Genomic DNA, 72,089 nt, shown 5'->3' with positions numbered 1-72,089 from the left:
TGATCTGTGTTAAATTAACACTTCCTACTAACTGTACTCCAACAGAGAGTAATATTTGTTTTCACAAATGTGAAATTTTATCTTTCGTTTTATCAAAATGAAGAGAACAAAAAGCATCAATTCAGATTCAAGTTTATAATGAAGTGAAACGTTTGACCTTGCACATATATTCCAAAGAATCATTGTTATTATTACAGCAATTTTAAAGAAAATTTTATAAAAATAAAGATGCAGAATAGTATTCTTCAATATGCACAGTTAAGCAAAAAAATAATCAGGTGTAAGTGTACTTTCAACATAAGAAGCTGTAAGCCAGCTGATTTTCTTCATTGTGTGAATTTCTTTTGGTTATTATTTCTGTCTTGTAATCTAACATTTTTGTACTTGAAAAGACAATAGAATATGACAGGTTCTTTGACAGTTTGCTAATGGAAATTAACCTCATTTATGGGAAAACTAGCTGTGTGTGAACATCCACTTTTGCAGTGCTTTGTAAGAAAATCTCTAAATTGTTGACTTTCTGGGAGATCGGCTGGCTCAGTTTTGGGCATTCTGCTGAGTAATATCACTTACAAAACAGCATTTATTTTATCATAGGCTTGCATATGGATGGCCTCATATTATTTGTAGAGGAAGAGAAAGAAAAAGACATGCTGGATATTTTTTATAAGTTAGTTGAAATTTTCAGCATTGCTACTCTAAAATATTACTGCTTTGCATGGGGTTTCATCGGGTCAACAGAGAGGGCTGTTTGGCCATGATTCATTCTTTAATTCATAAAGAAACCATTCAAACTAAGTTTAGCGTCAAATATTTCATGACAGGAATTTATCACATAGAAATAATATTAGCTTAAGGGAAATGCTTAGAATTATATTTGTTTCTTTGTTTCTCTCTAGTTTGACAAATAAAATAAATGATTGTCCCCTAGGAACAGGGAGAAGAATACATGGAAAATATGATGTCAGTGTAATCCCCTTACAAAATGATGGTTACCAAAATAACTACAAGACTTTTCTTATTTTTGTTAAATTTCACATTGATTGTGGAATAAAGTTCTTTTATAATTATATAAATTGGGTGAGGATGCTGAAGAAATCAATGACATAAAATCAAACAAGAGTGATCTTTACCAATAAATTTACAGATTAGATGGGCTGAGTGTCCTGTTTATCCTCCTTATCAAAGCATATGTGTTTATCCTCCTTATCAAAGCATATGTATTTATCCTTTCAGTTTAAGGCATACTGCTTTATGGGCTTAAGCAAATAAATTTTAAAAGGGCTCACTCCTTGAGTACTCTAAGCCTGGTCTGAATATTTTCACTTTAGGTTACCTTTTTTGGAAGTCTGCTATCAGTTGTATTTGTTCTGGATGACCTACATTTATGATTGTAAAACCTTTAATGTATAATCATATCATCGTATTTTCTGTACATGTCACATATGTCAGAAATAAACTATTTTAGGTGCATTCCAAAGCATTAAAGTATGTTTACGGATTATCTCTTGTACTGTTAATGTAAAATTAGATCCCTTGGTTACAGTAGGTCCAATTGTGTGCAAGTTTCAGAGGGAGCCTTTGAAACCTCTAAATATAGCTTAAAAGAGTTTCTCTATATCTAAAATGTCATGACATTAACATCCAGTATCTTGGGATGCTCCAAAGTTAGAAACTGGGAAACTGATCCTTTCTAGTAGCATAAAGTTCTAGTTTCTAGTCTTACAAGTCTTCAAATAAATGGACTTACCTGCTGACATTTTAGATATAAAAAAAGTTTGTGAGTCCTGCTTATCCTGTATATTAGGAAGCCATATTTTCTGAGGAGAATTTACTGCTTTGAAAAAAAGAAAGCACTAAAGCCTCCCTGATGTATTTAAGATAATAACAAAAATCCCTATTGGTTCTTTACAGGTATCCTATAGTTCTGATTTTTATAAGAGGGGTCTAGGCTACAAAAGCTTTGCTAACTAATCACAGAGATATACAAATTATCTTATAATCAACTACATCTTCTATGTGAAACTAGATTTTGAAGATGAAGATGTATATGCTTTTTATGAGCAGTGAAAATTTTATGTGCTGCTATTAAGAAGGTAATTCAATTAAAGGGAGAAATACAGATGTAGTATGTGCTTAGCTTTTCTCTGATCCAGTGCTCATCAGTGGTGTTTGTATACTCTGGTCTTTTTTTGGCAGTGAGACTGAATCTGTAATTAATTGCAGATGTGAATATAAAAAGAAACTTACTATGTCAGTTCTATTCAGTAAAGCATTTCATTGAGCTGGATGACAAATCAGTGTCTGAAGTTGTATGTCACGGTCAGACTACTTTTCCATTTAGGGCCTATTGCACAGTGACTGAAAAATGGTAGAGTGGTTCAGCTCCATTTGCTGAATAACCTGGAGGTCCTCAGGGGAAAAGGGGAAAAATCTACTCTGTCTCAAAGGCTGTTTGGTCTAACCTGAATTCTTGGCATGCAAGTAGCACATTGCTCTTGCTTGCAATACCTTGTGTTAAGCCTGACTTTGACTAGTGTGAAGGGAGCATCAGACATTTCCTCAGAGCAAAATTTTGCAATATAGCAAAACTAATATAAAGTTATCTCTATGAGTGCATAGGAGGTTATATATATATTTCTGAGCTGGATTAGTAATGCTCCTTGATATTGTACATGCCAGTTTACAAAAGACAATTTATTTCTTACTATCAAGAATCCAAGAATTCCAGAGTTGCAAAATGTCCCTACTCTTTCTGCTTAGAATAATAGAATCATAGAATGCATTGGGCTTGAAGGTACCCTTGAAAGACATCTAGTCCACCCACTCTGCAGTAAGTGGGCACATCTTTAACTAAATCAGGTTTCTTGGAGCCCCATCAAGTCTGACCTTGAATGTCTTCATATACCTTGGAAAGGCCTTGTTTTTAAAACGTGTATTTTCACAAAATTATGAACATAAAAACTTGGGTGGTATGGAAAGAACTGAGAGAATCAGATTCTATAGCTTATGTTAAAACATCCTGCCTGTGAACAAACTTCAGAAATGTATCTGCCAAACTTCATTTTAGCTTACACTAGCTTTAGTATTTCCTACACGCTATCAGACTATCTCCACAAATTACACATTGTCTGTAAACACAGGCATTCATTAACAAATGATATATTGAAGGCATCAATCAAATGCATATATTAATTCTTTTAGTGCATAACAGTTTCAAGAAACTCTGGATTATAGCTATAACCGCATAAGAAAACAGGACTCAATCATTTTATGGCCAAAATGTTTTGTTTGCACCCTGTCCGATTTACTGATAATTTATACAAGAGATTAGCAGTAACAGTGATGACTCAGGAAGGACTAACAGTTTCACTGCAGAAAAAAAATGGAATATGTAGAGACTGAAAACTCAAAACCCATTTGAATTTATGTAACTAGCAAGTGCTTGCTACATAGTGAAGGCTTGCCTGGTTCAATATAAGTCAGATGTCAGCTGAACTGTTTTATATTCCTTTTGTATTTTCTCTTCCTTTCTCTATTTTCTTATTTCATATTGTCTTATTTCTAAATGTGAGGTTCTAAACCAGTTATTCTTAGTCATTTAGCTTTAAGAGAAGACTCTAAGAGAGAGAAAAATGGATAAAATCTAATACGGTTTTTCCCCAGCTTTTCCTTTCTCTCTGACAGATGTTAACCATGATCTGAAGTGAATTTTATCCCTAAAGTAGCTGTACAAAGCAATTCTGAAGTTACCTTAATGTATTGAGTTCATTTTTAACAATTATAAACTTTCACATTATCTATCATGGCTTATCACAAAGAATTTCTGTTGTACTCTCCAGTCAATTCAACAGCCCTGACAGTTCTGTAGTAGTGGTGATGTGTGTTTGCATGTAACTGGGGCATGGAAGCATCCTTCACTGATATTTTCTGTTCCTGGGAGGCCTTCCATAGAGAGAGGATTGATCAAATAGTCTCCTACAGGGGTGCCATTGCTGCAGGCTGGTCATTTAGGGTGGCCAACCAAAAACAAAATTGAGGCTAATAAAATAAAAAAGAACACAGAGGAAGCTAGAGGCAGGAAAAAACTGTCAGTCCATTCTCTTGTTATAGTTGTGCTTCAAGCATCAGTGCTTCTAAGAAGCTCCAAAGTGGCCCTAGGATGAAGCTCTGTAATTGGAGGCAAGCAAAGCACAGATGCTAGCTTTTATTAAATATCAACAAAATTTTACTGTGCCAACAGTCCTTTGCTGAAGGAGAAGGAAGAATGGGAAGGAAATTCCTTCCCTGGGCTAATTTAATGTTTACTATCCTTCAGACTTATTCATCAGATTTGTCATTATATTCTGCATCTCTGACAGAGTCAGGCTATCTATAAATACCTGGATAGCTTTATGTACTTGAGCCATGTACAAATAACCTCTTGCTCATGAGATGCTGTAGGCTATCATGGTTGGTTCCCAGCTGCTGCTACTGAAGAGTGCAAGTCTCTTTTAAGTCCTGTTTAGTATCTGTCAGGCCTGTGTACACATCTTTATTTTCTTGGAGTATCTTAGAAGTCCTTAGACTCTAATGTTCAGGCAACTGAATCCTTCCCAAAATGCTAAATGGACTCCTTAAGCAGATGGAGGTATATATCACAGATGTTAATAACTCAGTGCAGAAAAAAAGTTTCTTTTTCCTGTCTCCTTGCATTAAAATAATTAAGTCTTCTAGAAGCAGGCAAAACAGACTTCTTTGTTCATTAGCACCTTGCAGGTTTGTTGGGAGTGGTTAATTTAACTTAGAGGGACATTCTTGAGTACTGGTAGTTTGCTATGGCATGGCTTCAGCCAGCTGCAGAATGGACATGTTAAGACTATCCATTATCCACTGGGCAGATTTACTGCAGCTCTTGGACTCCTCTTTGTTCTACCCAGTGAATACAAATAAGGTTTAAGAATATCTCTAATTGCAGGTGCCCTGCACCTTCACTGCATTTGATGAAAATGGAACAAAGCAGAGTCATTTAGAAGTATCATCTTTGTTTGTTTAGGTTATCTCTCTCCCCAGATTATTTGAATAGCACAGCATTGTGCAGATCTTTGTCTGAGATCATACAGGAAAGTATATTGTGTAAAGCTAATTTACTTTGTCTAATGCAGCAAATTACAACACTGAACTGAAAAACATTTAGTTGGTTTAAACTTGTTTGTGACTTCACTCACTCAGTTCTCTGCTTCTGCAGACTGACCATATACAAGCTGCTTTCTTGCTGAAGGTTACCCAGGAGTCATTACTGAAAGGTAACTGTAAAGCTGAAAGGTGTTAAATGCTGACAGAACTCTCTCTCTCTCTCTCTCCTTAGCCTTCCCTCCAACCCTGCAAGCTGCTACAGGAAATGCTAGCTATATAGTCCCCAGAGAGCTGCTTTGCTTTGCAGTGTTCATGCCAAGAGACAGCAGTATTTTTGCCTGAAGTTCTCTTTTATGACATCTACAGATCAGCATAAAGTACCCTGCAAAATTAATTGAATTCTCCAATAATTGTTTTGAAGCCAAATGCCATATAGAGCCTTAAGATATATATGCATTTCCAAACGTCTTTGTAGCCTTATTTGGGCCATTTACCTCACAAAATCCCAACTTAAGACTGAGTGCATTAATGAAACTGTGAGTCAGTGTATATATTTTTTTCTTTTCTGCTTTTCTTTGTTTTTTGTTTTTTGTTTTTTTTTTTTTTATGTGGATGCTTTTGCTTTCTGCTACAGTGAACATGTTTCTTAGGTTTACTTGATTTGTCCACCTGTTGGTGACAATGTGAGCAAGAATGGGGGAATAACAATAGGTAGACATGAAGAGAAAGAGAATTGTGTCAAAGAAGATTAGGATGAAGTATACAGACACAGCAAATTCAGCCTGATAGTTGTAGGAGATTTAATAGAGCAAGGAAATAAAATTCATGTTTTCCAAAGCTGTCTAAACTGGGGAAAATACTCCTTTGCAGTGTACTATGCTGGTTCCTGATGCACAGATTCTCCAATCTCCCCACACTGGGGGGGTCTGCTGTCATGGATGCTATATTAAAATTAAGGAATGAGCTCACTGCATTACCTCTTAGCATAAAAAAATGACATATTTATTTCATTATGCAAACTGAGAGGTGAGACGTCAAAACCAGTTTGGATCAATGAAGATACAGTGAGCTGGACGTTGTGGCATACAGAAGATTGCAAGGAATTGAGCACCTGCTGCCACGTAAAAACAGATGTGTTCCCACAGAGATAAATGCTAAACTGAGTCTGAGATGTTAAACAGTTGATTTGGGAAAAAAAAAAAAAAAAAAGGTAATTTGTGGGCAGAAGGAGTTTTAATGTTGAACAGTCTCTGTTATGGTTGTATAATACCCACCAAGGACAAGAGTTTGAATGTAAAGTACCAGAAGTTATTTGCTGCATTTACATTAATAAGCAATTCAGTCCAATGGGGAAGGATCAGTAGATCAAAGCAGGTCATGTTTTCATTTACATCTGCCCTACATGAAGTCTGGAGATGTTTCTTAGAACTGGATCTATCATCATTTCCTGGACTGAGCATCCTTGTTATGAGTATGGCTCAAAGCAGTCCAAGGCACCAGTTACTTGTTTGCAGCCTTATGTCTGTCATGACATGGGGGGCACACATTTGGTGCATACATGAAGTCATACTTTGTGTTTGGTTGGTGCATACATTAAGACACACGTTGTGTTTAGATTCCTGTTAAGGAAATCAACTTTACAATGACTGAAACTACTCAGAGATGAATGACATGATGTCATGGATTGAGTTGAATCTGCTGCTGTTGTTCATACCATGCTGCAGTCATGCCAGCTTCAAAAAAATGAAAGTGCTAACTGGAGCAAAGTTTTATGGGGTTTGAAGTCTAGATTGCAACATGGGAGGCTTCCTGTTCCGATTGCTGGTTCTAGTTTCTGGGTCCTTGGGTGTTGGCTCTTTTTCCACAGGGATGGTGGTGAGATGTGTGGGAGAGGGGTAGCACTGGTTTTGGTTTTCTGTTTTATGCTGGTTTTTTTCCCCCTTGTATTTCACTGTGCTACTTCTGGCTAGTAGAAGAATAAATAGGCTAAGCCAAGGTGATTATGCATTGTATTATTAGATTAATTAATTAGCTAAGGTGATTATGCATTGTGATTATGATATGGTATATTAAACTCTTATCACTTTATCTCAACCCTGAGCTTTGTGTGTTACTTTTCCCCTCACTTTTGTGTTGGGGGAGCACATGGTTTAGCCCTTGAACTAAACTATTGCACATGGTTTGCTCTAAACCAAAGCACTACATATAATAATTGTTTAGCATTCAAAACATGTATAAAAATGCATAGCAATAGAGTGTAATCTTCATATATCACAATGGGTGTCTAATTGTAACTCCAACGTCAGTGAATTTACTCCTAATTATATTTGAACAAAAACAAGTTCCATTTGAAGAAATGTCATTAGAGGCATAACTCATTTTCAGTGTCCCAAAAGACTTCTCCCAGATCCCGTTGCAATGGCTATGTTCTGATGTCTTAAACAGGAAACCATGTGTGAGGTCAGCATGCCACATTATCAGCACCTGCTGTCACTTCAGCAGCTTTGATGCAGAACTGGTGGAGGAGCTATTTTTCCCCAGTATCCTAAGAGTCTCCTTCCAGATCCTATAGCAACAGGTACGCTCTGATGTCATAAGCAGGACACATACAAAGCCAGCCTACCACATCAATACCCCCTGCACCTTAGTAGCTCTCAGGCAGAGCTGATGGGGAATCAGGACCTGGACACAGCAGAATGGTGGGTCTCCGTGCTCAAAGGATGAAAAAGGATAGGGAAAAATTATGTGAACAGTGATGTTGATGCAAAGACAAAGCAAATCTACTCAGAAGAAGAGTACTCACTAGCGTCATGGTAGCTGGACTAAGAGCAGAATCCAGGCAAGTAAAGAGCTAAGCTGCCAGACTTATCCAGGACCTGATCCAACTTGTATCCTTTCTTAACAACATTAAAACTCAGAATCTGACAGGGAGTTGCTGCATGGTCCAACCACTTGGCCAGATAAACCACAGATAAGAAACAGCCAGCGATAATCTCTCCCAGATACCACAACAGAGAAATAAATACCACTTTGCTGGATTACCACCAAACCTTCTGTCTTTCTGATATATTTCTCCCATTGCCCCAGCTCATACTCACCATTTAAAGTTTAAACGAACTACAGCCTCAAGCAGCCTGGTCTAGGAGGAGGTGTCCCTGCACGTGGTGGAAGGGGTGAAACTAAATGATCTTTTAAGGTCCCTTCCAAACCAAGTAATTCTATGATTATACCATTGCCTTGCATAAGCACTTGCTCTTGCTTTTCTTCAGTTTCTAGGATACTTGATTTTGGTTTGTTTTATTTGCCCTCTATAATTCATAATTAAAGTTTATTCTACTTAAAGATCTTAAAGATGTAGGAAAGCTATGTGTAGGTGTATCTCCTGCAACTAACGATTTATTTACTCTGCTGGGAGTAGCATAATAGATAAGTCTCATTTGGGATTATGCCATTTGTGATAAAAAAGATAAGGCTAAGACTCGCTTCTAAATACAGGAACTCTCTAATGACATTTATTTTCAAACTGTTTCTCAGCAAATCTTAAAGGCTGAGGCTGATGCCTGTCTCTCTGAGTTTCATTTTTACATATTGTTATGAAGATAGCTGTAACTGAAAAAAAATGCTTGAAGGAATGTGAGAAATACCATAGAGAAACAGCTATACTGTTTTGAATGGATGATTGCTTGGCACTAGTGGCTTTCTTTATGAAGGGATCTTGGAGAGTTTTGTGTTTGAAACACTTGTGATTAGAAATCTTATTATCATAAGCATGCTTGTGTCTCAGGCATACAAATTTCATTTCACTGGGGACATGCTGCAGAATGTTTTGCAGCTGGACTTCATGTCAGTTGTCACAGCCCTCTGGGCTCAGAAGTTCAGCTGATTTTCAATCCATTCTTACTTTCCATTTATCTGTACTTCCCCAGTTTACCTATGAGGATGTTAATGGAGGCAGTCTTGAAAGCCTTAATCGAGTCCAAATAAGCAACAGCCACTTCTCTACCCTCATCCACTGAGCTAATCAAATTATTGTGCAAGGCTACAAAGTTGATCAGGAATGACTTGCCCTTTGTAAATCCATGCTGACTACTCCAAACAACTTTTTTCCTTTTATGTGTTTGGAAAAGGCTACCAGGGCTATTTACTCCATCACCTTCTCCAGGGCTGAGGTGTGTTTGACTGAACCGTAGGTCTCTGCATCCTATTTCTTGCCTTTCTTGAAGGTAGAGTGACATTTGCTTTCTTACAGTCCCTTGGGAATCTCTCTTGATCACTAAGACCTTTCAAAAGCAATTTGGATTGGCTTCACAATGACATCAGGCAGTTTCCTCAGTATTTGTAGTTCCATCCTACAAAGGCAAAGACCCTGTAAAAAGCTAAAATCACACCCACTTCTAAAGAAGATAAAAAGGAAAACTCTTAGATTTACCAAAGAGTCAGCCTCACCTCAATGCCCAGTAAGGTCATGGAACAGAAGCTCCTAGAAGTTTGTATTTGGTTTGGCTGAGTTGGAGTTAATTCTCCTCAGAGCATCTTTCTAGTGCTGTGTTTTGCAGTGCTGTATCTGGGTGCTGATAACACAGCAGTGTTTCAGCTACTGCTGAATGAGCAGCTGGGCTGTGCTTTCCCAACATTTCCCCACCCCAAGTGTACGCTGAGGGGTAGGCAAGATCTTGGGAGGGGACACAGCCAGGCCAGATGACCCAAACTGGCCAAAGGGCTATTCCATGCCATATGATGTCAGCTCAGATATAAGAACTAAGTGAAAGAAGTGTGGAGACATTTGTGCATGGTGTCTGTCCTTCAGAGCAACCGTTATATGAGGAGTCCTGTTCTTGGGACTGAAGATTGTCTGCTGATGAGTATTAGAGAATAATATTTCTCTTTGCTTTTGCTTCAGTGCTCAGCCTTTGCTCTTTGCCTGTGCTTAGCGTTATTAAATTGCTTCTACCTTATTACTGGCTTTTGTTATATTTTCCCCTCTTCCCTATCAATCTAAGAAGGGGAGTGATAGAGTGGCTTTGGTGGGCATTTGGCTTCCACCCAGGGCCAAACCACCACAAAGATATACTGAAGCATAAGAAAATCTGAGGGGTGATTAGAATCAGCCAATATGGCTCCAGGTGAATTGTGTCTGACTAAACTAGTGGCCTTTTACAGTGGAGCAACTACATCTGTGTATAAGGGACAAGCTATGGATGCCATCTGTGTGGGCTTCTGTAGGCCTTTGATATGATCTTCCACAACTTTCTTATTGCTATTTAAGATATGGATTTGATGCAATAACTGTCAGATGGATAAGGAATTGGATGAATGGTCTCATGAAAGGAGTTTCAGTCAACTGATCAATGTCCAAGAGGAAACCAGCAATGAGTGGCATCTCTCAAAGTTCTACTAATTTATATCTTTATCAGTGGTGGTATAGAATGCACCTTCATCAAGTTTACAGATGACACCAAGCTGAGAGTTGCCATTCAGAGGGACCTTGATATACTTGAAAAGTGGGCCCTTGTTAACTTCAGAAAGTTCAACAAGGCCAAGCGCAAGGTCCTGCATTTGGGTTGTGGCGATTCCCAGTACCAAGATGAAATAAGCGAAGAATGGATCTAGACCAGCCTTGTGGAGAAGGACTTGAGGATATTGATGGATAAAAAATTGGTTGCAAGTTGGTAATGTGTGCTTGCAGCCACAAAGCCAATCACATCCAAGGTTACATAAAAAGCATAGCCAGGAGGCTGAGGAAGATTTTCTCTCTTTACTCTGTTCTGATGAGAGCCCACCTGAGTGCTGCGTCCTGTTCTGGGCTCTGCAGAATAAACAAGATACAGAACTGTTACAGTAGGTCCATAGCAGGGCCACAAAAATGATCAGAGAGATGGAACACCTGTACTGTGAGGACAAACCATGAGAAAAGAAGGCTCTGTGGAGGCCTTTTAATATATAAATGGGGCTTATAAGAAAGATGGAGAGAGCCTTTTGAATAAGACCCTTTTGAATAGGACAAGGGGAAATCACTTTAGGCTGAGAGTGGACCTAGATTAGACACAAGGAAGGTCAGGCACTATGTGTTGGGTTTGTGCCTGGTAGGGTTTTGGTAGCAGGAGAGAAGGCTACTGGTATGCCTTCTTGTAAGAAGCTTCAAGAAGCTCCCCCAGGTCCAAGCTAGACCTGTCTCATTAAGGCTGAGCCAATCAGTGTCTCTTTGATAATATGCTGGGTCCAGTCCTGTTCAACATCTTCATCAACATTGATGAGGGGACAGAGTGTCTGCTCAGCGAGTTTGTTGATGATACCAAATTGGGAGGCTTGGCTGATACTCCTGAGGGCTGTGCAGCTGTTCAGCAAGATCTAGACAGACTGGAGAGCTGGGCAGAGAGAAACCTAATGAGGAGCAACGAGGATAAGAGTCCTTCATATGGGAAGGAATAATAAACTGGACCAGTACAGGTTAGGAAGTGATTGTGATGAAGCGGTCATTAATTTATGAATTATGAAATATGAATTATGAAAATTATCTTTTATTAATTATTAATAACCAATTAATCACATATATTTATAAATTCTAATGCACAGTTGTGAAAGCATATTTATAACTGGTTTAGTATACACAATTTGAACCAATTAGAATATTTACAGAATTAATTTCTAATTAAGGGAACATAGGGTGCAGTTCTGCAGATTGTCCACCAGATGGCGACTTGACAGGATGCTGTAACTATATACAGGGAAATTTTGACAATGCTATCAAAGTAATTCAAGCTGGAATATCATGGGGCTAGGCACGGGTGCTTTGAACTGAATGTTAGTGAGTGTTGCACACATGAAAAGATACACTGTCTTTGTTTGTAACGAAGCAAGTTTCTGGGTTATGCTGGCTGTTCGCTGTCTGTCTGCCCAGGGATAGCCTGGAGCTGGGCAGGGGAAAGGTCCCGGGGTTGAGGCTGCGGCTGAGTCGCTGGTGGGCCATAGGAGGGCTTTCCTCCGGACGGTGACTTTCTTTCTCCTCCCACCTCCAGGAGGAGTGACTTTCTGTCGATTGGCAGCTTCCCTTGGCAGGGCCAGTGCTGGATAGTGGTCCTGCACGGTGGTGCCGGCTCCTTCAGGGTTGGCCCTCCTGGTCGAGGTGACGGATCCCTGTAGGCGGGGTCAGCCACCAGTCCTGGAGATGGGCTTTGGGGAAGGGGCATGGCTATGTGAAGTGGTGCTTCCCCTTGCTTGGCTTGAAGTGAGCTAAGACAATCTCAGTGACTGCTTCCCATTTAAGGTTATGATGCAGTCCTTGGCTTGGCTCAAAGGAGAGGGTGTGTCTTTCTCTCTCAGGAAATCCGGGGTTATATTCCCTAACGACACAGGGCTGAGGTACGGCAACAGCGGGCGGCTCCTTTATCTCCCGCGAACAGTGGGGTCACACAGGATGCATGGCTGCTTGGTCAGCTGTTTATAACTGTAGCAGATGTTGGACTGCTGGACTTGGGCTAGTCTCTCCCTCTCTGGACTAAAGCTTACCCTCGGAGTTCCAGTCCTCTCAAAGATGCGACTGAGTTTATGATGCTGGCTTTCGTAGCTTCAGCGGAGGGATCTCCTTTGCTGGTTCCTCGGGCAGCTCGAGTGCTGGCTTCTCTACGTTGCAGAGGCCTCTAGTATGCTTGCATGTGGGAGTGAGAAGACTTAGGTGCTTCAAGCTTACGTAGCTCAAGCAAAGCAAGAAAAAGCAAAAGGAGAGAACAACATGTAAACAAAGGGGAATAATTCTTATAACTTTCTTGAGGCTGAATCTGGCCAATGGGCACAACCTGCTCATCAACAACCTGCTTTAGCCTGTAGTAAGTATGATTCTAGAATTATGCCCTTAAATGGAAAGAGCATGAGCATGCCATGCGATGGGTGCATGTAGTTGTTTACCTCTTAGGAGACAGGTTGGCACCTGGGCCTTTCTCCCCACTCCAGAAAGGAGGGTGGAAGAGAGGACTTGCCAAAACATGTTGGGACAAATTTTCCAGTATTTGGGGGCATAATTCTGGGCGCAGGGTGCCTTCACCACAGTGATCTGCTGGGGAGCAGCACTGTAGAGAAAGACATGGGAATCCTTGAGGACAGCAATGGATCAGCAATGTGCCCTTGTGGGCAAGAATGCCGATGGGATCCTGGGGTGCATTAAGAGGAGTGTGTTCAGCAGACTGAGGGAGGTTCTCCTTCCCCTCTACTCTACCCTGGTGAGACCTCACCTGGAATATTGTGTCCAGTTTTGGGCTCCCCAGTTCAAGAGGGACAAGGATTTTCAGGAGAGAGTCCAACAGAGAGCTACCAGGATGATTAAGGGACTGAAGCATATGCCCTATGAAGAGAGGCTGAGAGCCCTGAGGCTTTTTAGTCTGGAGAAGACTGAGAGGGGATTTAATAAATGTTTATAAATATCTGAGGGCTGGGTGTCAAGATGGAGGCTCTTCTCCTTTGTGTCCTGTGATAGGACAAGGAGCAATGGATATAAACTACAGCACAGGAGGTTCCACCTCAAGATGTGGAGAAACTTCTTCACTGTGGTGGTCACAGAGCACTGCAACAGGCTCCCCAGAGATGTTGTGGAGTCTCTTTCTCTGGAGAATTTCAAGATCCATCTGGATGTGTTCCTGTGCTAGATTCTGTTGTCCTGCTCTGGCAGGGGGGTTGGACTTGATGATCTTCTAAGGTTCCTTCCAACCCCTAACATCCTGTGATCCTATGATCCTATGATTTAAGAGCAGAAAAGCTGTTCGGCAATTTCCTTTGTTTTTTGGAAGCTCTTTTGTTTTGGAGAAGAATGGGACATGAGAGAAACAACTATGGGGACACTGAGGTCTGTGAGGAAGTGTCAAGAGCCGGTCCTCCCCTTACCAACCCTAGGCATCAGGGGGTGGCATAGCTGTGCTGTGGTTCAAATAATTCCCTTTGAGTAAATAGAGATGAAACAACACCAAAAGGCTAATGAAGTGGGTTTACTAGATTGAAACCGGAGCAGAAGGAAAATGGGAGGGAAAAGCAGTGTTATGGTTTAAAACCTTTCCCAGAGTCCAAAAGCCGAAATGAAAGAGATTTAGATTGCCTCCCCTCTCCCTTTTTTCCTGGTAGGGTAAAATCACATTAGGCAGGAGAAAGGAGAGGTAAAATCATGAAAGAAATGGTCTGGAACCAGTTTGGAAGTAAAAAAGGTAATTGTAACAAAATACATATATACCATTTGAGTAACAGGGAAAGTTACAAAGGTATAAGGAAACAGGTAAATAGAAAAAAATATACAAAACCAAGCCCAGTTGGTATTGGATTCCCTTGATATAAATGGATGCAGTTCTTAGAGATGCAGCATGGAGGTAGGCCTTGCCGCATAGTAACTACAGGAAGCAGAAGCAGCAGAGACTTTCTGTCAAGCAGGTGAGGCAGGGGGAAAAAGAGTCAACCAAGCAAATGTCCGCGTTTAAATAAGCTTGCTGGACAGGAAGGGGGAGTGGAATAGACATTTGATCTAGGGAACCCCTCCCCCTGGGAGAGGGAAAACCATCTCTCTCTCTCTGCCCACCTGGATAAGGTTTCTTTTGTCCACCTAGGGGCTTGGTTCTTTTCAGCCCCCCTCCAAGAATGGGTGTAACCTGGCACAAGCAGTGGGAAAAATATGTATCAAAGAGAAGGGATACCACCATTTGTCTGGTGATTTGAAAATTGGGGCATGGCCACAGGAGCAGTTCCAAGTTTCTTGGCGGCGATGGGAGACCTGGCCATGCTACGTGGTCTTATTTAGGCTGTAGGTAGGGTGAAGTAGGACCGGGACACGTGGCTTGTCTCCAGGCTGCAGGCAGCAAGCAGCGTGACAGAGCAGAACTGTGCAACATGGCTTTTCTCCTGGACGTGGGCAGCGGGGGACGGGAGAGCAGAGTGGCTGGACAGCGGTACAGGCTGCCTGCCGCAGAGCTCTCTAGGCACTCAGGCAGTAGTGGAAAGGCAGGGTCACACCATGTGGCCATGGCTGCTGCTGCTCCCGCTTGCTGAGGCGCGGGGCCAAGCAAAGTGGTGGGGACCACACAGCTTCATCTGGCCTCCTACCTCCTCCTACTTCCCAGGAAGTACACACCCCACCACACCCTCATATTTAATTTATTTATTTATTTATTTTCCCCTTCCCCCTGCCCCACAGGCACAGGGCCCAGTGACATCCCCAGGGCTGCAGAGTGCTGTGTGCTCACCCACCCCTTAGTAGCACTGTTTGAGGCAATGAAAACATACGGGGTCTCACAGGAAGAAGCAGGGGAGGCACACCAGAGCACCCATTCTCTTTCAGCTTGTGAAGAGATGGCAGGCTAAGCCCTTGCAACACTTACAGATCAACAGTGGAGAAGAATCTCAGCTGCAGCCTGTGGAAGACCCCATTCTTGAGCACAGGACTGATCCTGAAGGAGGTTATGGCTCTGAGGGAAGCTAATGATGGAGCAGTCCATCACTGGAGGAAGATTCAAGCCTGCAGAAGGAATCAACATTTGTAGGAGAAGGTCATGGAGGACTTCCTCCCATGGAAGGGGCACCACATTGCCACAGGGGAGGAATGTGAGGAGTTTTACCCATGTGGAGGAAAGAGTGACAGAAGCAACACAGAATGGAGTGTAACCCCTGTTCTCTGCCCCTCGGTGCCACTGGGAGAAGGTACACTTAAGACAGTATTGTACTGATCACTGTCCTCCTGATTTAGTTGGTGAATTGCTAGTGGTTTCACTCAAATTAAATTGATTTTGTTTCTCAAGTTGACCTGCCCATGACCATAACTGGTGCATGAGCCTTCCCTGTCCTTTGTCTTGACCTTTGAGCCTTTTGTTGTGTTTTCTTCTCCTCATTCTTGTGCATGGGGATAGGAGAGAGTGAGTGACTGCCTGGTGTTTTGTTGTCTGAGTGGGCTTCAACCACGACGGACTGTAATGGGCTGCTTAGAGATATAGTGGATGCCCCGTCACTGGACAACTTCAAAGTCAGGTTGGAGGCAACTTTGAGCAACTTTACCTAATGAAAGATGGCCTGCACCAAACTTTAGATGATCTAATCCAAACCGTTCTATGATTATGCTAGACCCCAAGGACTTGTGTATGTCCAATTTGTTTAAATGTTCCCTGCCCTGATCCTCCTCCACTGAAGATAACTATTCCTTGTTCTGCACATTTGCATTGGTCTTGCATAGAGTCATAGCTTAACAACAGTAGACAGACCTGTAATTCCTCTTCTTTGTTCCCCATGTTTTCTGTCTTAGTGTAGAAGCACTTCAAAGGGTTTCCCAGAAAAAAAGTAATTCCTTACAGTAAGGGTGGTGAGATGCTGAAACAGATTGCCAAGAGAGGTCATGGATGCCCCCTCCCTGGCAGCCAGGTTGGATGAGGCCTTGAGCAACCTGGTCTAATGGAGAGTGTCCCTGTCCATAGCAGGAGAGCTTGATATCTTAAAGCTCTTTGCAACCCAACCATTCTATGAATCTGTGAACCTATGAATTGATCCCAGGATTAGTTAGAGGTGCCAGATGTCCTTGAGACCCCAGATCTGCAGAACTTCATCCATCCTCGGAAGCTTCAACTAGGTTAATGTCTTCATTGAGTTACAACAGTTGCTTTGTGGTATTTGCTGCTGCAGAGCATGTGTACACTGTCCTCAGCAGAGTTTCTTACCCCCATCTGCACAAAATACTGCCCCTCTGAGATCCACTTTAGATCCAGTACTTACATTGGGACCTTCTTAGAACCTGATGAAATGGTGCATAATATTCATGAATCAGATGGAATAAGAATCTCAACATCTTTTGATCAAATTTCTGGAGTAGGTGCAAGCTACCTTCTAAAGGTGGATCTGAAATTATTAAAACTGTCTTGAATAGGAAGAAAAGCGACATACTTTTAATTCATAATTAAGCAAAATATAATCGCTTGATGTAAGAGTACTTATCATATCCACCACCACCAGACTAGTAGAAAAATGAAAGAGAGGAACAGACAGGGATGATCACTGGGAACTGTAATTACTTCATGTGGGTTGATAACATTCCTATAGCACTGCTAATCAAAAGTACTTGGGTCTCAGTCCTATAGCACAATGTTTGTACCTTTAGTTTTAATTTTGAAAGCTTACTGTCCTTCTATTTTCTGTTACTAATTGTTCTGCATGATAGCAACCTTCAAAAAACTGTTTATAAAAATTAGGCTGATTTTGAATGCTGTTAAATAATGATAATTTGGAATTCTCTCCTACATTTATACTCTGCCAGCATTTTAATGTTTGTCAAGCAAATGAAGAATTCCTAAACAGTGCCAGAGGGCCACTGTGTTAATTCTTTGAGAGAAACAAAATCCTTACAATTTTAGCGTGCCTCAAGCACTGCTGGTTTATGATAAAGTCTTTGTAGAAGTGTAATAAAGATGATGACTTAGTTAAAATACTATCAGTATACTTGGTTAGGAAATGAAAACCCTAGTCTTTCATGCATTGTATTTAAATGAGTGACTCTTCATATTCTTCCCTTAAAGAATTTCAATATATATATATGGGTAATCTGTTGTAATGGTTTCATTTTTGGTGTAATTGTGTTTGAATACAGAAATATTGCTGGGATTAAGACTCAATCCTCTCTGTACTGAGAGAAGGATGAATATACATTAGGATGAACAAATACCATTGTAGATATCTTTTAAATTCAAGTGTAAATACAAATGTCTGTGGTCCTACAAAAAAACCCTTAAAAGTATATTTTATGAAGTATCTTCATGTGACGGGAATCAATACTATGCAAAGGTAAATACATTGTTAGATAAATAATCAGAATAAGTAATTTAAGATTGTTTTTGCAGATTTTGTGTTCCATTGCATGTTCTTTGCCTGTAGATTTTGGCAAAGGGCACTAAAGGAATGTGGCACTAATATAGAGAATGGATTACGTGGTTTACTTTTAGGTGGCTACTTTTGACTGCAGTAGTCCATTTGATGTGCAGAGTTAGTAAGTGCAGAAGGAGAACAAGGATTTATGTCCAAGAAGGTGGAGGGTTTTTTCATTTGTTTGGGGTTTTTTGTCAATTTCTCATAACATGTAAAATTCAGGTGTAAAATAATTTGGTCAAAGCTGAGTAGCACCACAATAACAGCACTGTGACTAAAGCTTCAGATACAGCAATGTGTTATATATCATCATTTTGTTTTCCTATTAAAACCTATTGAAATTGTGTAGCTTTTTATCCCTGCTGATAAGGTCCTACATGCATTTTGTATAACTGTGTATTTTGAGGATGCTATCTTTCTGGGTTATATAAATAAATATATATTTTGAAGGCAGACATGACTGTCCTCATTTTAAAAGTTTACTTTTCCAGTAAGAACACTTTTTCAGGAAATAAGGTCCAGGATTTCAGACATAGATGATATGGCAAATTGTGATGTTTTTCTTATCTCTAGTAATTTCAATGCATTAAATTGTAGCTATGTTGCTTTGCACTTGCTAGTCATTTGAATGCTTAAAAAAATCTCACCCTCGATATATCTGAAATGTTGCTGAAGATGGTTATTGATTCTGCCATGCCTCCCTATAATATTTTTTAAAGTCACTTAAGTAGTCATTTATAGTATGAGTTGTCTGTATCCTGATATTTTCCACAGATGATGTTGACTCACAGTTATCAGTTTACGAGTGTACTGAGTCTTCAGCTAGATATTGAACTTGGATGTTATGTTTCTAACAGTTCCACTGGCTTCCACAAATGTTATTATTATTTTCCTGACTTCTCTAGTGCCATACCTTTGACCTTCTATTTATTTGGTATATTATAATGATTCTGCTACTGTGAGGTAAAAGCTACCTCTACTCTCCAGATATTGTCAGATAGAGTACTTTTCCACATGACAGTGGGACAACATTTTCTTGTGACAAGATAAAAATTGCATTTTTTTCTCCTGTTGTTTAAGGTGTTTTTGTGAGCCAGAATGACAAAATTAACACCTGAAGAACTGGAATTAGTTTTCAATGCCCTACTAATCTTTGTGAGATAAATGTCTGGCTGATTCAGAAGGCAGCGTATTTTAAAGCAGAGAGAGTTACAATGTTAATCCAAATGTAGTAAAAATGTAATTACACTTTTAAAAACACATGTACAAGTGCCACATTGAAAAGTGTTGCAAGTACCGTTAGGTTCATTTTGCATACAGAGAAACAGATTGGAGAAGTAGTAGGACTTGCTCCAGTTTGTGCATGAGATGGTAAAGGAGCCAAATTCACTTTCCCAATTTTCTGTGAAACAGATAATTTGATTCTTAGTTATCTCTGTCACAGAATCACAGAATTGCTAAGGGGAGAAGAGATCTCTGAAGTTCTGATAGCCCTTCTGCATGCTTAATGGGAAGTTGTCCAGGAAGTTAAACTCACCAGTCATTCGTTGAGGTTAATGTGATTTTTCTACCTTGAATTCAGTACTTTGAAATATTAGACTCCACTGTTATCAATAATCTGTGCTATGCCACACCTTCCTATTATAGTTAGATAGGGATAGGTTTAATATTTCATCTGTGTTTGTCATCTAGGAAAACTCAGTGAGCGCAGAGTAGCAATCAATTAAAAGTAAATAGATATCTCCGACAGCTTAAAAGAATCCCAAAGAGGATGATAAGAGAATGGTACAAGGCAATAAATAATTTATAGCTGGAGAAAATTAATCAAGAATCCCCAATTCCCTTTGTCCCCACACACAGGTGCTCAATTACAGCACCTCTAAGAAGAGGCAGGAGACCAATAACCAAACATCTGTGACATAAATGAACTTAACTACTAGGGAAGAAAGCCTTGAAACATAAACATGCTGAAGTAACCAATCCAAATTACAACACAATGTACATTTGCTTTGTATAATCCCTTTCATTATATTATTTCCCAGAACTCTTCACATAATTATATACTATATATACTGTAGAGTATAAGTGAAGTAAATCAGCAGTAGAGCACTTCTCTAATGGCGGCAGAGTATGCAATTATAAGCTAATTCAAAGAAGTGAAAAAAATAGAAAAACAGAGATTAAGAAATCCAAACAAAGGTGAAAAGTTAGTTAAGTTAGGTCTTGGCATTGGGCCATTGAAATGGGTGGAACTTACTGCATTGTCCTCTAAGGAATAACAAGGAGTTTGCTGAAGCAAGACAGTGGAAGCACTGATGGAGAGAAGACTAAGACAATTACAGTGATTGTTCAGAAGAGGGAACAGGAAGAGAAGTAAATACATGTGTAAGATCCCCGAAGAATTTTGGAAATAGTTGCCTGTCTCATTACTGGTTTTCTTCATTCTGATGCCTGCATAGTGCAGATGAAATGGATTAACTGAATTAACAGACCTCTCCCTGTTTAAAGCACAGAAAAGATTTAACAATGCAGTTCAGAATGGTTCCTAAAATGACTACTGTTCCATATAAATGTAGGAATAGTCCTGTAGGAATTTGTACCTCTGCTGTTTCATAAAGCAGTGGTGCATGAATCCTCCTGGAGGATTTTTGTGAGTTTTGAGACTTCCAAGGCTATTTCAGTGGGTTGCTCCTCTGGTTGCGTCAATGTTAGAACACAGTTTGGTTGCTGCTGCTGCTATTGAACACCACTTCTGTTTGACTCCTGACAAATGAGATGGGTAATAACTTATGTAACATGGATGTATTTACTCATGTATGTTGATTTTTTTTAATTGACTTGGAAATAAGGTAATCATAGGGGTTTTTATGTATCTTGACTTTATACAGACATACGTATACATGTGACTAAACTCAGAGCTTATTTCCTGATTTCTTTAGATGATGCCATTTATGATTGTAGTTCAATATTGTTTGGGGCAGGTTCTTCAAAAACATTCCATAAGACTCAAGGATCTGTAATTTTTGCTTTGCATTCATATTTCTCTGTCCAAAAGACCTTTTTCATACGCTTCCCTTTTTTTGCTTTGTAACCATAAGGAGGTGGAAGATTCATTTCTCTGATGAAATATAATAATTTTTTATTTATTTCTAAGAATCCCAGAATAAATCATCTCTTTCTCATTTCATTATAGGTTGTAAAACTTTTTCCTTTTAGGAAAAACATGTCTTTAGTTGTCATCAAAAAACCTCTACTATTGTAAGACTTAATGTAGTCATTTATGTCTACACCATTTCAGTTCACGAATCTCACTAATAGATTCATTTGAATGAAAAAGGGCTATGACCTGTAGCTGATGAAGGCACAAGATCCAATTACCTATTGTTTGACACAAATAAGAGCCAATTAAAAACATACAGAAAAGGGATAAACCTCTCTCAGAACAGATTATTTTTGAGGGATGCAAATGACTGCTCAGGATGAGATTCAGCAGGCACAAATCTCCTACAATAACAGATTTCATGTGCACAGATTCTACCTGACCATTCACAGCATTTTATTAAATGCACTTTCACCAGTTTTGTGTTTATTTTGTGCAAATACTCTAAAATATCCTTTATTTATAATAGGAACTAGAATGTAACTAAACAGTTTTCACATCTTTATGTTTTGCCATAATTTGTCCTCACTTGTTTTACTAATGTCAGTAATGTTGCTTTTCCTAAATAATACATGCATCATACTTCACAACACAGATCTACTTATGCTGCATTTGTTTCATTTAAGTTTTTTTGTTTATTTTTGTTTGATTTTTTTTATTTCTTCATCCTTGCTCTGTGTAAACTGGTTTCATATTGAAGAGTATGCAATTTCAAAATTAGCTGAGTTTTATAACAGTAACAATAGCTCATTTTTTTCCCTGATTTTATTTAAATAAAATAAAAAGCATTTTTTAATTTTATCTGGCATTTTCAAGCAAGGTTTTGATGCCACTGTGTGTGAAATTAAGATCCAAACTTTGCTTATACATAGCTAGAGATTCTAAATGGCTATGGAATTTTTTTGCATGTGAGACCCTTTCAAAGTTAGTCTTCAAAGCTCACTTTCAAGGAGTACTAGGGACCTAAACCAAGAATCAGAACATCTCAAAAATATATATATTGTGTCTTAAGTGTGAGTCCAGGCTCTTTTCCTAACTTGCATGTTGCTATTTTTGAGTGATTCTGGATCCCAGTAGAAGTGTTCTTGCCATTCATTCCTCCTCTTGAGTCGCTGGTGGGCCAGATGATGGCATGACCCTGAATTTGTCAATTTCAAGTCCATTTTATATGTCTTTACGGTGATGCCATGTGGAAAATATGGAGCAGGTAAGTTGGTTTGGGTTGTTTTGTAGAACTGATTACCACATGCTGCAATTTGCTTTGAATACATATAGAACAGATCAATAGGTATTTTAGAACTAATTTTAAGTTATATAGAGTGTAACGGATTTAAACAGTATGGAATGCTTGCCAAGGAACATGCATTAGCCTTCCTGTGGACCTGCTCTCCACTGAGGAATGCAAATGTACATTACAGCCAGTATTCCTATGTAAACAATTCTTTGCCTAGATTCTGCCTAGATGTAAAAATATTTAAAATTAATTGGGCTTGTTCTTTCTTTTTTTTGTGTGCATACACAATTTGAATTAAGCCTATAATAAAATGCTGTTGAATTGTCTTTCTTTATAAAATCTGACTGGAATGAAATTTTTTCTCCCCTCCTCAATTTTCTCTCCCCTGGTAGCTAGAGCAATAACTGGAAAAATATAAGATCTTAGACCTTCTGATTTTTTAGCACAGGGGAATGAAGCCCAGCATCGCTACCTACCAGGAGTGCCACCTATAGAGTGCAGCAGAGTGAGTCAAGTGGCATTATATGGAGATACAGATTCATGTTGCTGTTGATGCTGTACTGCTGCATGGCTGTAGAAGTACAGGAAATGTACAGTATCAAGAAGAACATTCTAAGGAAGAATAGCTTCATAATCCTGTTGTTGAAGCAGTCTTTTACCAGGGGATCATCATAGGTTCTTGTCTACAAGGTTTTGCGCATTTATTCTACATGGAAAATCCTTAGGCAAACCTCATAAACAACTCTGAATGAAGTAAAAATAATTGCTTAGGGTTCAGGAGGGCTTAGTCTCCAAGTTTTTCTTATAGCAAGCACTGTTTCTTCTTCCAAAACATCAATGTAACTAGCCAGGATCTCATTCTTTGAAAGAACAATATGTACAGTCTAGGCACAGGAGAGAGTTTTAGGACTTAATCCAAAAAAACTACCAACCAAAAATGACAAAAAATCTCTCACAAACAAAACAAATTAAAAAGAAAACCCAACATGCCTAGGCTTTTAGAACTCAAGTTCCAGGCACAGAATTGGATTGCAGGCAAGTTCAGTGATCAGCGTTTCCTTGTGTCTCATTTTGACTTCTTGTTAATCAAAAAGGTTTTTTTCATTGCTCTGCTGAGGTGTTCTTCATGCCTTGAACACAAGTTATGTGAGCTCACTTAGCTCTGAGAGTTGAATTTAATTCTGGGAATTAGACCTAAAATTAAGTGTTACAGTGTATCTAAGTTAGATAGCCATTTAAGTCTTTTATAGCATCTAGTCCTCAATCAGGTGGTTTATGACAAGAAAGAGGTGGTATGGAAAAGATTATCCACACAATATTTTGTGAAGTAGATAGCGTCCCCCTGTTTTGCAAGGGTGGTTCATAATATTTAGTCGGTGTACTTAAAGTTACTGAATTACAATTTGATTCATCTGCTTGATAGAATAGATGTTTCTTATGTGATTAGGAAACAGCTTCTGTTCTGAGAGCTTTTCTGCCACCTCTTCATCATTCCTCATCAGCTAATAAATTTCAATGCTTGAATTAAATTGTATGATTTGACAATACATATCTGTATTTATGATTTCCCAATCAAAATTCTAGAATGAGTACCATCTGTAGTTCCACTTTCTGTTCATATCTGAAGTGTCTCATATTACTAATTTAATTTTTACATTAGAAGGAAAACTTTTTTTTCTTTTTTGAATTATTTTCTTTTTTTTAATTTGTTTGGTTTTGTTTCTGAGATTAGTTGTTGTTGCTGGCTTGTTTGTTTTGTTTTGTTTTGTTTTTAAATCTATGGTGAGATAGTCTAAATTATGCCAGTTTCTTTTGTGCTTGCTTTAAGGAGGTGGACAAAGAGATTGCAAAAAAGTTGAGATAGGACCCCAGGCAAGGCTTGATTCTTTCTTTAAAGAGACCATACTAAAAGATAACAAAATCAATCTTTATATCTCTCAATATTTAAAACTGTGTTTTGTCAGAAATATAATAAACAAATAAACCCACCTCAAATAATCTCGAACTAGGAGGGAGAGTCTTTTCAGCCAAAACTCTTAAATTGAGCAATTTCTCTATGGTCTGGATCTCCCTTGTTCATCTCTACTGTGAGAAAGATTTTTGTTTTTCTCATAAGTCTCTTGGCTCCATTTATGTTTTAAATTCTCTATTTTCTGTGGTTTTTCTCTGCTTGCTTCATTGTACATGTCAGATATTTCTTCCAGTGAAGCATCCTCAGTAGCTTTTGAGAAAAGGCCAAGTATTATGGGGCAGGAGTCAGTCTGGTCCAAAGTGAACTAGGCATAACAAGACACAAAGGAAAACTTCCTCCCTTAGGAGGAAGCTACTTCAACTTTTACCAAACAGCTACTTCAATTTTTACAAACCAACATAATATAGTAAGTTATAACAAATAAGTAACATAAATGCTCCTTTTGTAACAACAGATTTTCATTTGCTTTACTTCTGATATTTTGTGGTATATAACAGCTTAGAGCTGTCCTATACTGCAAACAATTTTTTGTATGTGTGTAAGGAAATAATGGAGAAATTGTCTTACATTTTTATTTGTGAAAGAGGACTGAAAAAGATAGGTTTTTTTCTCCTAAGAATATGAGAAGAATTTTCCTAAGAATTATTCAAAAAAATATTGGAAAAGGAATTTCTATCATCGAAAAGAATTCTACACTCAAAAGAATTTAATTTTTTTTTACTAGAAAAGCCAGTTTTTCTCGATGCAGAAACAGTTAATTTTGTTCTTCATCTGGTACTTCTCTCCATTGTAGCAATAGCAATACCACATGCAAGTAAAACTGTTAAATAGTATGGTCCTAGTTTCCAAAAGGACTAGCTACTCGAATAATACAGATGTTCTGCTTTCCTAATTCAGAAAATGAAAACTAAATGTTTTTAAACTTTACTCCAGTGCTCTCTAAAATGATAATTCTTGAAATTACATGATCTCAAGAACTGTGTCGTTTGGCAGCAATAGAAACCTTTGAAACTCTCAGCCTGGTAGATCATGGCCATGATTCATGCAGTAAGGAACAAATTAAAAAATTGAATATTTTTTTTCTGAAGTGGTTGCAGAAGCAATTTTCTGCTTTTTTCATTGTGCCTTGTGAGGGTATTCTTGATGCTGTTTGGTCACATAAACCCAGGCATGGCTCAATGTTGATATGAAGCTAGTAGGCATGACCATCTAAATTGAAGAAAAATGGGTGTGTACAGGATTTGCATTAGAAAAGACCAAGTAATGCACTCTGCTGTTTGGTCTTTCTGGGGAAAGATCTCCTAATGTGAGATCTGTATCCTAATTTCTAATGTATACTTACATAAATACTCCTTCAGAAACAACAAGAATAGCTCACTAGCCTTTACAGGTTTCTCATCCTGCTGCTTCTCCCAGCACTCATTTCTTCTCATCATCAGCTTTTGCCCCTGAGTCTACATTTATGCAAATAAGAATACAAAGATTTTGATGAGTTGTGAAGTAGGGATTGTAGAATCTGAACACCATCCAACTTTTCAGATGGACTTGAAACTATGATGGGAGTAGATCAAATTCCCAGAATATGGCATCTGAACTTTGTAAGGGGTGCTACACCCAGAACTAGATTTGAGTTTAGCAGGTAGAACCCAACTGTATTTTGAAATCCCATTACATGAGTGTACGGAGTACATGCAAGAATGGAATACTTGATGTCGGTTGCTATCACCCTCAAACAAAAATACTTTGTAAACCTGTGTGCTCAAAGAAAAACTTGACAGGTGGCACCTCTTTGAACCTGCACAACTTTGCCACCTCTAACTTCCACACTGTTTCCAAAAACAAACCAACAGATCTGACCGGATTTTCTTGACATAGCTTTAAAGCAGGGCATTGTTTCAGATGCATTAGCATACACATGCAATGGCAAGACATGCTTGATTTAGTTTGGATTTTTTTTTCTGCGTTTTTGGGCTTTGATTATTTGGGGTCACTGATGGTGCAGAACCTGCTCCTGCTCATCATTCTTTTTTAATCCGGCCCAGTGATGAAACACACAACTGGGGCAAGCTTGGCAGTTGAAGGATCCAGATGCTAAACTCTAGGATTAATTTCTCTAACAGAGGCATCTGGGAATCAGACCTTCTCTGTGGCTTTCCTGGCAGCTTGATTTAACCCCCAGCAATCCAAAAGGCTCATTTTTATGGTAGACTGGGAGTTCAGTTATCCTGGCAGGTAAAGGACTGCCAGATTGACTTTGTCAGATGAAGGAATTTGCATTTAAATATCAGTGCCTTGATTCTCCACAGAGATGAGAGCTCAGTCATTGAGGATTTCTGTATTTGCTAATGCTTTTTTTGGCATCTTCCTCTGAATGTAACAAAAGAAGGAAATTGACATTAGCAAGTGAAAACAGTGAAGGGGAGTGGTAGAAAACCCAGCAGTGATGTAGTGACATTAAAACAAGGAATGGAATTCTGATCCATGAAGAGTGAAAAATCGAAGTAGCTTCATTCATGTAGAAATGTAAAATCAGTGTAAATGACATCAGGCAACATCATTTGACCTCAATCTGTTGTTCTCCTTTTTTTCATGTTTTCAGAAGCAACCTTCTTTTACACATGATGATAAGGAAATAATTTACAACAGAACTGCAGAATGAATAAGTCTTGCATTCTTCCAGTAAACCTTTCCCCCTTGTAGCGCTAGGACTTCATGAAAGACAAGCCTTAAATATTAAACTCAATTCAACTCCTAAATCATGTATACTGTAGTTGTATTGACTATTAGTCATCAAAAGCCCTAAAGCAGTATAAATACGATATGGATTTCCAGTAATAGTATGAGAGTAGTGTATTGACTTCTGATTTTTTTTTTATCAGACAATACAGGTTGAAGGAACACTGTACACTAGGTGACAAGCATGTCATTTCACAAAAATATAATTAGGTATAGAATTAAAAAGCATGAGAGTGAAAGTATGACTGCTGTACAAAAAATACTTAAGAACACCTAGATGTAATACAGACAATGCTCAGTTTCACATTTGAAAACAGTTCTTTTTATATGACTGGATGCAAACTAATAGCATGCACTTTTGTATTATCGCACCAACTACTGACTAAAATGAAAAAAAAAAGAGGCCCAAATCTGGTATGCATCTCAAAACCAAGAAGGGTTATGTTCAAATAATTTTCCCTCTTCCTGCTAGTGGGTCATTTAAACCCATTTTACAATACCTACTGATGAATACTGACTTCTAATAGAGGAAATTCAGCAAACTCTGGAACGGTGGGAAAAACTGGATGTGAAATATGAAAATTAAACTCCACAACATTTTAAGCACAGACAGGACACAATCTTAAATGGTACATGTGTTTTAAAGATTTATTCTACTGCTTCCAGTAGCACCAGAAATGCTCTGTGGGAGAGGAGTTCAAATCAAGCTTTGGCATAGGAGGGAGACAGCTACAATTTAGAATTTCTCCTTTGCTTTCCTGGATGAGTACATGCTACCCAAACCATAGAAACAAATCCATTATCCTGAAGACAGTGAATGAGCTTATGCTCATTGTTTCCACATTTGTGCTGTATGCATACATCAGCTAGCACACAGTCAAGGTCAGATAGATTTTATTATAACAGATGACAACTATGTGTGTGCAGTGCAAGTACTGCATCTGCTGATATGTTGATCTGAAAAGTGATCTGAGAGTGTTTTGACTGCAATCAAGCTCTAACGTGATGCCAAGATCCATGACCTACAGTTCATTGGTGGGAGTACAGGTCTTAGAGTTGTTTGTGAGCAATCAATTACACGCTCTTGATTAGGGAATTTTTGAGTATGGCTTTGGTCAAGGCCTTGTCAAGTGAAATAGACCCAAGAAATGATGGATCAGCAGAGGGATTAAAGTCTGGTCTAAAGAAATACATTGAGGTGTCTCTGGGGACAAGCAGACCTTTACTCCAATTAAGGAAAAGTCAGCAGTATTATATATGTGCAAGGAACATGAATAGTCTCTAACCTATGTTCATGTCACCTTGTAAAATTATAGTTTTCTTGCCTAGGGCAGGATCTGCTACAGCAAGTATGTTGCAAAGTGGTATTAAATCACCTGACAGCATTTCTTATGCCCCCTCCCTCCTGCCCAGGCACTGTTATTATGGGGGAGATCCTGATCCCCGCTGGAATCAGAGACAGAATTCCCACTGACACCATTTAGGCCACTATTACAGAGTTTTACCTTACAATCAAATTTTGTGTGATGTGCAGCAGACATGAGTCTATGCAGATTGTGTTGAATGGGAGAAAGAAACTCCAATGTTTCTCATTAAAGTCTATGCAGATTGTGTTGAATGGGAGAAAGAAACTCCAATGTTTCTCATTTAAAGGGGTTTTTACAGTTTTTACATCATCTGTTTTAGTAATCCATATCCAATTTCATATATAGAAAAGCAGAGATGACCAGTTTTAACATTTTGGTAGCAAAGAAACCCCATGATTTTTAATTTTTAGGATTCCCACTCATGCACTTTGTTTCAAAACTTCTGCAACTTGCATTGATTTTCAATTTATAGCATCCTGGACATATTGTCAGAGAACTTACAGAGAATATAAGGTCTCAGACAGAATACTTCTCTTAAGGAGATAATTTCTGACAAATAAGAAGATGACTTCTCACTTTTGAAGTACCTGATTTGGAGTTTGTAACAAGAGGCATCAAGTCACTGTGAATGGTTCATCATGTCAGGATAGTGAATTATTTCAGTTACTTGAATCACTGAAATAACTATTTCAGTAAGATTCACAAAGAAGGATGTAGGTAAAATTATTTATGCAAAGTAAAATTATTTTTATTATTTTAGAATAATAATATAAGTAATTTTATAATAATAAGTAATTATAAAATTACTTATGCAAAGTAAAATTATTTAATTTGGTCATATAATTTTTAAAATAAGAATTTGAAAGTGTGTTCAATCATTGTGTCATTAAGGCATATAATGTCATTGTTTAATTTAGAGTTCAAGATAGTATATTGTCTCTAAACATTGTAGGTATTATGCTTTTATTCATTTATATGGGTAGTGATGATATCTTTGCTTGGTAAATGGCTACTGTGAGAGACTGTAGATCAATTTAATTTTCAGTAAAACCTTGTTACAAAAAAATATATCATATGATTAATCCATGGAAGCCTGTAAAAACTGTAGGAACTCTTTTTGAGAGACATAAATTACTTCTTTTATCCAAATACATAAACAAATTAGTTTGAATAAAGGAACATTCAGAACGATGGAAAACAAACTAATAATTTTTCATTGAAAATGTGTTGAATTTTACACCAAACTAATTGATGTTTATCATATTCATGTATTTTCCTAAAATACTTGAGAATCTTGCTATGTTTTTGAATCAGATGCTTGTAGATGTGGGGTTTTGTCATGCTGATGGAAAAACAATAGTCCATCTGACACAGTTACACTAGCCTATGTTTATACAAGAATTGGAAGGTACGGGGGCTAAACATCAATAAGAAAGCCTGATTTTTATGAAAGGAAACCTTACACAACATCTCTGTGTTTTTTTAACTGATTCTTCCAAGGTGTTGTAATATTTTAAGCACAACACCTAAAAATCTTTCCTTTTCAAAACTTTTTCAAAATATGAAGCTATTTCTGGCCAATTAAATTATATATTTAACTGTGCCTTTGTTGTCTGGAAACTAGAGGCAACAGCCTAAGAGGTGAAAAAGATTGGTAGCTTTTTTACATTTTTCATTTTTATATTCCAGAAATTGAGAGGGCCCTTTGATATATGTTTTAACAGAATGCTTCGTACTGAGTTGCACCTTGGAGGGGTTGCCAAGGAAAAATGTTAATTTATGAATTATTTCTGAGCAAATAATTACACTGCAGCTCTCTCTGTTGCATAAGTTTTGGCTAACTTTGATAGACTGGTCAGTCAAGTGTTGTTAAGCCTTGTTTTGAGTTCTATATTTTTCTAAAAATTAATTTAATCTTTAATTTTCTTGAAATATGTTATCAGCTGTGAAATGTGTAAGTAGAAGTATATATGTATGGCATACTTTCTCTTAGGAAAGAAACATAAGACAGATTTGATGGTAATTCAAGGTATTTTCTTTGCCTGTCAAGCCTTGACACCATCTCTTTCTGCACAACACCCTGTAGTAAAGTTTTTAACTGAAGTTTGAGTTAAAAACTGTGCAGAAGAAGTTGTGTCCTCATGGGTTTTTTTGGCAGAAATTTAATCTAAACTTAAGGTTAATAAAATTATTATTTATAGAGGTGTTATTATGCTTCATGCTCTACATAAATATTAATCTATAAGAAATAGAGTATAAGATCTAGTCAGAAGAAAAATGACCAATCCCATGCCCAGAATTTTCAGCCCTTGCCAAAACATTATTTTTATTTTTCTGCATGTGTTTTTGTCATCATGTTCATTTTATATGTCATTATTGTCTGAAACACATATGTTTGTGTTTCAGAAGTGCCATTTCTGAGTGAATGTCAGTCTGAATAATCTGGAATGGTGTTCTTATTTCTAACACAATCTATATATCATTTTACATGAGGTTTGTCATTTAATAAAAGATACATAATTTAATAAGTGTCACATTAAATTAATAGCTGTTAGGACCATATGGCATGAAAGTCCAAAGGTAAAACTTTCAAGTGACAGAGGCAGCTTTGTCCTAATAGCAACTTTCATATACGTATCTGTTAAAAATGCAGGTTTTGCTCCACCTCCCTCTACCCCTACATTTTCCTGTTGCTTTGTGTGCTTTTCAGACAGTTCACCTCCATGGCCCATAGTTACCCTATGGACTGAACACAGTTCTTTCCCTTTAGTTCTTCAAATTGGTAAAATCCTATCTGATAGCAAAAAGTGTTGTTGTTAATCCAAATTACATGGCCTTATGTTCTATCCTATGAGTTTATTAGTGTGATTTACAATGTCATTCTCTTCATTGAGATCTATATTGGTCATTTTCCCCTCATTTCATTTATCCATTGCTCATTTAAAATCACCTACAAAGAACACCTAGGCAGTGTGTTACCCTGACTATCACAAGCTTTATGTTCTAAATCATTATATAACAATAAGCGCCAAAATCATATTTCTGTTTTCACAACTGCAGTGGTACTATATGGGCTGAAACCAGCAGCTACACTAAGCTGAAAGACAGAATTACCTGAGATAGCATATCATCTTTCTGATAGGGATTATTATGTCCCCACACCTAAGTGACTTGGACACCTAGTAATTTTTTTTTTTATCATATTTGTGGTAATTTACATTTGTAGACTCTGATTTCTGTAAGCTTTCTTTCCTCTTCTACTAAGCTTAGTGACCTCAACTCTACTGAAAACCAAAGCAAAATATTCATTCAGGTTTTGGGACCATATCTAGATCATGTTTAGTCTTTATCCTTGATGCATTTTTAATTATGTGGATAAGGAACTTTCCAGTATTTGTTTTGATATCTTTTGCAAGATCAAATTTGTCTTGGTTTTTGCACTTCTCACTTTTCTAAACATATTGGCCTGTAACATATAGCTCTCACTACTGATTAAACCATTTTCCCTTTTATTGTAGCCTTCCTGATTTTCTCACTTTTGAAAGCGTTTTTTTTCCCACTTAAATCTGAGGCCCTTTTCTCAAAGTTTCCTCTACTTTGTAATGAAAATTGAAGAAAATTCCTGTGCTTTTCACCTCTTGAGAGTCAAAGTCTGCTACATTCAGTTCAACTCCTGCAAGTACTCTCTTTTCGGTTTAAAACCTTAATTATAGAGGTGATTTTATTTGGTTCCCCTTCATTTCAGCTGAGTCACTCACAAGCACTTAGTCTAAAAGTACACCACTTACAACCAATTTTAAGGAGTTTTTAATAGTTGTGCCTCATATGAGGCTCTACTATTATAAAATTCTTATTACAAAATATCGTTCATGCACACATGAATAGACAGTCAGCCCTTGTATATATAATGTTAATTTCTACCAGACACAATTCTACCTTTGATCCAAGTCTATTTCTTGTTTGTGGGAATGACTCGGGGAAAAAAACAACAATAAAAGAAATTCAAAGGAGCCCCCCCCAAAAGGCAAAGCCTTCCATGATCTTTTCCCAAAGCAGCAAAAAACCCCAGGAAATAATCACTGGGAAAGTTTGTAGATGGTCCAGTAACTGGAAAAAACCAGCCATCTAATAGTGAAGAGATTGGATTACTGCCACTACACCACTTGAACTGCCCAGTCAGACTTGCACTAACAAGTAATGTGTATTTTATTATGGCCCAATGTAATATTTAGAAGAAATTAAATAATTCAAAAAACAAAGAAAACATCCATGAAAGAGGCTAAATTACTTAGCCTGGGTCCTCTATCTCAAAACTGACAGGGTCATTCTGTGTGTTCTAACCCAATGTTAATTATTCCATTAAAATGTGGAATACCTTCAACATCAGAGACTGAGAGATTCTCTGTCATAAAAGAGTCAAAATATATGCAGCAGATGGATTTACAGGATGTATTTTTCGTATATCAAAAAAGCTCAAAAAATTAACTTGTTATTAAAATGTCAGAGTTGTTATTTCCTCCGTCACTGGCTGAATTTTCTGATGTAAGATAGGTCTGGAAAGCTAACAGATGGAGACAGAGCCGAGCTCTCAGGTATCCTGCTTAGACCTACAATTTCTCCTGAAGAAATTTTTGAAAGTGGTTCTCAGAAACAGGTGGAAGGGGAAGTCCATGACTGATAACTTTGATAGAATAGCTATAACTTTAATAGAATGCCAATAAAACTCTGTGAGACATAGATTTTAAAACTGGAAAAAAATGTCATATATAAATCCACTGTCTGTGTTTCATTTATTAATGGGACTTCTACAATCATGAGACATTCTTATTGCTAATTATGTAGCCTAACGCATTGCTGAGACTGGCACTTTTTGCATGCCTTGAAAAGGTTGACTCCCTTCTTATGGTGTGAAGATGGTGGTCTACATGTGCTGTATATCACAGAATCACACAGAATCACAGAATGTTAGGGGCTAGAAGGGACCTTAAAATATCATCTAGTCCAAACCCCCTGCCAGAGTAGGATCACCTATACCAGATCACACAGGAACACATCCAGGTGGGCTTTGAATATCTCCGAAGAGGGAGACTCCACAACCCCCCTGGGCAGCCTGTTCCAGCGTTCCACCATCCTCACAGTGAAAATTTTTTTCTCATGTTTGCATGGAACTTTTCATGCCTCAACTTCAACCCATTCCCCCTTGTCCTGTCATTGGGCATCACCAAGAAGAGCCTGGCTCCATCCTCTTGGCATTCACTCGTTACTTATTTATAAACATTAATAAGGTTACCCCTATACTCTCCTCCAAACTAAAGAGCCCCAGCTCCCTGAGTCTCTCCTCATAAGGAAGATGTTCCACTCCCTTAATCATTTTGTGGCTCTCTGCTGGACTCTTTCAAGCAGTTCCCTGTCATTCTTGAACTGAGGGGGCCCAGAACTGGACACAATATTCCAGATGTGGCCTCACTAGGGCAGAGTAGAGAGGGAGGAGAACCTCTCTCGACCTACTAACCACACCCCTTCTAATACACTCCAGAATGGCATTGGCCTTCTTGGCCACAAGAGCACATTGCTGACTCATGGTCAGCCTTCCATCCACCAGGATCCCCAGGTCCTTTTCCCCTTCACTGCTCTCCAACAGGTCAGTGCCCAGCCTATACTGATACCTGGAGTTGTTCTTTCCAAGGTACAAGACTCTACGCTTGTCCTTGTTCAATTTCATTACATTTCTCCCTGCCTAACTCTGCAGCCTGTCTAAGTCTTGCTTGGAATGGCAGCACAAACTTCTGGTGTGTCAGCCACTCTGCCCAGTTTTGTGTCGTCTGCACACTTGTGTTATCAGCAAACTATGTTACATTTGAAACTGGAAGACTATTGTGCTGGAATCTTTTTGGGATGCCTTGGTCTCTAACTTATGTATAAAATGTCTTAGCACTTAATCAAATATGTAAATAGCAAGTCAAGCAAAAAAAATCTCTTGCCAGGCTTCTATTATTTGGTACCAGATGCATGTGAGACTCTTGTTCCCATCTGCCTGTTTCATCTTAGATATGAAAACATCATATTAATTGTGACTATCATATTAATTACATCTGATTGTTTTGGACATGAGTTACTGAATATATCTCTCAGTGCAGGTGGCACAGTTTCCAATGTGATGAACTATAGACATGATGGAAAACTAAGCAATTTGTTTAGAATTTACACTGAAGGAGTGAAATTTAGTTTTCAGGGGAAATATGTAGTTCTTTCAGTCATTAAGAAAATTATAGTCACTTTTGTTGCAGTAATTTACCTTTAAAAAATTGCTTAAGGAAGAAAAATTACTTGACTGTAATTGATTTCTACTATATTTTATTATTTAATGCTATACCTGTCATCTTATCTGCATGTCTCTCAGATTTAAGACTACAGAAATTACTGTAGCTGAAGATGATATTTGTATGTGTTATGGGTTGTATCTAAATGTTTTGAACTCATTTATACCATGTTATTCTATGGCAGATTAATTAAAATAATTCTCAGTAACATCAGCCCAAGGTGGAGAAGAAGAAACAGGTCTCAGATATGAAATGAACTCATCAGATTCCCTCACTGCTTGTTTAGAAGAAGAAAGAATTCTCAGGTATGAAATGAGCTCATCAGATTCACTCACTGCTTGTTTACTCTTGCATCTAACACATTTGTTCTGCAATAAGTTGTCAATGTTTTGGTCACCAAAAAAAAAAAAAAAAAAAAACGACGGATGAACACTCCTGTGACAAAAAGGCAAGTCTTTTCACATTGGCAGCAAAATTGTGTTTTCTGTGGTCTTCCTGAAGTGAACAATGGGAAATACTTCCCTGTTTCAAACACTCCATCAAAAACCTCTGTGTGATTCACCTCAGTGACCTGTCTGAGACTCTGTTCAGTAGGGAAGCCAAAAGTTTGAGTTCAGATCTCTGTCTTGATCCAACACTGTCATGGCATTCTGCTTCAGCCTGTCTACAATGCTGACCATAAACTGCCTGAGGTTATGACAACATTTTATTGCTCTGGATATTTAAAATTCACTGCAGGAGGCAAGAAGTTGTTCAACTGTCTTTATTTTATTGTGTCCCTCAAAAAATGACCAAATTGAGGATTTTTTTTTTCCATTTACCAATATTTAACAGTATTTTTAGCACAGTGTGCCAACAGTTTCAAGATTTTAGGGATGGGTGTTCTGCTGTGAAGAATGAAGAATTAAAAACTTAGATAATAATCCTGAATTCAGCCATATTGATTAAGAATGAAAGATTTTCTCTGTGTCATATGAGTTCCCTGGGACTTCACCTGATCCTTGTGCTCATTTTCTCATTTTCCAGCTGAAATTCAGCTAAGGCTAGGATATGTTGTTACTGTGCTTACCTTCAATGCCTCCTGCTGTTTTCCCAGGCATCTGTGGTGACACATATCTTCATCTGCTCTTTCCTGTTTTTAACCCAGAATTAAAATGTGTGTTATGTGCACTTCAGGCTCTTGAATGTGATAATGACCTTCAGGTCGAAGAAGTGTACTAAGATGTCAGAACTGAGATGTGATGCTTTACGTCTGCACTCTTTGATTCATGGGAATATTTTTGAAAGTTTCTTTAAAATAAAAAATGATTGCTTTAGAAAACACAAATAATTCGTGAACACAGGTTCACAGGCCTAATTGAACTCAGAGAAAAATGCACGCTACGGGATCTGTCTGTCCTGCCAAGTTGTAGCTTGTGTAGTTTCTATGAAGCACAATTTGGTACTGAGGCTACAGCAGACCTCACAGCTGCCTGAAAGACTGTTTTCATTGCTTTACATTCTGATTCTAATTCTTTTAGTAAGACTAATTCATATTTTACATATCCATAGTACTCTTAACATGTGAATCATTCTAATCAACTCTTTATGACAGCCTGCCTGAAAAAAGGAGTGGGAGGGAAGATAATGTAATAAAAAATATCATAGAAGAAGTCTGTGCTAGAAGTTTTAGTACAATTCAGATTTTCTTGGATATTTGCTAAACATGTGAACCCACATTTATTTTTTGAGGGGTTAAAAAAAAAGATAATAGGGCTTTTGTACTACAACACAGAGGACTCAAAAATCCTTTCAAAGCTTTATGGTATTTTCTAATTTTTCTCTAGCATTTTGCTTTGCTTTGCCATTTTAAATTTAAGACGAAATAGAGAACAAAAAAAAAAAATCAAGATTTTATACTGCAACAGCACCTAAAATCTGTGATTAAAATGATGGCTTCATTGGTTAAAAGAAATACAAATATATAACCAGATGTACTGTGTCACAAAAAAGATGGTTATCTCATTTGGCACACTGGAATATAAATGAATGTAGCATATATTGGTCACATTAATTAATTAGATGTTCACGCCTCTTGCCATTAATATGGTGTCATGTGGTCCCTCTTGCTTGTTTTTCAGTACCTTTTTGTTTCCCACAGACACAAGTGGGTTCAGCAGTCAATATGCAATGGATGGCATTTGCATTCCTCTCTCAGAAATGTGCTCTGCACTCACATGTCCGTTTTACAGGCATTTTATAAGAACTATTCTGCCATTTAACTCCAGAATGGACTTACCTGCTCCTTACCTGTATCCCCAGTGACACAAAGCTGTTTGTTCAAGCTGTGTAATTAGCTAAGCTGTGTTACTAGGTGAACATATTAGTGAAGCTATATATTGCTCAACCTAGGTGTGGAAACATTTCAAAGCTTCAACTCAATTTTTTTTTTAAAGCTTCAAAATGACCTTTTTCCGTTTAATCACATTATGGATGTTTTACACACTGAGATATTTTTGTCCCAGAGTGTGACTGGATTGCTCTTTTAGGCCCTGATTCAGCAAAGCACTGATGTATTTCCTGCTTTAAAAATCAGCAAGGCACTAATGTATTTCCTGCTTTAAAAAAAGATTAAAGGTCTTAAAGTAATCCTTGGAAATTCTGCCCCAGTTTATTGAGAATTTTATTTAAAATTCAAAGAGAGATTCAGATCCTACTATTGCATTATTTCTTAAACACATGTAATGAAGAAATATGAAGCTTCTCTTCTCATCCACTTTCTTTCTTTTTCTATGGCAAGGTTTATAAAGATGTGATGGCTTATTTATTTGACTTATGTTGTTTATTTGTAAATGTCTGTAAGCCCTTTATATCACAAGTCATGTTCTCCTGTAAGTTTGATACACAAAAACACAAGGGTGATGTTGAAGAATAATTAATACTACTTGCTTGTCCCTGTTAATTATATTATTTCTCTAAAGAACAAAATGAAGATACTGGAATTACAAATCTTAAAAAGGAATGTAATTGTCTCACTTTTGCAGACACTCTAGCTTTTGAGAAATGTGTTTCCCCAAGATGTTAGTCGCTGGGAGAAGTTTTATTCTATAAACCAGGTGTCCTACAGAATTGATGCCATCCTTGATCACAGTGCTCCCCACTCAAAACTACATAAGTGTATTTCATAAAGCAAATCACAGATTAAACTTTTGTACCACGGGTTTTCTACAGTGGCACAATAAAGGAGTTGCCAAATCAGCTATATGACTCTCTGAAGAAAAGATTCCATTTCAGGGCAATTTTTAATTGATGTGCAAGTTTTGTTGGCTGCAATTGTTCTTGCAAGTGCAAGAAATGCATGTGGACAGAAGTAAGCTTGGAGGGATTGTCCCTTACTGTTCCCAGCTTGCTATTTTTTCTTCTTTATCAAAAGGCTACTGCAGGCCCTGTTTGGATTTGAATAGCTAAACTCCATTTGAATGCTTGTTCTTTCAACCCAAGTAGAGAAGCATCGTGGTCAGGCATTGGAACAGCATCACAAGTGTTACAGCAGCACAACAGGGATCAAGAGCTGTGTAATAAAGAGGTTTCAAGCAAGCCAGAGTAACACCCATGACACAGAAATACAGCTAGATAAAATGGACCAGGCTTTAATGTCCTTTTTTCAGCCAAAACTCCACACACTTCAGTAGAATTAGTTCATATTTAACACTATTGTAACAGAGACACCTCCAATTCTGTAACAAATGACTCCAATCTTCTTTTAGTTTGGATTATATGCTCCTGGCATATAGCAGCAGAGTGAACAGACCTCAGCCTTCGGATGACAAAAATAAGCACTGAAACAATGCTGTCATGATCCTTTACTTTGCAGATCCATAAACAAGACATTTGGGAACAGAAAAGGTTTTGAGGGAACATTAAATCAGCCAAGAACAAATTGCTACAGAAAATGACATCCTCTTCTGAACATCCATTAGTTTCTGATAATCAGGAATTCTCGGATGCTTGAGCATTCCATTAGTACGAAGCAGTGAGTTAATTGTAATAATTATCAGCAGTTTTAATTGTTTTGTTATAATGTATTTTGCAGTTTGTTTGACAGTGTGAAATCAATATGCACCTCTAGGAAAAATACCTAGTGTAATAAAATTAGGCTCCGTTATTCCTCTCAGCCTTAGAACTGAACTTTGTACGTAAATATATATTTCTGATTGTGTACACAGAAGAATTATACTGAATGAATAGATCTGCATAAATACATTGGACTTGGTTGTTAAAGGGGAAGATGGATTCTCTTATTAAGAGTTATTTCTGTCTTTCAAACCTTTACTTTTGAGACACGAAATCAGAAACGGGCTCCTATCTCTTTTCAACTTTATTGAACATTCTTTTAGATTACAAAGAAGTACTTTACAGAGATTTTAATGATTTCTAGAATACCTTCATTGATGTCACATTAACAAAAATGTGGTGAGGTATAAGAATGCTGTTTGTAATAATGATTTCCAGATGGGGATCCCAAAGCACTTGGAGACTATAAAGAATTAAATGTTGCAACACCCTTGAGGAGGTCCTACTTGTAGTTTGGCACATCTGGTGTAACAAAATCAGAAATTTAAAAAAAAAAATACCCAAATTTACATAACAGTCTTCAATATGATGAGAATTAAACCTCAGACATTTGAATTCCTATCCTTCACTTCAATGGTAAAATAACACTGACATATTACATTCTGTGAGGTCATTACCTATTATTCCCTAATGTCTATCTTTTTGTGTATGATCTTTATACTGTTCCTTAATATTGTCATGGGGAGTCTGATCCTGGAGGAGGATTGTTTGGTATTTTGAATAAGATGTTAAAAATATGGAATTAAGGCAGAAAAAAGCCACAAGAATTATTTAAGCAGTTTGTAGAGATGTACTCCAGTGAGATATTCTGACAGTTATACCCATCAAAAAGAAGGTTTTTAGGCAGTTTGATTACAGTGTTCAAATATCATTTTGTGAGAACACCCTGTATACTTAAGGGATTTTTAATCTTATGGGAAAAAAAGGATAAAAAAGAACCAATAGGAAGATCCTGCAGAATCCAGGCAAATCAAGCTAGAAATAAAGCTTTGTGTTTAACAGTGATTTTAATGGATGATTAACTGGTGGAACAAACTATCAAAAGAAACGAAAAATTCTACATTTCTTCCAGATACCTTTTGAGTAGATTTGTTTTAGTCAGACACAAATTATTGAACTCTGTAAAAGCATAAATGGGTTGAAGTGTAACAGTCTAAGTTATAATGGTTTGCAGTATTCGAGATATTTAATGGTTCCTCTGGTCTTATGCTGTGATCCAATTAAAAGAGATTATTACTTACAAAATTTCTGTGCAGCCATATTAAAGTCCCTTGACAAGAGACATAAGTGTCTGTCACTGTCTTGGGGGTATTAGAAACTTCATTATTGTTTGTTGGTTTTGTTTGCTTTTGGAAAAAGAGGAATGATGCTGTGACTCCTGGGTGAAATTGGAGAGAGGCAGCAGCTGAGCTGCCAAAGTAAGAGAGGAAATCATCCTTCATCCCTGTAGCAAGAAAGGAGTTGAGGAAAACAAGACATAACTGAGTGGAAAAGATGACAGATTGAATGGAAGTGGGTAGCAGTGAGACCAACCCCAAAAGATAAGTGATCACTACATTAGGAAATAGAGTTTGGAGCTAATTTCCTACAGCCTATTATATATGAGAAATCTGGAATAAGGGTCATTGCATACTCTAGCAAAGAACAATATGACAAGATTTTCTGAGAACTTGCCCCAAATATTTTTTAAAAAATCACTTTTACAATATGTTTGTCCTTCTCTTATTCTGAATAAGTACATGTTTTTCTCTGGCTTTGTGGAGTGCGGGGTTTTAGTTTTTTTTTTAGTTTTGTTTGAGTGTTTGTGTGAGGGTTATTTTTGTTTGCTTTACCTTATTTTTATTTACTGTATGCAAGTCTATTTCTGCTTATCATATTTCTTGCAGAGATATTTGGTTGCTTCTGAGTTGGGGGGAATGATACCCCTTCTATGCTTTCTGTGGAGCAATACAACTGAGGACATTGTACAGTCCACACAGTATCCTTGCTAAAAGCCTGTGTCACAGTTCAACTTTTAGGACCCAGTTTTGAGAACTGAACGTGAATAGTGAGTACCGTCTCTCACTGCTGCTCTGCTCCTGTGATCTATAAATAAGGAGAACTTTAACCTTTTGTAAACTCAATAACAAGTTATTTGTTGGAGCAGCAATGTGTCAGACACTACCTGATTCAGAAATGACAACTAAGGAGCAAGAAGACTCTGCTTCGTGTAAAATCCAATTGTAGTGCCATCATTATAAGGGAGGTTTGAGAGTTCTGTTGTTTTTTCAGTATCTGCCATTGCCTCTGTCAAGGGCTTCATCTGTATTCTCAACATGTCCCTTTATTTATAATGACTAATGATTCTCATTTTTTGCTTTTGCTATCTTAGATTCTGACAACAGATGTTTTTATACCTACTGTGTTAAATCCCCCTATTCACTATTAAGGGATACCTCGAAAGCAAGCAGGTTCATGTATTCCACATATGTTCAGCCTTCCAGAGGGTATCCAACAGCTCCTGAGAATTCTTCCTTTTGTAAAATACTGCCCCATGCTGTTTCAGCTATTCTCCCATCTTCAAGATTGTAATTACTATTGTCACTGCTGTAGCTAGACATCTAGTTGCAGAGTGCTCCAGAGAGAAGTGAGCTGTACCTCCTCCCTCCCCTGAGTCCAGAAAAGCAGATCCTTCTCATCCCTTCTTGTCCTAAAGGCAGAAGTCTTATGGCTGTTCTTTAACCCAGACCTCTTGCTTTGCAGTAGACAGAGCTGAAGTCAACTCACAGAGCTGACACTAATTATAATATCTTGCTTTCTATTACCAAAATTTTAAAACCCTGAGGCAACTTTTTTGAGTTTGATTTTTTTTAGTGTAGCTACTAATGGCTATTACAAGTGACTTACATTTCTTATTATAAAGGCAACTAGTAACATCTGCTTTCTCTGCCTCTCTTGTCCAGAGAACAGAGCTATCACTTACTTTCAACTGTGCAGTCTTTTGCTGAAATTGTTTAAGATTCTCTCCCCCTTTCTTTCTTTAAACTACTGGGAGGACACATCTGATGTAGTCTTTTTACATTTCTGAAACTAACTTTTTTATTCTGAGGCTGTGGCTTTGATTTTATTTCAAGGTGGTGTTACTTTTTGCTGATAGGGAAAATCCACACTAAGGTCCTATGCTGTTTGGAGAAAATAGCAGAAATGCCTACCAGAAGGCTACTCAGAAGAAGGAAACCTATGTAAATGATGCATTTGTGACACAGTTCAGAGGTTGACTAATTCTCCTGGGTACGAGACACAGACTAAAGAATATGAAGACAAAAAAGGAGGGCATGCTTTGAGGGGAAAACAGCTCTTTTTTACAGATTTTTTTTTTGTCTGCTTATTGGTAGGAATGGATTGATTATATATTCCTTCACAATCTAGGTCTTTGCAGGAATAGCCTGTGCTGGCACCATGTGATGTCAGAACTTCTGCACACTTGAAAGGATCTTCCATGTTTTATTATATACTTAACAAGTACAGACAAGTTTCTTCCCCATTCCCAAGAAAGAGGCTACTACTTCAAAACCTTTCTTTACAACTGCACCAGAGCAGGACAGAACTTCCTTTGGACTAGATCCAGTGAACTAGTGTAACTCACTGAGGAGCAAGAATGAACACCACAGGAGTATAACAGTCTCACCAGGTTGCAATATACCCATTTATTTTTAGACTTCTGTGACACAGCTGGAACTGACAACTCCAGAAATCATAGTTCTGTCCATGAAAAGTAGAGAGAGCTATGTTCACAACCCAGACTCTGAAAGACATTAATAATAAAAAAATAGAGCAATGTATGAAAGGCACTATTTAAAGGATGATTTCAAGATGGACTGTGTACTGGCAGACTCCATGTAGAGGAAAATCTATGAGACAGATTTTACTAACAAGGTATAAGGTATTCAGAATGTCACACAGGTAATATCCAAGTCACCATTTCCAAGGGTGGCTTAAGTGGGAGAAAAACAAAATGCAGATGTGCTTTCCCAATTTCTTTCTGCTGTATTAAACGTCCCTGTGGTATTTTAAAGTGCATTTTCTGCATATTTTTGCATTAAAAATATTAGGTTATCACATCCTTGTGTGTGCTCAAACATGAACAAATTAGGAGGCTTCACAGGAGACTGAAATCTTTGTGCAAACTCTTAATAAATCATCTGGGAGGGAAAAAGAAACCTTTCTCTGTAAAAGTGTCTTTATACTTTCAAAGAAGGGAGAGATCATTCTCAGTCTGCTTACCTGGGGGATCCTAAATAAAACCAAAACTGCTGTATCTCAAAGTTAGAAAGATTCCTAAACTCACTTAATCTTAACTGGGTAAACTATAACTTTTGTTTTTTTCTACACTTCCACAAAGAAATCAGGCACGACTTTCCTTTCACAAATTTTACTTTTCTTGCAATTTACCTTTTATCTTGAGAAAGACAGTGTAGTGCTGGTTATTGGAGAACGTAAAGAAAAAAAGTGTACTACTTGCTTCCAATAATCTAATTACCTTTTCAAAACTGTTATTTTGCATATTCCTGAATGTTTGGAATAAGCGTTGGTATCAATTGTTGAAGCTAGCAAAGTCTGCTTTTTTTCTGGATAGGATGCTAGGCTGGAAAACTTGTCTTCAGAAAAGATTGCACTCTTTTTTTGTCCAGTAAAACCCACCAGTTAGGTCAGCTTCTCTTTATTTCCATTTGTTAGATATAGTAGTTTTTGGCCAGAATTACTGAAACGTGTAATTTCAGAGCTTAAGTGCGGTAGTACATGTAAAAGTAAACAATACAGATAATAAATAGAACTGATTAATATATCAACAATTCCTATGATCTCTCCAGCTTTTGTGATTGTAGCATTATTGCAACTTTTTAGATAGAAAACACATTGCTGAGATTTATTTTCTTCTGTTCTTGGGAGGTCACCATACTGGCAGTCAGAGCTTGTATGTCTGTCACCATCAGAAGAAAGCAGCAGCAACAGCTCCACGCAGGAAAAAAAATTCTTCCATCTTAAGAACATTTCATTGCTACAAGTAGTCTAAGTCTTACATCTTCTATCTGTCTTTGAAACCAGAGACAATTTTTCAGAACAGGAATTTTCAAAATATGACTGGGGGAGAAAAGCATTCAATTCAGAGACAGCAAAGTTGGAATAAAACAAAGGATGTAGTTGTGTTTCTGTTGGCATTTCAGAAATCATAGGCAGTGATGGTGAAATAAACAAACAAATAAATGTAACAAAAATTAACAGAAAAGAAATACAACCAGGCTTTTAAAACTTTCATTAGGAGTCACCAGATAGAGCTAACAAAAGAAGAGTTCCTGTTAACAGCCACTGTTGGAGACCAGATACAAGGAATAGATGGATCACTGTCTCATCCAGAATCAAACTTCTTTGGTTCCCCTGTTCCCTGTTGTTACATTAGCATTTTTAAATGTTATTTTTACAACTAAGATAAACTATATTTAAATATAGGAAACATACCACTAAGAAACAGTTTATTCTAAGGCGAGAATAAATTTCCTCAAAGTTTTGATGAAGGTACCATTTCCTGCACAAGGATACTCTTTTTTAGAACTGGAATGCATTTAACCCCTTCCACGCTGAATGCAGTAGATCTTGCCTGTGCTCTAGGAAGCTTGAAAACCTTTAATTTAATATTACTTGTTGCTGTCACCAGGTCATCTCACACAGAGAAGGAATAGTTTTAGCAAATAAATAATATAACAAATATGTGGTTTTTTTTTTTTTTTCCTCAAGATGTAAGATTTTGGATGTATTTCTGCATAGTTCAGATAGTAACAATCAAAAAATTGTGTTTTCTGCTTTAACCTAAAGGTACTTTCACCACCACCACCATGGGTGACTAGATCTGTTACTGTCTAGCAAACAAATTTCTTTTGGCTCCTCTGTAGATAATGTCAGAAGGAAAATATTGAACATGGAGAGGGCTAGATTTTGTTTGCATTCTAACTATGTTAAGACACTAGTAATTGAATCCTGGATGATGCTGACTAATACACATCCTGATTTAGGATTCACGGTATTGGTCAAATCATTATACTTTTAACAGGGAGTTTTTTAGGTTTTTTTTTTGGTGGAGCTGCAATTAAAACCCAACTTCTTTTGTAAGTCAGTGGGAATAAGGTACCCAAATGTTTTCTGTGCCTTTGAAAATCTCTATATAAGTTTATAAATTTGAGCACAACAGTCCCTTCTGGCCCTCTAATATATGAATCTTTTAACCTTCCTACCATGGGAATTGAACTAATTTTCAGCTCATAGATTGGTTACACTGAGATCCACTTCATTTACTTACTGATGGGATTTATTTTTCCCTGTTTTATTTTGAAGGAAATGTAAAATGCTCTTCTAATTTGTAGTAGCTATTTTGTTTATTTGCTGAGTGTTTGTTTCAGGGTGTGAATAACCATTTCTGTATATGTTGTTTAAGACAAACCACATGGTTTAAATCAAATAGTTAAAGTTTCTATTCTGTGTTAATATTATTTCAAAAGTAATAAAAGCATGTAATCAGTAAAATGAGAAAGTAAGCACACTGCAGGGCTGGGGGAAAAAAGCTTATTTTGATTTCTCCCTCTCCAGTGATACATGGATGAGAGGATATTATGGATTCATACATGATTGCACTACCCCAGGAGGACTGCAAAGTGACTTTTTATTTTTCTCTATAAGACTTACTCATGAAACATAATGTGAGACAAAGAACAGGTAATTCATTTTGTTCTGTACATCCCTTGTCCTTCAAAAGTATCTTGAAAAATACTAAGATTTTTCCTAGAAACTTAGGACCCCCATGAAAAATGAGTGTCACTTCTCTGTGTAAGGCAGAAAACTGTTTTCCAATACTGTCACCTGTACTAAGAATACTAACTCTCTAAAACCCTGCATTGCACAGAAGATCAGCCTACCACCACTGACATAATATTGAAAGACACCGTAATGAAAAAAGTTGTATTTATCTGAATTATAAACAGATGCTTATTTGGTTTTGATTCCTCACTCTGCTTCCCCCTAACTCCTTTTAGTTTGAAAATTTGTGGATCACGGGAATAATGCATTCCAAAATGATTGTGAGTGCATTCATTTAATGAGATTACTAGGCAACAAAATCTTTGCAATTTACAAGAATATAGTTTCACTGGTGAAAGCATAAACTATTATGTTTTCAAAATCTGCTTCCCTGTATATAAAATCATCACCAAATCCATAAGCAAGAATTTCACTGCTTTTACAATTTTATTGTACACTCCTGTGAATATTGTCAATAGTATGCTTTTATAATATATTGAGGGTCAATTGGGTTGACATAATATGGATAGCTTTCTTTAGTAGCAAAAGCAGTAATCATGGAACTAAAATCTAGACTAGCCTGCATTCTGCTCTGCCTATAAAAGTCTGGAAACAGTCAAAGCTTTTTAGCAAGACACCACAGGCTCAACTCAATTGCCTAAACACAGCTGTCTAGTGCTGCCTAAGACACCTTACCTTACCTAACCTTCAGCTGGTACAGATTTTGAGTGTTATGTCAGCTGCCTTCTCATGTATGCCTCAGGTACTCTGGTTGTCTCAGTTGTACCAACTACCTGTGTGTTGGCAGCCGAAACAAAGCCTTTGTTCCAGGATTTGTTTCAGAATGCTCTGTGTGTTAGCTGGGTGTCCATCTCTCATTACAGAAACTGATGAGTACAGTCAATGGAGAGCAAGTCTTTGCAAGCTAAAGTAGTCACCTACATTTGGTCAGTTGACTAGTTCTCTGTGCAACACTCTCTGTGTTGAGTAGGTCTCCTATTTAGGAAGTACTAGTTCACACATATAATTGTTTATGTACTGAAATTCTGTTTTCTAGAGCTGATTTTCATATTACTTCATTTGAAGAAATCTAATTATCAGTGGAGCATGCTATCTGATAATTCAGAATTGATGATATTTTACTCTCCCTTTTCTTTTTTTTTTTTAGAAACAGGAGACTAGAGCAGGGTTAGATCTATTTTTGGTTTTATTTTCTGTTTTTTTCCTTACCCCTCTGGACCTTTAAAAGGAGTAAAACCATGGGAAATCATGGTTCTGAGAAATGGTTACATTGCACCTAATGCCATTGGAAGAACACAGTTGTGTGAAGAAAGTTGTCTCGGAAGTTTCAGAAATCCACTGTAAAATTAAAAAAATTAAAGTAATTGGAAAAGGTATGCTACAACAGTAAGGAGTCCTAGCTCTATAGTAATGTCACCATATATTTTCTAGGACTTGAACTGTCATGTCTACGTGATACTTGTTTTTCATACATACACTGAGTTCACCTGGGGGTGATTTGAATCGAGATCCTGAGTCACAGAATCAAAGAATTGTTAGGGTTGGAAGGGACCTCAAGGATCATCTAGTTCCAAACCCCCTCCGTGAGTCATGTGTTATGAAGGCATGCAACTGATTCACTATAACGGAAGACTTTTATAATGGTTGAATTTTCATCAATAGCCAAAGGCTTCTGTGCACATGATTGAAATTACTGAGACTAAAATTAAGTTCAGCTGATTTATAATATATTAAAACCAAAACCAAAACAACAAAACCCCCTAACAGATTAACAGAGCACTAACTTTAAGGTCAGTTTCTTATAATGAGAAAACAAAGGATATGAAATTTCAGAGAAGGTGGGGAAAACAGAGTAAGACAATTTAGAGACAAGTAGATACAAGTTGAAATATTTTATTGGGTAATCAAAGTTAGGAAAGGGAGTATGCATTAATTCCCATGGAAAATAAATTAAAATTTAGAACTGCTAGTATCTCCTTCTTCACATATTCAATTCCCTCTATTATTTTTCAAACACACTGTGGCATAAAAGATGGCTTAGCTGAATGACAAGGTCATGCTTAAATTATATTAAAAACGAAAATATGTATAAAAATTGAATAATTTTTCATTTTCCCCACTGCTGACATTTTATTCTCAACTTAGTAAGCCATTTGGTAGAATTTGGTAGTCTAAACATAGGCATTTAGTGCTTTTTCAGATATTCTGTGTCTTGCAAATTCACATGGGTCTGACATATGGTACAGGACCCACCGGGGTTCAGTGGCCTTCTTTTGAAGTAAGAGATGATCAGCTGCAATTTGAAAACATGCCAAATGTGATATTGTTTATCTCTAGCTGGAAAAATTAATTACAACTTTTAAGACAGAGATCATATGTGAAGCCAGGAGCAAAACCAAGAATTCTACCCCATAGTTACGATAGCTGCAGAACTTTAATCACAACATCCTGTCAGAGGTCCCCAAAAGTCTGATGAACCAGGATGTTTTCCTCCTCCAAACATTAACAATAGGGGTCCTAGTGGATGGAAGGCTGACCATGAACCAGCAGCGCGCTCTTGTGGCCAAGGCAGCCAATGCCACTTTGGGGTGTCTTAGGAGGGGTGTGGTTAATAGGTCGAGAGAGGTTCTTCTCCCCCTCTACTCTGCCCCAGAGGCTGCATCTGGAATATTGTGTCCAGTTCTGGGCCCCTCTGTTCAAGAAGGACAGGGAACTGCTTGAAAGAGTCAGAAAAAATAATTGAGTGGAACATTTTCCTTACAAGGACAGACTGAGGGAGCTGGGGCTCTTTAGTTTGAAGAAGTGGAGATTAAAGGGTGACCTCATTAATGTTTATGAATATGTAAAGAGTGAGTGCCAAGAGGATGAAATCAGGCTCTTGGTGATGCCCAACGACAGGACAAGGGACAATGGGTTGAAGTTGAGGCATAAAATGTTCCATATAATCATGAGGAAGATTTTTCCACTGTGAGGGTGACAGAACACTGGAACAAGATGCCCAGGGGATTTGTGGAGTCTCCCTTTCTGGAAATATTCAAAAACCCCTGGATGCATTCCTGTGTGATCTGGTATAGGTGATCCTGCTCTGGCAGGGGTTTAGACTAGATGATCTTTCAAGGTCCCTTCCAGCCCCTAACATTCTGTAATTCTACGATTCTGTGAAGATGTTTCTTTGACTTTCATTGCAGTTGGATCAGGACATATAGATCAGTCTTAATAATATCTGCTAACTGTGAAATACATACATGAATTTTATTAAGACACTTGTATACTCTGAGGAGATGAAATGTAAACCCTGCTTGCATGACCGAAGCAACTGAGTTTGCCCTGCCCTGCCTTGAGCACCTGGTCCAGAGCCTGGGATAAAGCCACAAGCCCATATGCAGCAAGCTGGAGAAGCCACAAGCCTAGAAGCTGGATCCACCTAGCCTGCTTCCCCTTGACACTAGAATTGTGCCATGCCTCAATTTACCCAGGGACCAAGCAAGTGCCCATTGTGAGAAGCGCCATTAACCACCCACTATCCACTGAATCCAGATCAGCCTGGCACAACGTGGCAAACCCTTCTTGCCGGCAATCTGCCGTGCTAGCGCTGTACTGGAGTGCCCCAAACCTTCACAGCTAACATAGCAGCAGCAGCAGCAGCAGCCCCCACGTGGGTTAAACAAGCTGTGAGTAATTAATTCATTGCCCTTTTTGGTGTAAGGGTCCTTATCGAGTCTTTCCCCATTGTGACTGAGCACTATTTGCTCTCGGGGACTTTCTCTTTCCATGTTAGTTCCTCCTAGTTTGCATGGAATTGTGTTTTGCCTAAAGACTGTATATTCCCATTGTAAATATATATTCCAACTGTACAACAATCCTATTTTAATGAGTTTTGGCAACTTTCATGAATAAAGGGTTACTAGCATTTTTATTAATACCTGTTTGCCATATCATTTATTAATTAAGGGCAATCTACTTAACACTCCTTACAACATATATATATATATATATATATATTTTAATTATGCAGCTGTTGTAGACTGACATATTGGTGAAAGGAAATCATACCACCATGTCACGATCTATTTTGTTTTGGAATTAGAGTGTGATCTTTACTGATACAAAGTGACATTTGATTCAGTCTGTCCTAGCACAGTCCAATAGCACCTTAATTAAAATTTTATATATATTTTTTTCCCCTGCATATATAACAACTCCAAGTGAATTCAAACTACTATAAAGTATCTTGCATGAAACAGACAGGAAATCTGGCACAGTATCAACAACCCTGAAGTAGATGATTTGTTTTCTTCAAAAGTAAGCATGGAGGAATGACATACTAGTTTGCCAGCCAACTATGGATTTCTATTAAGGTATTACTGTACTAATAAAATGTAAATCAATTCTAAGAATCAATTTCAATATAGGTAGTAGGAATCCCATAAAATCTTCTAATGTTCCTTGAAAAAGAGAGAATTACCAAAGAAGTATACTGCAGTAGTTAGGATGGCATCAAATAGAAGGGTGAAAAGATGAAATATATGAACTTCCAGCACAGAATTGTGATGCTGAGAACAAAATTAATCAAGAGACCAAAGGACGAAGAGAGAAGAAATTCTTTAATCTTTAATTGCCTATACACAATGATAGGAGCTTGGGTAATAAACAAGCAGAATTGGAATTGCTTATTTATGAGCACAAACACAACCTGGTTGGTATAACAGAAACCTGAGGGTATGATTCACATGACTGGAATGTTAAAATCAACATTCATGCTTCTTTTAGGAAGGATCATTTTAGGCAAAGTAGTAAGGGGAGTGGTACTTTTTCTTCAAGAAAAACAGGGAAAATTTGGAAAAAGAGAAAAGATGATATTCAGTGTTTATATGAATAAACCTGGGAAAGAATAACATCTACAAATACAAACTGATAACCAGTTATGCAGATAGAGCATATTTACAAATATCAGATCACCAAATCACACTGTAAACTGGATGAATGGCTCCTTAGCTGCCTAGCACAGACCCCTCTGCTACCAGCTAATTGTCAATGTAGATTTTACCAATGGAAGGAAGATTGTAATCCCAAAAGCAGAGCACTTTGGAAACTACTGGGTTACGTTTTCATGCAGTTTTAAGTTACTTTGTCACTGTGACATGCCAACACTGATCATTGCTTTGTCTTGGATTTGCAGGCTTTGTTGAACTTTGTCAGAAGTGTTGATCTTGCTAAAGGTAGTCGCATGAAATACTGTTGCATACTGACTGTATGATGAATATAATACCTGGATAATTTAAACTATGGTACAAAGGCAATGAATATATTATTAGTTCAGTAAAGAAGAGAGTAAAGTTCTCATCTGACTTGAATTTTAATTTATTACAATGCTTTTTCTGAATGGCATTATGTATGGTACATAGATTTCATGCTTTTTGCATACCAGGCAACTTTGTCAAGAGGTGTAATTTCATAGTGATGGAAAGGTAATGAGACAAAGTGGCAAACTATATGTTGTACCTTGTGTAAGAAGCCTGTAAATTGTTACTGCTCAAAGGTTTTCATGAACTTAAATTGACTGTGTCCTTAAACTACAGAATTTAAATGACAGAGGCGAGGAAGCATGTCTGGGCTGTACCTACATTAACACAAAAATATTTCTCTTAAGCTATACTAGGGTTGTGATAAAAATTTCTGGAATCTTTTCTATAAAAGTTTGAGGTATTTTTCATGATTTAATTTTTTTTCTTCTTCTTCTGCAGTTATAAAAGGTCAGTGGGTATATGAAATAGTAATGGTAGTGTAATAAAATTAATTATAACTCCTGAAAACTGCTCATTTATATTAGAAATAATATGAACTGTAATAAAGAATAATTAGCAACTAGACATGAAGATTCTGTCTGGATGGTCTGATAAAACATAGTTACGGCCATAAGGAAATGTGACTCAGCAACTGAATACATGAGAAAGGCAGGAAACTTTCAAAACTTAATAAAGCTGAATTCTACAGTATTCTTAAACTTCTTGCAGTATGTAAATATATAAAATCTTGAGGACAGAGACTATTTTTTTTTATCAGCAAAACATTCATTGTGTACTCTGAAATATTGATGTGACTCTCTTAAATTTGATAAATAAAAATTTCATTTCCTTACTCAAATTCTTTCATTGTGGTTAATTGAGGTTCTTTCATAGGTGTGATGTCATACTGCAGAGTTCAGGAAATTTGGTGCAATGAGATTCTGGATTTCAAGGGACCTGTGCTGCATGGATGCAAAGAAATTAAAATCATTTATGTGGGGATTTTTCCCATTACCCATGCTATTTGGGGTATAAGTCATATTTAGTTGTTTAGAAATAAACCACAAGTGGCCTTTAACTCACATTTTTGTTTCATTCATAACAAAATTGACTGTTTTCTTAGTTTCTACATGTAAACCACTAAAAGACACAGTAATGCCTACAGAAGTTTGATCACTGCTCCTAGGACATATATAATCATAATACAACATTTGTCACATAAAATGAATGTAAGGTTCCTAAGTACAGCTGCATATCAAAAGGACAAACTGGTGACTTGTTCTCCTTGGAATAATGTCTCTAAGCATTTGTTGTGTGCTCTACATCTGTTACATGACAGGTTGTTAATGATGTGCGTGTTCATTAAAGGTAAAGTGCCTCCAGTGTGTTGTAGTCCTTAAACCTGTGCATGAAATCTGTACTTGAGCATCCATGATATATTTTCCCAGATTAGGTCCTCTGAGAGGAGCAAAGAATGAACAGTAGCTGTATTGTTCCCAATCAATTTTTCTTTCAATGGTTACTATAGTTCATTTCTCTTAAGTCACTTAATACAATTCAGAGTTATTTAAGACAACACAACCACCAGTCCTGATATAGGTTATTAAGCATTATCAAAACCAGCCTTATCTATTTATGTCATGTGTTTTGCTTTAACAGTCCTTAGTCATAATCTTACTGTAAAAATGTATTCTTCATTTATTTTATATTTGCTACTTTATGTGTCTACAGATGGAACTACATTATCCAGGGAAATTAGTTGTGTGCAAAATGTGAGTAATCTATCATTCTTCAACTTTTTTCTTCATCTTTTCCAAATCAATTTAATCTTCATCTATTTCATTGACTGAAGTTACTGATGGCCTATTCTTTATCTGAATCAAGAAAGTGTTCAGCAATTTTGTTCTTCTTACTTTTGATCTTGATTTTTCTTTCCATCTGTGCTTTCTCTCTTGGCTGTGCTCACCACCCCTTTCCTGAAACGTTACTCATTTTGGTCTCTGAGGTTTCCAGTACTACTACTACAACAAAACTACTAAAAACTACTAAATTACTTTGGAATTACTGTTTCTTAAAATTAAACTTCTGTTTAAACTGTTGAATGTTGAAATCCAAGAAGCTAACTGAAGTTCAAGTTTAACTTGAACTGCAAAGGATGTACTTTTCTAGAAGACAAAAGATTTTGAACAGAATTGCTCAAAAGTTGAAGATGTAAGGTTAGCTGTGATATAACAGGATTTTAATAAAGCATTTAATAAAATTAAAATTTCATTAAATATTACTTAAAAATTCATCTTGATAGAAATAATTTGTTGTAGGCCGAGAACTGAGGGATTATACATAGCAAGGATAAATGGTAATGTGTCTAAATGCAAATTCAGATACCATTCTTTCAATCGCATTTACAAGCAAGGGTGATGGAAAAACAGAGAAGGGAAGTTTATAAGAAAGTGCATTTTTAAGTTCCTCCTTTGTAAGGGAAGTTTAAAAAGACTAAATAATTTTGTCATAACTAAGTAAATCCAAATACTACAGGTAAAAACAGTAGCATAGTTTTGTCATAGGTGTTAGCAGAGTCAAGAGCTGACACCAAGGAGATGAGAACTTTTTTACAGTCTTGTAAGGCACACAGATTTACTGAGTGCAGGTGGCCAGGTCCTGGTAGCTGGGACTGCAGGTGCAGCCTTTGTAAGGAGAGGCTGGGGCTGCCCCATGCTGAACATTACAGATTCCAGTCAGCTTCAATGAGACCCACCATAGGGCTTGACTGAGCCCAGAATCCAAGATGTTGATATCACAGGAAAAACATATTTAAGAAATCCTAAAATGCTGCAGAGTCAGTGAGGAATGAGAAACTGCCTTGTAGACTGTTCCTAAGGTGAGAGATGGTGGAGGTGAAGGGATTGCTCCAGCAGCCAGAGCAGATATTTCCCTGAAATCTTCTGTAGAAGACTGTAGTGAATCTGATTGTCCCCCTGCATCCCATGGAGGATTATGGTGAAGCAGATATCCACGTGGCAGACTGTGCAGAACTCCATAATCCAGCAGGTGGATGTGTCCTGAAGGAACTGCAGCGCATGGAGGGCCCATGCAGGAGGAGGGAAAAGTGTGAGGAGGAAGAAGGTTCATATAAGACCTATTATAGACTGACCATGAGTTCCTATTCCCCATGCCCGTGTGCTGTTCATGAAGAGAGAAGTTACTCAACTAGAGAGCAAAGGAGACAATTGGAGCCCAGGGGGAAAGAGAGTGGAGGAAAAATATTTTAGCATTTATCTTTGGTTTACATCATTAAAATTTATTTAAATGAACAATAAATTAATATTCCACAAGTCACGTCTGGTTTGCGTGTGACAGTAATAGGTGAGTTATCTCCATCTTTGTCTAGACACGTGAACTTTTACATCTTGCTTTCTTCTCTCTCTTGTTGAGGAAGGTTAATGAAAGAGAGTCTAGGTAGGCATCTGGTGGCTGGCCAAGCCTGACCTTTCACCACAGTTAACATAAAATGTGGGTTAAATATGAATTAGTGGTTTGTATCTAACTGTGGATAGCTGTGATAGACCCATTGTTTGAGACAATAATTCAAAAAAATGTACTCTAGGAAACAAAGTTGAATCAACTGATAGCAAGACTTTTTAGACAACTGCTTGATCTTTTTCACATCTAACCTTGATGAGTCATAAGGACTACCATATTGACTACATTTTGCTTTATCAATGACATAGAGTACTGGGAATACAATTGCACATGGCACTTGTTACATGCACCCCAAACCAAGCAGTAAAAGAAAATGGAGTTTGTTTTGTGGAGGTTGCTGAGGTGTAGCTTCTACTGCTGCAGTGGTGTCAATGTTCATTAAATATCCCAGTCTGATGTAGAAAATGAAATAAACAGAAGTGGAAAATATTTAAAAGCAGAATTTCGTGTTTGGGGTTTTTTTTCTATTTAATGAAACTATCCAGTAAATCCTGCCTTGATGAAGCCAAAATTTCCCTTTAAATCACTTTCACAGAATCACAGAATCACAGAAACATTCAGGTTGGAAAAGACCCTCAAGTCCAACCGATAATCCTACTCTACAAGTTATCATAAACCATATTCCCAGGCACCATATACAAACAACCTTTAAACACATCCAGGGTTGGTGACTCAACCACCTCCCTGGGCAGCACATTCCAATGCCTGCAATGCCTGAGCACTCTTTCTGTGAAAATTTTTTTCCTAATGTCCAGTCTAAACCTACCCAATTGCAGCTTGAGGCTGTTCCCTCTTGTTTTATCACTAATTACCTGTGACAAGAGACCAGGTAAATGTCCTTTCATTAATGGAAAATAAAAGTCACAAAATAATTATTTGCAATACAAGAAAAACTTATTTAAAAATATTTTCCTTCTCAAAATTAAATTATATATATAATATTACTATTAAAATACAACTTAATATTACTTACTTCATATTAATATTACTTTATTCATTGTTTCTCACTATTGAGGGTAGTCTAAACAGTAACAGTACTTAACATTTCCAGTTATAAAGTTTTATACATATAGTAAGTTAAGATAGCTACAGAGAGCAACATTTGAGATTACATTTCGGATTAGTTTACATCTGAGTTCTCCTGGAACAGTTTGACCTTTGGGGTGTAAACATAAGGACCACCCAGTGGCTAATCTCCCCAGGTTCAACATAATCAATAGGAAGAGAGAGATTCCTCCTGAGAGCAAAGCAGAATTTAAAATTAGTTTCAGGATTCCTCTTCTGAGGATTATAGATTCCTACTGAATTACCTGTAGAGATGCTTCTGTCTCTCCATCAACTGTAGCGGGAGACTTGGAATATTAACCTCCCTCAGACAAGATTGGTTTTGTGAAGCACTGCTCTTCTCTGATTTCTTCAAGGTATCTCAAAATGAGCTGCAACACTTCTATTCATTTCTATGACCTCTGGTTACAGACATTTCTCATCATAAAACTGATGTTCATCTAGAATTTGAGCTGTTTCCATTCATTCTAAGTCACATTTACCCTAATACTTTAAAACAAAACACAACAAAACAAAATGCCCAACAAAAGAATACAGAAGATGTAATGTGCTGCTGACACAGAGCAGAATGATGTTCACATGATAAAGTCATTAAAAATGAACAGAAATAAAAGAAAGTTTAAAGTTTAGATAAAATGCATTTTTCCCTAAATGAAAATTTCCAAACTCATTTATAAATTTCTATTTCAAAAGAGATACCAAATATTTGTTTTAATTTCTGAGGATGAAACTGGGATTTTGAAAATGTAAACTGCCAGCTTTCACCTCAGCAGGAAATACAGTGAATGCTGAGCTGACAAATTAAGGCAATAAGTGGAGGCCAATCAGATGGGGCTAAGCTGGGACAGTCAGGGTGGTCACTGGAGCTGGAGAGACGCTATGCCACCTCACTAAAGCATAGGTGCATGTGTGAGGCAATGAGCAGCTGTGTTTATAAGGCAAGGATCTCAATCTTGATGAAAGGAAAGGATAACATAACTAAGGAGTAGAAATTTGCATCCAAAAGGAGTGATGGTAAAGAATACACTGTGCAGAAAAATCTGCAGCTGCTCAGTAACTTCAGTTTTCTTCCATGAGTGCAGTCTCTATAATGATTTCACAAACTTTTGCTCACACGATTACATACATCTCTGAATGTTTTGCTGTATTGCAAAAAATTCCATCAAGCTGTGAAGATTGGAACTTTTGAGTTCAGATTGCTGTGGTCTGCTAACAATAGAGGGCAGTTTTCATGATCTAATAAACAGGACTGTCTAGGAAATCTTGACATTGTGGAAAATATCATGAAGAGTAATTAAATGCAAAGGAATCTTATAGCATATGTTTAAACATTATATTTCATACTTGAAAAGAGACATTCTAAAACATATTTTGCTTTAAAAATAGCTAAAATCCCATAAGAATGCTGATTATAAACAACATAAGACAGTAACTTTGCTTAACTGCTATTATTAAGCAATTTGTAGAGTGAAAGTGAGGAAGCATTTTAAGTTACTTCAAGTGTGGACAACATGTTACTGGTAACCTACGCATATACCATGTTTCGTAATAGTGCACTCAGAGCTTACGGCCAGTGCTTTTCTTGTTGGCATTATGAAGGAAGAAAGAGTTAATTTAAAATTACTTGCATCTACTATCCCCTTCTTGAAATCTGATTCTGAAAAACCCTTTTCAACACAACTGAATTCCTCTTTAGAAAGCACAGCAAAAGAAAAAAGAAAATCTGTGAGGCAAAGAAAATCTTTTTCTTTGCTGAAGTCAAATAATACTAGCTTGTGAATAACTATTATTTCATATGAATTTTTGTCAGGATGTGAAATAGGAAAGTAGTATCATTATAAGAAAAACCTGTGATAAATAATTGACTCTCACTGAGATATTCATTTTAATAACATTTGTTCTGACTGCCCATGAAAAGCATAATGACTTCCAATGAGCAAAGTCCTTTAAAACTTTCTTCAAGTCATAATGCATATGTCATGGCATATAATTCAAACAGAACAAGTCTGGAATATTCTTTGATATTTAAAACTTATATAGCTAATTGTAGCAGAAGTCTGCTTGAAGTCAAAAGTAGCTCAAAGATGGTTTAGAGGAAAAAAAAACCTGGATGGTGTCTGTGTTTATTCAAATGTAGTTATAAAGCCAAACATTCCCTGCACATTTTAAAAATAATACCAAACTGGGAAAAAAACAAGATCCATTTAATCATAGTAGGAAATAGAGTAGTTAGTATAAAAATGTGTGCTAAAATCTCAGCTCAACTAGTACCTCATACAGCTAGAAGGGAGCACTGCTTTCATTTTATCTAAGGAAAATTATAATTACACAGTTCCTGGGACCAAGGGTGGCATTCACATAATCAGTGCAATATGTATGCAGAACTGTTCACTTCTCCAGTTTTTATTCATTATAAACAAACTAAATAATACAAACTTATTTAAGAAACATGATTGTATCATCAGGCATTATCAGTTACTGCAATTCATTTTATTAGAACATGCGTAGAAAAGAGCAATCTATTAGAAATATGCTTTTAACCTTGCCAGAAAGCCTAAAGAAATAATGCTAGGATCCAAATATATAGAGCTATGAAAGCATAAAGTGTTTAATTTATTGTTGCTATTAAGAGGAGAAATAATGTCAGATCATTTACCATTATCTAATTAATTAACTAATATGAATATTTGTCATTAGAAGAAGTGTTTCTGAAGGAATTCATTGTTTAGTGTTACAGTGGTTTCCAGGTATGTATTGGATTAATTGTAGATACTCAGACTTGGTGAGTCATGAAGAAAATATGTTTAAAGAAGTCATTTGAACGTTTGTTATAGTGATGAAACAATACTGATAAAAGAGGTTTGATGTTTCAGTATCTGCTTTACTGAATGATAAACAAGGTGCATATCAGCCTCATTTTCTCTGCTGCACTATGGTAGTTTAATTAATTATTTCTATTGGTTCTCTTCAAGAAGATTATTACATTTCTCTGTCATTTGTTATGTTTTTGAAAATACAATTAGACCTAAACCTTTCTGAGAGCGTTTTATCAAATTTGATAGTTTAAATGAGAGACATTGTCCTTTGCAAATTCATATGTTTTCATTAGATTAAAAGGCCTCCCATTAGGACTTTTCATTTAAATTTATATGAGATTTCTGGTGTGTAATTCCATGCTTCACAATATTCGATTTCTTCTGCAATATTATCTGAACACTGTTGCTTTTCCATTACATTTAGTGTTACATTTCTATCCTTTGGTGCTCTTATGCTGAAGATGATAATTAAAACTGCATAACTTCTGTTGATTTTTTTTTATGGGTGCCAGAAAAATAATCACTAATAGCTTCACTAAATCTTTAAATGCTGTTCTAATGAGATAAATTTCCTTACTGAATTAGGTACTTGTTAGCATGATGAAATTTTTTTCTTTAACCTCTACAAATTAGAGTAGTAATATATAAAATAATATTATTAACTCACAAGGAAATAGCAGTAGCAACTATAATTTTTTGTTTTTATTGTTTTCCTCTTGATCAAGGACAAGAAAAGATTGAGATCTGATTTTGCATCTGAATGTATTAGCAAAATTAATACTGTGTGGTGATCATAATTCCATATTTTGTTGAGGTTGGTTGAGAGGGAGATACATGGTACTTTCGCTACCTAGAGAAATCCACCTTCTGGCTAAGCAATGCCAATCTTGAAACACCATCTGTCTCTCTATTGCACTGACATTGAGCCTGCATTGTACACCTAAATGGATTTTCTTTTAAGCTTATCCTTGTAGTAGAAATGTTATGGTGGTTCCACCTGTTCATTCTTTAAACTAGAAGTGAGGCAGTTGGCCATGTTTGCCTTGCCATGCTCTTGGGAGAGGTTAGGATTCCCTTCTGCAACAGATTGCTGAGCTCTGCCAAGTGTTAATATGTAATTCAGTGATACACTGAAATATGGCCTTGTGCTTTGAGGGCAGAACTGTCAATCAGAAGTTAAAAAAAAAAAGAGGACTCCTTAGAAATTCTCTTTATTTATTTCTGAAAAGAAGAAAGATGTTTACAGTAGCTAAACATGGAGCCACAGGACAAAGCCTTAATAGATTTTTTCAAAAAATAAACTGTACCCTTCCAATTTCCTCAAATCCACAAGCATTTTTTTCCCACAATGACAAGACAAGAGATAATCTTAAAAAAAAAAAATCGGTAAGCAGTAGTCAGCTGCTTGAACAGGCTACTTGCTTTGTGAAGCTGAAAATAGAGATGGGACCTAGTCCTTGAGAGTCGAGTGTGGTCAGACATCATATTCCAGAACACAGGAAGGCAGTGATTTCCCACTGGAAATGCCTCTGATATCAGGTTGTCAGCTATGAACTTTCTAGAATTAAGTACTTATGGCCAGCTTTTTCTCCTGGGAGGCAAACAAAGATTTCCCTGACATCAATGGATGTCCACACAGCAGTCATTGGGACAGGGCTGAGCCCTATCTTCAAGGCTCGGTGGTGTAGGTTAGAGCAGAAAGCTTTCTACAGACCATGGAAAAGAAAGTAAAACCACAAAACAACAGTCTCAAGTAATTTCATTATTTCCTTCTCAAGCTATTATACTTTTTAAAATAAATTATTGTGTATAAAAAAAAAATCCACCCAAAGCCAAAGAAAACTACCAACCCTAAGCCCCATAACCCACAAAGTAGTCTAGATCCCAGGCAAGAATTTGAACCACCAAGCTAAAAATCAGTAATACTCTTTTTTTTTTTTCTGAAGTGATACATTGGATTTGATAGACTATCAAATTGCTCCCAAAAGGGAGCTGAAGAGAAGTCATCCTGAGTGTGGGGAAGACCCAAGACTCTAAGGCACTCAGCAAGATCAGTGTTTGATCAAACACATATGACAACTGGCAGGTACCTACATAGGTGTCTGTGTGACTAAGTGTGGGTAATATGGGATATGAGGCACTTTCAACCCAAGATAGTATCTGAGGGTGGAATAAAGACTCATCAACTTCTAGGCATTTTGTTTAGACACATTAAGTCACAATGAGACACTTAAATTTCTGTATGAATGTATCTCAGAGGGTTGAGATTTTAAACAATGTGTAAGTAGAATAGAAACAGACTTAACAGGCTTCAAATTCCACAAGTGTTCTGAAGTCACTTTCTGAAAACCTTATCTAATCAAATCAGTAATCTGTCTGGAAGAGGAAAGGCAACCCCAAATACTGCTAAAGTGCTTGTGCACTTGGGAAGCACATTTATTTCATACTTGAGCTACTGCTTTGTGCAACAGAAACAGTTTTAAAATAAACTTAAGGGATTCATCCCCCTTCAGGATTCACTGAAGGTAGCTAATATTCTCATTGATGTTAGGATGATCATTACTTGTCTGATATCTTTTCCATAGAGACAATGACAGTGAAAAAAAAAGAAGTATGATTTGTCAGGACAGCCTGAGAGCATTTTTTGTATGTGTGGCACTTAGTCTGCGTCTCTTCAAATCCTTGAGGTTTGTACCATCACTTGCTCCTCTGCAAATTCTGTCTGAATACTAAAGCCAGTGTTAAAGTGGTGAGATGTATTGAGGAGTGGTAGCTGATTAGTGGGACAGAGGACCTGAAATGACAAAATATGTCTGATAATGGATAACACAGTCGTTATAGTCCTGTACAATAAAATTACTGCTAAAACCTGGCTTCACGTACAGCTGAAATTTTCTGAGTTTTTCAGCTCTTCTCCATTCCAAGTGAAATGTTTCCAACAATATGTCTTCCTCTTCAAACCAACAGAAGGAAATTCTTGTCTCAAAGGTCTCAAAGGTGAATTACTCCAGGATCCTCTTCAGAGCATTTCTTTCTTCCCTTAAATTTTTGTTGTGCTTGCAGAGCAGAATCAATTGCCAGGAAGCAAACTCTTTTATTGTCATGATTGTGAACAACAGCACACAAATGGAGCTTCCCTGTATCTTCTTGGCCACTGCTGCATGAGTGGAGGCAAGAAGGGAAAGGACATGACAGGAACTGTGGCTACACTAGCTAGGGCCAATGTCCTCTATGCTAACATGGCACCTTGGATGAATGCTTTTGCTCTCTTGTGCACATGTAGCAAGTTGTCCTGGTCTGCCTAAAATGTGTGTACAAAGTGGTTTATTGTTTTGCCTTTTTAAACTTTTACCTACCCATCCTTCCAAAGGAAATGCCTATCAATTACTATCTGTTATTATCAAAAGGTATTTTCTATTTAAATGTTAGCTTGTCAGACTACTCCTGTGGATCTATTACTTCCAGTTAACTGAACTGATTCACATTTACCTGTTATAACAGGCCTTGTGGAATCATGTCACTGGTGAGTTTGGAACTTGTTGTTCATATTACATGAAGCTTTCCAGGTTAAATGTTAAATCAACAGAATTTTTCCTTTACATTACAGTTCCTTCTATTCTCTGGTTTCTTATCTTCCTTTCTCAATCTTTGTAGTATCCCTCTAGCATTTCTGGATTTTCTCTTTGTTGGGGCAACATTTTGTCTTCAGTGTTATTTTGTGGAGTCCATGTCTCTTATCTCACATTAATCACATTCCAGCTCATAAGGCAGACCTGGTATTTCAGTGTTCAACTCATCAAAATATTTAGTTGCTGGCTGCATCTGCCTTGCTTTTTGGACCTCACAGGACTAGATGGTAAGAGGCAGCCCCGTTACAAAGTGTCCATAAAATACTAAGAAATCAAAGGAATTTCAACATTTGAAACTGTGGAAAGTCAGATGCTCTTTTCCATACGATATAATTTTGGGAGCACTGCATATCTATTGAAATCATGGAGCAGATTAAGATCGTGATGAGACAGAAAAATAATGAAGAAGTGATTTGGTATAACCAGCATGGCTTCACCAAGGACAAATTCTGCCTGACAAACCGGGTGGCCTTCTATGATAAGGTCACAACATTAATAGATGAAGGATGAGCAACTGACATCATTTACCTGGACCTGAGCAAAGCCTTTGACACTGTCCTGCACCACATCCTGATCTCCAAGCTGGTAAAGTCTGGGTTTGATTGATGGACCATTCAGTGGATAAAGAACTGGCTTGATGGCCACACCCAAAGAGTGGCTGTCAATGGATTCATGTCCAAGTGGAGACCAGTGACAAGTGGAGTCCCTCAGGGATCAGTACTGGCACCAGTCTTGTTTAACATCTTTGTTGGCAACCTGGACAGTGGCTTTGAGTGCACCCTCAACAAGTTTGCTGATGACACCAAGCTGTGTGGTGCAGCAGACACACTGGAGGGAAGGGATGACATCCAGAGGAACCTTGGCAGGCTGGAGAGGTGGGCACAAGCCAACCTCATGAGGTTCAACAAGACCAAGTGCAAGGTCCTGCATCTAGGTTGGGGCAATCCAAAGCACCATTATCAGCTGGGCAGTGACTGACGTGAGAGCAGCCCTGAAAAAAAGGACTTGGGGATGCTGGTGGATGAGAAGCTCAACATGAGCCACCAGTGTGCACTTACAGCCCAGAAAGCAAATTGTATCCAGGGCTTCATCAAGAGAAGCTTAGCCAGCAGGTCAAGGGAGGTGATTCTTCCCCTCTCCTCCGCCCTGGTGGGACACACCTGGAGTACTGTGTCCAGTTCTGGAGCCTCTATTACAAAAAGGATCTGGACATGCTGGAATGTGTCCAGAGAAGGGCCACTAGGATGATCAGAGGGCTGGAGCACCTCTCCTATGAGGACAGACTGAAAGAGTTGGGGCTGTTCAGTATGGAGAAGAGAAGGCTCTAAGGACACCTTGTTGTGGTGTTCCAGTATCTTAAAGGGGGCCTACAAGAAAGCTGGGAAGGGACTTTTTAGGGTGTCAGGTAACAGTAGGGCTAGGAGGAATGGAACAAAAATAGAAACGGGTAGATTCAAATTGGATGTTAGGAAGAAATTCTTCACCATGAGGGTAGTGAGACACTGGAACAGCTTGCCCAGGGAGGTGGTTGAGGCCCCATCCCTGGAGGTTTTTAAGGCCAGGCTGGATGTGGCTCTGAGCAACCTGATCTAGCGTGAGGTGTCCCTGCCCATGGCAGGGGGGTTGGAACTAGATGATCCTTGTGATCCCTTCCAATCCTAACAATTTTATGATTCTATGAAATCCAGTATCCAAGATAACAGTTTCAATATTTTGCATTTTGGATGATATTCCTTAAAATAGGAAATATCAGACATTTTGATAAGCTTTGGAAATTCTATGTCACATACAAGAAGTAATTTCCCATTATCATATTCTTGGGAACTTTGTGATTGCAACAGGGGCTGAAAGAAGAAAGAGTCTGGAGGCATTGTTGAGAATGAATAGACGTTGAAACTATTTAGGGGATGGTTCCATGTATTGTCTAAGCTATATTAGCAGAAATCAAGAGAAGTTTTGCTACATCTGTGTGGCATTCAGCTCCTGGGCAAGCAAATGAAGCAGTCTTGCTCAAATGTTTGGGTGATTGGAAGACTAGTATGGTAGCAATTGAATAACAGAACTCTTAGAAGCTAGAAATTGTCTAGGAAATGTAGTTTCAGAAGCCAATAAGGTTTATGAAAAACACGTGGGAGGGTCTGTCATGACAAGTGATTACCCTGCTTGTCAAATAACCACAGTGAAACCAAAGGGATTGAGATAGATTTAGAAGTGGGATTGAAATAGTTAGGCTCTGAAAATCTGATCTCTTGTCCCCACAAGCAAGCAAAATACAAAGTCACCTGCTGATCTAAGCCATCAGCTCGATCGTGCATAAGGGCAAGCCTCCTGTACCATACACACTCCAAGAGATTTCATCTTGATTTTGACAAGTTTTCTGTATCCAGATAGTTATCTACCTGCAATGAAATGGCTGTAGAATCAGGACTCTGCCCAGCAGGAGTACTACTGGGAGTAACTTTTGGACTGTCCAGGTGACTCAGGAGTGTGGACACTAGTGAGCTGCTAAATCTCTTTGACACTTCTGAAAATTCCTGCATTGCAAATGCATTTTCTGGGACTCAGTGTACTGATTTAGGTAGCTCTTCTGAAGTGCTAAAGCCTGTTTTCCAGTTTGCTTTTGCCCTGATTGCAACATACCCCACTGTGGGCAGAGTATAAAAGCAATCTGCTAGGGTTTGTGATAGAAGCACTCATACACACTCATTTTGTGTGCTCATCTTTTGATTTCTTCCTTAGAACTCTGCACGACTCACAAGAATGTGTTTATAGCTGAATAGCCCTGAAATGTTATGTCACTGATGTAGATTGACCTCCATAAATAGCATGCCCTCTATAGCAAGATCCATTTTCTCCACTCTCTACTTCTCCTTTGAGATGATTTTTACTGTTGTTCCCAGCTCTGGGGATTTTTGTTGAGAGCCTGTTTGCAGAACGCATACCACACATACCTTTCAAGGCTCTCTGACTCTTATTACTGATATTACTTTTAAAAATGATTTAGTGAAGGCTACAGATGTGCTAAATGGTTTGGCAAAAAAGCATGGAATGCCTCTGAAGAGGGGCACCCACCTGCTGACTCGTGAGTCACTGCTTCTTTGGTTTTACAGCGCTGAATGTAAAATAAATAGCAGATGATGAGAAATGTTGTACACTGCAATAAAACACAGAGAATGCACAGTTCATGACAGAAAAGCAAATCACTGCTGTACATTTTCTTACAAAATATTCACTCTACTGTTCTGTTTCTCAAAACAGTTCAAGTGAAAATGCAGAAACCTCCTTTTGCGAAGCATTTTAATTTCAGATCACTCTTGCAATCCTCCAGTCTCTCTATTCTCTCACCCGGGAAGTAGCACCTTTTAAGAATTCTTAGTCATAAATGGTGAGTGCCTGACCTGCAGTGTCTGTCAGCTATTAAGTTGCTTTAAAAACATGAGAGAAAGGCAGAGGGAGATTAAATATCAGCACCACAAGCTACCGTTTAGAAGGGAACTAGCTAAACAAAACACATTTGACACAGACACAGTTCAGTGGCACAAACTGCGCTAATGTGATGAGGTAAAGAAAGAAAAATAAGGGCGTGTTGTTTCATCCTCCTCTGGATTGTGGTTGTGCCCAAGAGTGGGTATCTTAATGTTTCCATTATGTCCCCCTATTTTTAGAAGGTAATAGCTTGGCTATAAAAATTTGCTTCAGGCTGAAGTTTGGCATACAAGGTCTCAGTCAGGGAGCACATTTAGTGAAATAGAAGATTACTTGTTTTAGAGCCATATAATTTTTTTTTTTTTTGGTCATACAATCTAAAAATATTTTCCGTTTCAGAAATTACATTTGGCATCTGATTTATCTATAATGTAATCTGATAACTTTTCTTACTACATTTGACCAGTGAAAAGCCCCTTCAAAGAATAAGAACTTGGGGGGTCGGAAGGGAGGGTTGTTTGGTTTTGTGTATGGTATCCATTTGAGATTGCTAGCCACTGTATTCTGGCTTTTCAGGGTTTAACATAATCTGTCGCTATTTGAAATTGAAGTGGATATAAGTGGAGTAGATCCATCTACCATGTGGGGTTTTTACTTTGGTATAAACCACTGTATGAGAAAAGATGAACTGTGAATCTAATCTAATATTGTAGGTCTTGTTTTCATCTGTTTCCCAGGCCTTGATTGCTTAGGTACTTCTGCAATACCTACTTGAAAAAGTACTTGCTAGAAAGATGAGGTATTTTCTCTGAACAGAACATGCCATTTAAAGTCTGTGATACCATTTAGTCTTTTGTAAATTCCTTTTTCTATAATTTCTTTTTCTATAATTGGAACTATTCTAAATACAGCATAGATTGTTATATATATTTATATATGTATAAATATAGAACAGATCACAACAGTGGGAGAAGAGACAAAAGCTGCCTTTTGGAGAAATTAAAATAGTGTTGCAAAAGTGATACATTCATAGTTACAAAAGCAGCATAAACATATTTTAATGATCTAAATTACTGCAAATAACAGATGGTTTGCACTTATTTAGAAGTTATTTCTGATTTTTGGAGGTATACATTGTTTTGTTTGTGTTGCAGCTAAGTGAAAATTAACTCCCCAAGTTATATTATTGTTTTGCTATATGATACTTCTGGGACTTTTCTGGACTGAAAAGCTTTAATAAAACTATGTTTATTCCTTATCTCACACATGTCAATTCAGTTTACCTGCATTAAATTGACATTCTTTTATTTTATTCTTTTTTTAAAGCACAGAAGAAAGAGTAAACTGCATTTTTACATGGAAAAAGTGAAAGACAAAAGTTGTCCTGTCTTTCAGTCTTGCAGTGATGTTTGTGCAGCCCAGTTCTCTGGATACTGACCTGCTCTTAAGTGGAGCTGTGTCTCTGTTGATCAGTCTGTCCATTTGATACAGCAACAGGATAGTGCTCCTTTTCACTGCAGCATCTACACCAACTTTTGATATAACCTGGCTGAAAAGATAGTATCGTACAGCAGTTGCAGAGAACATGGGAACAGTTCTTTCTTTCCATGCAGTAGAGCGCATTTTATTACCACATTCTTCTGTACCAACTCATTCCTTTTTGTGGAAGACTTTCTTTCGGTATCTTTCTCCTTTTTTCCCCATTATTTTCCATTTTAGCAATAGGAGCCACCTTTCTAGGAAGCTGAGTCATCTGCAGGGCACATTTTCTGTGACAGGCACAGCAGTATAATTCGGTGTATTTAGAAATTAGCCAATTTGTAGTAATACTCAGTTGGATAACTTTCACATTCTCTCACCCTGACCCACGGAATCCTGGCTGACCTTATTTCACCTGCAGTCTTCTCAGTCTTCTCCCAGATAAGGAGAACCTATTGCTCATCTCTTCCATGCAGATCCACTAGGTTACTGGGATGTAAACCTGTTACAAGCGAAGTATGTTGTACATGCACTTTAGATGTTCCTGACAGCCCTGACATTGGTCCTTTGTTCAATGGGGACTGTGAAAGGTGTATGCTTTTCTCATGCATTATCAGCTCTAGAATAAATACAATATTGTTAGGAATTACTTCAAATAACAAGTATATTCAGGTTCATCAGGCAATGGCAAATCTGTGTTTGAACTACAGACAATTTTTGAGGAATGGAAGGAAAAAACCCTCAGACTTTAGAAAGGGAACGTTTATTGAACATCTTCTAACAGAGTCCTTTTTTCCTTCAAACAATGCATGCAACTGATCAGTAAGTTTGGCTGGATTTTCAGTTTTCATCCTTCTGTGTAAGTGTAGAACTAACCTTGATAGAAAATGTGACATTTATTTTTAATTCTGTGCCTCCAAACTTTGTGAATTTCCCTGTTATGCAAAATATATTTGGTGAAGAATGGTACACCTTAGGTATCCCTCCCTTCCTCTCTTCCTCCCTTCTTCCTTCCCTCCCTGCCTCCCTTTCTTCCTTCCTCTCTCCCTCCTTCCCTCTGTCCTTCCCCTCTTCCCTCCCTCCTTCATTCCCTCCCTCCCTCCTTCATTCACTTTGTTTATTCCTTCCTTTCTTCCATCACTTATTTCTCTTTCTTTTTTCTTCACTAAACCTCAACATTTATCCTTGTAAGTTATTACATATCATACACAGTTTAAAGCAACCTTCACTTTAAATTTCATGGCTTTTGTTGGCTAAGTCACTATTTCAACAGCATTATTACAGTTTTCTTTGTGTGAATATTGTCAGTCAGACACTTAGCACAGGTAAGTATATTGCAGTTCTACTTGCAGCTTAGTGGTGAATGTCACCGATTAGTCCCTTGCAAAATCCTCACAACTGATCAGAAATTCCACTGCATGGAGAAATTGTCTATTGTTAAGCAAAGCTTTAATTAAAGCTATACTTTGTTTTCAATCCAATTTAGGAACAAATACCAAAAAAAAAAAAAAAAGAAAGGTGTAAATTTTACAATGCCTGGCAATGTATCCAATTCTGAGCTGAACAAAGAAGCTTATATGCTGAAAATCTTGTAGGAATAAAGCATGTAAGATAAATAAAAAGCTTCCAGTGCTTAATTCTAATCGTCTCCACAACAACTGGAGCTGCTGATAAGACACCTACTCAGAGTAATGATGCATAATGTGAAGAAGCAATAACCCAGACTGCATAAGTATGAAGGAATGTCATTCTTTTAAAGAAAAATGTGGCAAATGTGAAGCTCTGTTAATGTTCTGAGCCATTTCAAAGGTATTCTTGTGAACACGGCAAATTGCCAAGGTTTTTTTCCAAATGTGATAGGGAGAACAAGAAATGTAACTAATATAGGGGTATCAAACATTTGTCCATGTACTATCGTGTAAATATTTATGTACTGTCAGTTCATTATTAGTGGAGGTTCTAATAGGAGTATAAATATTATAAAGCATGTTTACGACAGATAAATCATAGGGGTGCTGAAGTAATTTACAACAGTAAAGCTCATTTTGGATAATTACAGAGCCCCAGAAGATTGTATTAATGTATTTACAAAAGAAGGGGATGTTCAGAAGAAACTATTTTGGGCTGCTGACATTCTGAGAAGGCTACAGGCTGATCCTGTCTGGGACAGGAACATATGCAAATACTAATGAAGGATTTTGTGAATAGAAGAGAGGGAAAAATCGGTTTTGTTTCAACTGCAAGGCTAACCTTATTCAGTCAAAATTCATGCAGACAAATTACTGTAACCAAAGAAATAATGTAAGAAAAGATTAGTTAAGATTATGCTGGTAATAAAGATATTAATGTTTTATTATACACAGAGTTCTATTTTGCATTTTTTGTGGCGGTAAATTAGAACACAATGTTGTTTATCCTTGTGTTATAAAGGTTATGTTCATATCCATATTAAAGTTTATTATTGCTCTTGTTTTCACTCCCCTCCCTGTTTCCATCCACCTTTTATCTTGGCAAACTAAATACTCGACTTGGTGCATATTCTTCTGCATACCTGAAATAGAGTTAAATTTAATATCCAAACAAAGCAACCATTCTCTGCTCCATCTCAAAAAGCTAAGCAACAGAGTAATATACTTTGGAAGGTCATATTATAATGAGATTAAAATGTAGTTCTCTGAGCTAGTGCTCAGCAGCAAATAAAGGTGTTTCAGCTCTTTCCCATGAATGTTTTACTGATAAGATTAATTTAAGGTGAAACATACATTATTCCCTACTATGACAAGGTAGTAAATGTCTATCTTGTAGATGATTGCTCAAGTAAAGCACAATAAAAGGGAACAAAATTATTTTCTGAATCACAATAAAAGAGCTTAAAATTAGAGTGAAATCTATCTCACACTTTTTGCTTCATGGTAGTAAAAGCTGTCAAAGCCTTTGTTGCTTGTAGATCAGGTTTTTTTGTGCTAGATTGGTTATTGGACCTTGACTGTCTTTGGAGGACAATGTTACACCTAAAGACTTGGGTATTATACTTTTTGGTCTTTTTTAGCCAGCCCTGATAATTGTTTTTAAAATTTATTTGTCATCATAAATAAATAAAGCATGCAAAATACAGTAATAGGCAGCTAATTAGTTCTGTCAAGTCAAGGGATCAGAGTCACACCTCCTAGAAGGAGATGTTACATAGCTTAAGAACTTCTCCACACTGAGCACTCTTTTGCACAGGGACCACAGCTAAACAGCATCATTTGACCTAAAGCCCAGTGTGTTAGAACAGGGTAAGATAGTTCTCTCTCCACAATTAAAATCCATTGTCCTGCCTAATCCAGCTCATTAAATTCCTCTAATTCCTCTTTACAAATCACTTGAGCTCTCTCCTGATACAACTGAGAAATTCATCCTCCAAGACTTGCATCTGTCTCTGACTGTGCATTAAAGAAAGAAGTTGTGTCATATAAAATAAAACTGAAAGTTACTTCTGGATAGACGTGGAAACCTGCAGTCTCTTAAGCTGTCTCCAGTGGTCTCTCGCTTGCTCTCTGCACAAATACAATGTAATTTTTCTGTATGTGCTCCCTTTTGACTTACCAATGCCAGTGTTCATTGTTTCCTTCCAGTCTAGTCTCCCTCAAGGTAGCGCTCCTGCCATGGGGTCAGCCCCATGGAGAGACAACTTCATGGGGTCAGCCCCAGTTGGAGAGACAACTTCAAATACTGAGAAACAGAAAATAGGAGTTGACTTATTAACTAGATCCAAGAATATTGAGAGCACTGTTTCTAGTACTGTATCTTCTGTGTGATTCAAAGAATTAATTTAAATAGCATTTAGGCAGATGAAAGTTGATTTTTTTCCCTGAGAATATATCAGGTGTAATAAATTTTTTCATTGTTATTTTTGCATAATCTTATTACCAGTCTCTTCAGCTGTCATCTCCTCTTCTGTGTGGTCTTCATCTTCTGGTTTTCAGTGGACATTGCCATAATCCCATTTTCAAACCCCTAAAATCCTTACCATTGTTTAGCCAATGTGATACCTACTAAACCTTATATACAGATATTTTTCATGCTCAACTAATGAATGTTTATTGAAACATAATTGAAGTAAATGCTCTAAAAATCAGTTACAAAAACCAAACCAAAACAAAACAAAATTAAAAAACCCAAACAAGCAAACAAAAAAAGATTGAGAAAGGCGGAAAGGAACTCAGCTTCTTCCCTCATACCACTTCCATTGTACTGAAAGCTGCTAAATGCTTAATCTTCTCAACAAGTTGCTCTGTGCTTTTAAAAGGATTATATTATTAATTGTTTAGCTGTTCATTATGCAGTATTTTTCTAATTGTTGCAAAGGTTTGTGTCATTTGGTTTGTAAAAAAATATAATGTTTTATTCTACTTAACAGTTGTTATTTTGCTTTTGCCTGTACTTCCATGAGGAGTTACTCCAAAAAGGACAGAAGAAGATGCCTTTAGCAGAAGCAGGTAGATCCCCTGCCGGTGTCATGATTCAAGCCACTGGGAGACTAGCAGAATTAAACTGTACTCCAGAGACTACAGTCTGATTACTGTCACTACCAGTTGGATCATCAATCGTAACAGTGGTAGTGACAGCAAGTTTCTTGACCTCATCATGAAAGGCAAGGAGGTTGTCCACTAGAGCAATTCATCCTCCAGGCAAAGGAAAACTGTAAGGAGGATGTCTTTTATTATCTAGTGTGTTCTCTCTAATCCACTAATTCTGCCTATGATCTTGGCAAAAATATGAGGGCTTTAGGAAGGCAAGAGCTCACATTTCTTCTGCTCCTGGGATAACTTATTTTGATTCTGATCATTAAAGTACTTGCTTGCTTTTTAACTCTTCTGCATCTCTCAGTATGTAGTAGTTTAGCACTGGAAACCAGAAATGTGGGTAAGTATCTGCAGCGGTATATAACAACAGCACGTGGGGCTGTCTTTTGTTACGCAGAGCTTGGTTGCCTGGAAAATTACTGTGGGTCTCCTTCTGAACAGCAATGAATATGTTCCTTATGGAACAGTTATTCTCCAGTGGCTTACAAAGGATTTAAACCTGAAAACTCAGATAGACTTCTAAAAATTGAAGATTATGAGGTAAAATATGTCTATGATTTCTGTTAGTTTTGCTAATGGAATTGACAGTGTTGTGACCTGCATTCCAGTCA

This window comes from Indicator indicator, chromosome 1 (genome assembly GCF_027791375.1).
Source record: "Indicator indicator isolate 239-I01 chromosome 1, UM_Iind_1.1, whole genome shotgun sequence".
NCBI lineage: Eukaryota > Metazoa > Chordata > Aves > Piciformes > Indicatoridae > Indicator > Indicator indicator.
Note: the sequence above shows the minus strand (reverse complement) of the source record.